The 72,089-nt window shown below is 39.6% G+C and overlaps 3 protein-coding genes and 1 pseudogene across 3 annotated transcripts; all 4 read left to right on the top strand.

Annotated features, from left to right (window-relative positions):
• The first annotated feature begins 18,368 nt into the window (after window positions 1-18,368).
• On the top strand, window positions 18,369-19,403 carry LOC128050424 (olfactory receptor 7A17-like). The gene has a single exon (XM_052642671.1). It carries the CDS (start codon window positions 18,432-18,434, stop codon window positions 19,401-19,403), a length of 972 nt encoding a protein of 323 aa, XP_052498631.1. The 5' UTR covers window positions 18,369-18,431.
• Window positions 19,404-40,730: 21,327 nt separating this feature from the next.
• LOC128050458 (olfactory receptor 7A17-like) lies at window positions 40,731-41,747 on the top strand. Its single transcript, XM_052642709.1, has one exon. The coding sequence runs from the start codon at window positions 40,758-40,760 to the stop codon at window positions 41,745-41,747; it is 990 nt and encodes a 329-aa protein (XP_052498669.1). The 5' UTR covers window positions 40,731-40,757.
• A 10,326-nt stretch (window positions 41,748-52,073) lies between these two features.
• LOC128051645 (olfactory receptor 7A10-like) lies at window positions 52,074-53,021 on the top strand. Its single transcript, XM_052644279.1, has one exon. The coding sequence runs from the start codon at window positions 52,155-52,157 to the stop codon at window positions 53,019-53,021; it is 867 nt and encodes a 288-aa protein (XP_052500239.1). The 5' UTR covers window positions 52,074-52,154.
• A 6,422-nt stretch (window positions 53,022-59,443) lies between these two features.
• LOC128050457 (olfactory receptor 7A10-like) lies at window positions 59,444-60,354 on the top strand (annotated as a pseudogene).
• Window positions 60,355-72,089: the final 11,735 nt, after the last annotated feature.

Genomic DNA, 72,089 nt, shown 5'->3' with positions numbered 1-72,089 from the left:
ACATACATTTAAGAAACAAATATTTATATTATTTTTTAAAATTTAAATTTATTTATTTTAATTGGAGGTTAATTACTTTACAATATTGTATTGGTTTTATTTTTTAAAGTTGGTTGAATCAGTGATACAGAAATATGACTGTAAAATTATAGGAGGATTTTAACTATGCAGTAGGTTGGAACTCAACCCTCTTTTTGTTCAAAGGTCAACTTGTGTGTCTATATACACTGCTTTGGCCAAAAAGTTGATTTTTTTTTTCCATACCATACCATCTTGGGCTTTCCTGGTGACTCAGAAGGTAAGAAACTGCTCGCAATACAGGAGACCCAGGTTTGATCCCTGGGTCAGGAAAATCCCCTGGAGAAGGAAATGACCACTCTCTCCACTTTCTTGCCTGGAGAATTTCATGGAGAGGGGAGCCTGGTGGGCTACAGTCCACGGGGTCCCAAGGAATCAAACACGACTGGAAGCAATTAGCATGCACATATATTGGATAGCATATTTTAATATTTTCATTGAATTATTTCATTGTTTCCTTTTGAAAACTTCCAGTGATTCCTACAAATATGACTCTTCCAATTGCTTTAAATAAAATAACTCAAATTTTTCTAAATTTCATCATAAACACTAACGGGGAAGCAGATAAACTATAACTCTTATATACCCCCTATATATTCAATACAAAGGCATTTCTTCAACTTCATTATCATAAATTACTCATAAGACAACTTGAATCTACCTGTTCATGGGATTCAAGGTCAGCATCAGCATACTGACCTTGGTGCAGCAATGTTTCTGCACCAACATGCATGTCCTGCTAAGCTCTCCTGGGTAGCTGGAAAGGATATCTGTGCAGTCATCGTTTAATACTATTACCTGACAAAAAGATAAATAATGTTACAATCAGAAGGGTTATCTTCAAATATAAGAATAAATGCCAAAATTAAGATCAATATTGTCATAGCTGTGGTTTTTCCAGTAGTCATGTATGGATGTGAGATTTGGACCGTAAAGAAAGTTGAGCACTAAAGAATTGATGCTTTTGAACTGTGGGGCTGGAGAAGACTCTTGAGAGTCCCTTGGACAACAAGGAGGTCAAAACAGTCGATCCTCAAGGAAATCAAGCCTGAATATTCATTGGAAGGACTGGTGCTGAAGCTGAAGCTCCAACACTTTGGCCATCTGATGTGACGAGCCAACTCATTGGAAAAGTCTCTGATGTTTGGAAAGATTGAGGGCAAAAGGAGAAGGGGGCAACAGAGGATGAGATGGTTGGATTGCATCACTGATTCATTCAATGCACACACTGTTGCTGTTTTTCAGTCACCCAGGAGTGTCTGACGCTTTGCGACCCCATGCACTACAGCACCTGAGGCCTCTCTGTCCTTCATCATCTCCCAAAGTTTCCCCAAGTTCATGTCCATTGCATTGGTGATGCCATCCAGCCATCTCATCCTCTGACATCCTCTTCTCCTTCTGTCATCAATCTTTCCCAGCATCAGGGACTTTTTCAGTGAGTCAGCTGTTCACATCAGATGAACAAAACACTTCAGTTTCAACTTCAGCATCAGTCCTTCCAATGAGTATTCAGGGTTGATTTCCCTTAAGACTGACTGATCTGACCTCCTTGCTGTCCAAGGGTCTCTCAGGAGCCTTCTCCAGCACCACAATTTGAAGGCATCAATTCTTCAGCACTCCACCTTTTTTACAGCCCAACTCTCACAACCGTACATGACCACTGGGAAGAACATAGCCTTGACTATTCTTGGGCATTTGTTGGCAGAGTAATTAATATCTCTGCTTTTTAAGCACACTGTCTAGATTTGTCATAGTTTTCTTGCCAAGAAGCAAACTTTTTCTGATTTCATGGCTTCTGCCACCCGAGTGATTTTAGAGCCTAAGAAGAGGAAATCTTTCACCACTTCTACTCCCCCCCTCCATTTGCCATGAAGTAATGGGGCCAGATGCCATGATCTTAGTTTAGTTTTGTTTTGTTTTAGTATTTAGTTTTGAGCCAGCTCTGTCACCCTCATCAAGAAGCTCTTTAGTTTCTCTTCACTTTCTGCCGTTAGAGTGGTGTCATCCACATATCTGAGGTTGTTGATGTTTCTCCCACCTATCTTGATTTCAGTTTGTAATTCATCCAGCCCAACTTTTCTCATGATGTACTCAGTGTATAGGTTAAACAAACAAGGTGACAGCAGACAGTTCTGTTGTACTCCTTTCTCAATCTTGAACCAACCAGTTGGTCTATTCAGGGTTCTAACTATTACTTCTTGACCCACATACACATTTTTCAGGAGACAAGTAAGATGGCCGGGTATTCCCATCTCTTTGAGAGCTCTCCACACTTTATTATTATCTACATGGTCAAAGGCATAATCAATGAAACATAGGTAGATTTTTTTTTGAATTCCCTATTTTTCTCTATGATCCAGTGAATGTTGGCAATTTGATCTCTAGTTTCTCTTCCTTTTCTAAATCCAGCTTGGCCATCTCGAAGTTCTTGGTTCACATAATGTTGAAGCCTAGCATGCAAGATTTTAAGCATGACCTTACTAGCATGGGAGATGAGTGAAGTTGTTTGATGGTTAGTATATTATTTAGTATAATCTTTCTTGAGAACTGGAATGAGGATTGACATCTTAAAGGATGATGCCATCAAGATGTTGCATTCAATATGTCAGCAAATCTGGAAGACAAAGCAGTGGCCACAGGACTGGAAAAGGTCAATCCTCAATGGACATGAGTCTAAGCAAACTCAGGGAGATAGTGAAGAATAGGGAAGCCGGGCATGCTGCAGTTCATAGGGTAGCAAAAAAGTCAGACATGACTTAATGACTGAAAAACATTAAAAACAAAGAGAAGCAGAGTATTTTCACTGACCTCAATTCTATTTGTTCCGGTTATTCAATCAATAATTTCCTCAGTTATTGTAGCATAACAAACCAATATAGAAAAATGATTTATCATAATGCCTTTATTATTGAATGGGGCAGTCAGGTGGGGAGTGGTACTGAGCCCTGCCTGGCACCTGATGAATCTATATTCAGCTGTGAGTCTCTACATTGTGTTTCTAAGGCTCATCCATGAATCTGCATGTGATTCTTGTGCCCTTTTCTCTCAAACATATTTATACTCATCTTACTCCATGTTTATAACTAAGTTACCCATTTGCAGAAAGTAAATGAGCTTTTAAATGTGAATATTCTTAATTTAAGGTCACTGTTCCTATATCCATATATGTTGTTGTTTAATGGCTGTCATGTCTCCAACTCTTTGTGACCCCATGGACTGTAGCCCACAAGACTCCTCTTTCTATGGAATTTCCCAGGCAAAAACACTGGAGTTGGCTGCCATTTCCTTCTCCAGGGGATCTTCTCAACCCAGGAATCAAACTCAAGTTTCCTGCATTGGCAGACAGATTCTTATAAACACATGCACAAAAATAAATAAATAAATAAAACCCCCCACATAAAAGGAATCTTTAGAAAGAAAAATAGAATTGTAGGAATCAGACTTCCTGACTTCAGACTATACCACAAAGCTAAAGTATCAAAACAATATGGTATTGGCACAAAAATATAAGTGTTGATCAGTGCAACAGGATAGAAAGCTCTCAGAATTAAGCCCATTTACCTAAAATCAACCTATCTTTGACAAAGGAAGCAAAACTAAACCATAAGCATAGTCTCTTCAATAAGTGGTGCTGGGAAAACTGAACAGCTTCATGAACAAGAATGAAATTAGAACATTCTAACAGCATACAGAAAATAAACTCAGAGTGGATTAAAAACCTAAATATAAGATCAGATACTACAAGCTCTTAGAAGAAAACATAGGCAGGACTTTCACTTAATCACAGCAGTATCTTTTTGGATCTCTATCCTAGAGTAATAGGAATAAAATAAAAATAAAGAAATGGTATTTGATTAAGCTTAAATGCTTTTGCACAGTGAAGGAAACCATAAACAATGCAAACAAAAAAACTTTTCCTAAAGATGTGACCAGTAAGAGTTAATCTCCTAAATATACAAACATCTCATGCAGCTCAATTTAAAAAAAAATCCAATTAAAAAATGAGCAAAAAAAAAAGAGCAGAAGATCTAAACATATTTCTCCAAAGACACAGATGTCTGAAAGGCATATGAAAAGATACTCAAAATCACTATTGTGTGCTGTGCTATCACTTCAGTCATGTCTGACTCTCTGCGACCCTTTGGACTTTAGTCCACCAAGCTCCTCTCCAGGCAAGAATACTGGAGTGGGTTGTCATTTTCTTCTCCAGGGGGTCTTCTCAACCCAGGGATCAAACCCACATCTCTGGGTTCTGTAATAACCTATAAGGGAAGAGAATATGAAGGAAAACAAATATATATATATATACACACACACACACACACACACACACACACACACACACACATACATGTGTGAGTGTGTGTGTATAAATTACTGTGCTGAATACCTAAAACAAACATGGTGGTGTAATTCAAACATACTTCAAAAGATAAATTAATAATTGTTGAAGATTTTAAAAAAATTATGAAGATGTTTACCATTTTATCTTTTAAAAATATCCTACTATTGTATATGGTATTTACTGTTGCAAATTGTGGATTTATTCCCTTAGCTCATTAAATCTGAGATACCATTCCTTTCTCTTTTGAATACATTGACTTTTTCCCCCTTTAATTGTAATTCTGGGCATTATGGGGATTTAGTAGTTGGACTGATGCCAGAATTGATTATTCTTTTTCCTTTTCAGGTCCCTCAGGGACTACTTGAGCTCACTAGATACTTTTTTTTTTGCCTCTTACACCCATTTTTCTCTATCATTGTTTCTTTAACCAATTTTTAAAGTTTCTTTAATTATAAAATACAAAACTGTCATATTAAAAGGGAGACACATTTACATATGCATGAAATGATATTTGTGCATGTGTGCAATTATTATGCTCAGTTCTCAGTCAGGTCCAACTCTTTGTGACCTCAAGGGCTGTAGCCCACCAGGCTCCTCTTTCCAAGGAAATTTCCAGGCAAGATACTGGAGTGGGTTGCCATTTCCTTTTCCCGGGGATCTTCTGGACCCAGGGATCAAACCTGCGTCTCTTGTGTCTCCTGCACTGGCAGACAGATTTTTTTTTTTTTTTTTTAACCACTGTGCCATCTGGGAAAACTCAGGAAATGATAAGGGATGGAATTGGGGTACTATTTCTATATATTATATAGATATAATAATCTGATGCTGACAGCTTCAGAGTGATAGATACAGGATATAGATAATCTGATGCTGACAGCTTCTGCGATATCATCCATTTAGTAATTACTGGGCTTCTAATTACTAGTAATTAGAAGAAATTGGTAGTAACGTAGCCCAGGAGGTCACAGTGCACTCTGTCTATGCATGTGTGTGTGTATGTGTGTGTTGTGGGGAATGATCAGTTTTTTTTAATGACAATTTGACCTCTTGTACTCCAAAATAGGACCCTTAAGACACAAATCACCAGAATGTCAACCACAACATGAAAATGAGGAGGGGATACATTTCTATTCACAGGACTCATTGGATATCAAAAAAATAAATTCAAAAAACACAACATACAGATGAACTTATTTGTAAGCAGAAATAGATGCACAGATTTAGGGAAGAGACATTTGGATACCAAAGCCGGGAGGGGACCAGATGAATTGTGAGACTGGAATTGACCTGCTTGCTATGTATAAATAGACAACCAATGAGAACCTGTTGTATATAGCATAGTACACTGCTTAATGCTCTGTGGTGACCTAAATTGGAAGAAAATTTATTTTATTTTATTTTTACTTTACAATATTGTATTGGTTTTGCCATACATCAACATGAATCTGCCAAGGGTGTACATGTATTCCCCATCCTGAACACCCCTCCCACCTCCCTCCCCGTACCATCCCTCTGGGTCATCCCAGTGCACCAGCCCCAGGCATCCTGTATCCTGCACTAAACCTGGACTGGCGATTTGTTTCTTATATGATATTAAATTTTAAAAGAGGGGATATATCTATACATACAGCTGACTCAATTTGCTGTGCAGCAGAAACTAAGACAACATTATTATGAAACTACACTCCAATAAAAATTAATTTTAAAAAGCCAATTAACATAAAGCTGAAGAAATATTCATTTTTACAGGGCTCAAACCACTGGAGCCTGAACTTCATTGTTCTTCGATCAGAGTGCTGCTTCTCTTTATTTCCTGAAATTTTTATTTCTTTGATTTCAACTTCTCTGTACTGTTGGAGTAAATCACATTATTATGTTTCCTTCTCTGTCTGATTTATTGGCAGATTTCCCCTTTGCTGTTTCCTACTTTCTCATTTTATTTTTTCTCAGACTGGATGCACAATATTTAAAATTCCCATTTATTTTAAGGGCTAACTATATTTCTAAAGAACAATTTCTTCTCAAGTGACAGACATTATTCCAAGTAATTTTTATTTTGTGTTACTGAGAGAATAGTCACAAGTTACATTATTCATATGGAAAAAACACTACACTTACTAGCTGGGGCAAGACATAAAATTTTGTGATAGAGGAAAGCTGATACAATTGTTTTCACTTCTGTGTACATCGTCCCTATGTTAATCACTGTCTTAACTGCCTTTCTTAAAAATGGAGTATTTAAGTTTTTTTTTTTAATATAGGTGGTTATTCAGTTTTATTCTTCACTTTAGTATGTTCTCTCATTCAGTTGTGTTCACAGTGCCTACCCTAGTCACTGGGACAATGATTATCAACTACGTGACTCCAAGTGCAGTCTGCATAGAAACACAAATTCAAATTGATTCACTTAGTATCACCTTTGAGTCAGGGAAAATGTTAAATATGATAAAGAAAATTTTAATTTACCTTTTATATTTCTGAGCAAAATATATCATTTTCATTTTCTATATCTTTTCATTGAAGTATGGATTTTGGTATCTATGGGAACAAATCCTATTTCATTAGGTTGAAGGATTGGCTGGTTTACACTTTACAAAAACTGTTTATACTTTTTAAACTGAAGTATCTACTTGTATGTTTGCAAACTTCCAGTGCTGCATAGAAATGACTCTTTCTATTGCTTTAAACAAAATATATCCTCTTTTCAAATTTTTAATAACCATGAATAGGAAGTGGGCTTCCCTGGTGGCTCAGACAGTAAAGAATATGCCTGTAATGTGGGAGACATGGGTTGATCCCTGGTTTGGGAAGATCACCTGGAGGAGTAAATGGAAAGCCACTCCTGTATTCTTGCCTGGAGAATTTGGTGAACAGAGGAGCCTGGTTGGCTACAGTCCATGGGATCACGAAGAGTCAGACACGACTGACTACTTACATAAGCATATGTAATATCCATATTTATCCTCATGATCAAAGAATGACTCATTAGAGAGCTTCAATTTCTGTCCGTACAGGTGATTCAGGTCAGCATTTTGTACAAAAAGGCACATGTTCATTTGACTCCTTCTGATTTCCTGGAGGGAACTTCCACAGAGTCTCTCATAAATACAATTATCTGTATTTAACCACGAATGCTATCTTCAAATATCAATAAAAATACTTATGACGATAACTCTCTATGTGAAACAGCAAAAAGGACACAGATGTATAGAAAAGTCTGTTATATTCTGTAGGAGAGGGAGAGGGTGGGATGATCTGGGCAAATGGCATTGAAACAAGTATAATATCATATATGAAACGAATTGCCAGTCCAGGTTTGGTGCACGATACTGGATGCTTTGGGCTGGTGCACTGGGATGACCCAGAGGGGTGGCACGGGGAGAGAGGTGGGAGGGGGTTCAGGATGGGGAACACGTGTACACCTGTGGCAGATTCATGTTAACGTATGGTAAAACCAATACAATAATGTAAAGTAAAAAAATAAAAAAATAATTAAACATAAATTTGTTTATTTTAATTGGAGGTTAATTACTTTACGATATTGTATTGGTTTTGCCATACATCAACATGAATCCACCACAGGTGTACACGTGTTCCCCATCCTGAACCCCCCTCCCACCTCCCTCCCCATGCCACCTCTCTGGGTCATCCCAGTGCACCAGCCCCAAGCATCCAGTATCATGCATCGAACCCGGACTGGGAATTCATTTCATATATAATATTATACTTGTTTCAATGCCATTTGCCCAAATCATCCCACCCTCTCCCTCTCCCACAGAGTCCAAGAGACTGTTCTATATATCTGTGTCTCTTGCTATCTCGCATACAGGGTTATCATTACCATCTTTCTAAATTCCATATATATACATTAATATACTGTATTTGTGTTTTTCTTTCTGGCTTACTTCACTCTGTATAATAAGCTCCAGTTTCATCCACCTCATTAGAACTGATTGAAGTGTATTCTTTTTAATGGCTGAGTAATACTCCATTGTGTATATGTATCACAGCTTTCTTATCTGTTCATCTGCTGATGGACATCTAGGTTGCCTCCATGTCCTGGCTATTATAAACAGTGCTGAGATGAACATTGGGGTACACGTGTCTCTTTCAATTTTGGTTTCCTCGGTGTGTATGCCCAGCAGTGGGATTGCTGGGTCATAAGGCAGTTCTATTTCCAGTTTTTTAAGGAATCTCCACACTGTTCTCCATAGTGGCTGTACTAGTTTGCATTCCCACCAACGGTGTAAGAGGGTTCCCTTTTCTCCACGACCTCTCCAGCATTTATTGCTTGTAGACTTTTGGATTGCACCCATTCTGACTGGTATGAAATGGTATCTTGTGGTTTTGATTTGCATTTCTCTGATAATGAGTGATGTTGAGCATCTTTTCATGTGTTTGTTAGCCATCTGTATGTCTTCTTTGGAGAAATGTCTATTTAGTTCTTTGGCCCATTTTTTGATTGGGTCATTTATTTTTCTGGAATTGAGCTGCAGGAGTTGCTTGTATATTTTTGAGATTAGTTGTTTGTCAGTTGCTTCATTTGCTATTATTTTCTCCCATTCTGAAGGCTGTCTTTTCACCTTGCTTAGAGTTTCTTTTGTTGTGCAGAAGCTTTTAATTTTAATTAGATCCCATTTGTTTATTTTTGCTTTTATTTCCAGTTTTCTGGGAGGTGGGTCATAGAGGATCCTGCTGTGATGTATGTCGGAGAGTGTTTTGCCTAAGTTCTCCTCTAAGAGTTTTATAGTTTCTGGTTTTACGTTTAGATCTTTAATCCATTTTGAGTTTATTTTTGTGTATGGTGTTAGAAAGTGTTCTAGTTTCACTCTTTTACAAGTAGTTGACCAGTTTTCCCAGGACCACTTGTTAAAGAGATTGTCTTTTCTCTATTGTACATTCTTGCCTCCTTTGTCAAAGATAAGGTGTCCATAGGTGTGTGGGTTTATCTCTGGGCTTTCTGTTTTGTTCCATTGATCTATATGTCTGTCTTTGTGCCAGTACCATACTGTCTTGATGACTGTGGCTTTGTAGTAGAGCCTGAAGTCAGGCAGGTTGGTTCCTCCAGTTCCATTCTTCTTTCTCAAGATTGCTTTGGCTATTCAAGGTTTTTTGTATTTCCATACAGATTGTGAAATTATTTGTTCTAGCTCTGTGAAAAACACAGTTGGTAGCTTGATAGGGACTGCATTGCATATATAGATTGCTTTGGGTAGTATACTCATTTTCACTATATTGATTCTTCTGATTAAAAAAGTTCTTCAGTTCAGTTCAGTCGCTCAGTCGTGTCCGACTCTTTGCGACACCATGAATCGCAGCAGGCCAGGCCTCCCTGTCCATCACCAACTCCCAGAGTTCACTCAGACTCACGTCCATCGAGTCAGTAATGCCATCCAGCCATCTCATCCTCAGTCGTCCCCTTCTCCTTCTGCCCTCAATCCCTCCCAGCGTCAGAGTCTTTTCCAATGAGTCAACTCTTCACATGAAGTGGCCAAAGTACTGGAGTTTCAGCTTTAGCATCATTCCTTCCAAAGAAATCCCAGGGCTGATCTCCTTCAGAATGGACTGGTTGGATCTCCTTGCAGTCCAAGGGACTCTCAAGAGTCTTCTCCAACACCACAGTTCAAAAGCATCAATTCTTCGGCACTCAGCCTTCTTCACAGTCCAACTCTCACATCCATACATGACCACAGGAAAAACCATAGCCTTGACTAGACGGACCTTAGTTGGCAAAGCAATGTCTCTGCTTTTGAATATGATATTTAGGTTGGACATAACTTTTCTTCCAAGAAGTAAGTGTCTTTTAATTTCCTGGCTGCAGTCACCATCTGCAGTGATTTTGGAGCCCCCCCCAAAATAAAGTCTGACACTGTTTCCACTGTTTCCTCATCTATTTGCCATGAAGTGATGGGACTGAATGCCATGATCTTCTTTTTCGGAATGTTGAGCTTTAAGCCAACTTTTTCACTCTACTTAGAATGATATAAAACAAATTATTATAATTTCCCTGTTTTGCCAGATGTTTTCACTTTCTTCTCAGGTTCAAAGGATTTGTTAACAATATAAGCCATTCATTATATCCAAGTAAATATTACCAATATTTATTAGAGAATTATCTAGCTTATTTTTAATATGCTAACTTTCAAAGAACAATAAAAACAGCAGTGTATGCATCAAGACTCAAACAGCACTGAGAAGTCCCGTGACGCAGCTCATCTGGAGTCCCTGTTGGGAAAGGGTTCCAGGCAGTGTTTCCAATCCATAGGTGAGACTTCAAAGATTGCAGTTCGGGGTTCCCAGATATAATCCCAGGACTCAAACTGATATCATCATCAGTCTGTGAGTAAATTGCACCTCTGATTTCATGTTAATGCTGTTGGTTTTGTCATGTGAAACTTGGAAAGTCATTAAGCCTGGGGCCTATTGGCCAGACCATCTCCAGGGGCTCAACAATCTCAAGATTCCTCCATGTCATCTAAGGTGCCACAAGTCTTGCACTCACAGCAAGCAGTCATTCACAGTCACTCACACTCAGGTCAGTGCCCAGGCAGGTTAGAAGCAAGGTCAGAGGCCTGCTCTGTTTTGTCCCTGAAGCCTAAACAAATCTATATAATTTCTCTAACATTTCCTCAGTTCTGTTAGCTTTTATGTTCTATTGGTTGGCTCTTACTGCATAAGAAGCTAACTTAAAATCACTTATTTTATTATAGTTCCATTACCAGTCCAGTGATTGTTTGGTGAGATTCTTCCAACCTCTTCTGGACTGCCCATAGATCTAATTCAGCTGTGATTTGTTTCTGAAGCTTATCCATGATGTTACATCTGTACTATTCTCCTTTCTTCAACAAATATATGATGTTTACTCCATTTTCATATGTATGCTAACCCTTTACTTTATGGGAGAAATAGTTTACAATTTTAAATTGGCTTAATTTCACTATTTCTCTATCAATATATAACACCTTTCTTTCTTCCCAGTTATGTTAGGGGAAGCACACTGACTGAAACTGCCCACCCTGGCCAGGCATCACAATAACCATTGGCATGAGTTGTTTTAAGACAGGAGGTCCTGGTAAGGAACATGGAACTAGTAAGCCACCACCAACTGGAAGAGTTTGGGAAAGGTAAAAGGAGATACAACATGTCTGACCACTTCCCAGAATCCTTCTCGTTAGCATTCGTCTTGGCTGAATAAGGCATGCACCACTAGGAAGGACTCTGAGTGAGAATGATTGGCTAAAGACAACCCAGAAACTAATCCCATCACCATAAAACCAGAGAGCCAGTGGCAGAGCAGTTTTCTTTGGTTCCCTTACCCTAGTACTCTCCGTCTGGCCACCCTTTCCCAATAAAATCTCCTTGGACAATTCATTTCTGAGTGTTAGACAAGAGCCCAGTTTCAGGGGCCTTGGAAGGGGTCCCCCTTCCTGCAACAGTTATAAGGTGAATCTTCTAGCAGTGTCTGGAGTGAATCAGCTATATTTCAATCTGACCTGACTCATGAACACTAAAATTTGAATTTTAATTAATTTACAAGAATACAATTATATTCAGTAATCTTCACATCTTTAAAATGTACAATCTGCCAAATTAAAGGATTCTTACAAAACTGAGAATACATGATATATGGATTCATTTGTATGCAACTGAAGAAGATACCAAATAAATTTAAACTGTTTTCTAAAATAATTGTTAAAATGTAATCCACCTGGGAATAAGACCCTTATTTCTGAAGGCAGTGTGGGATAATACAACCTAATTCAGATGAAAGTTATGAAATAAATGAGATGTTGGATATATTTTGAGTCCAAAGAAAATCTTCAAGAGTAAGGAGTGTGTGTATATATACATGTGTGTACATTTGTGAACATCTTTCTTTCAACTAAACAGACTCACACATATACTGTTGTTATAGGAAGCAGGGGTACCCCTCCAGCGCCCCAAGAGCAGGCTCTTGTCTAACACTTGGAAAAGAATTGTCTGAGGAGACATGTGCTGACAAAGTAAGAGACTTTACTGGAAGAAGGTACCCGGGCAGAGAGCAGCAGGCTAAGGGAACCTAGGAGAACTGCTCTACCACGTGGCTCACAGTCTCAGGTTTTATGGTGATGGGATTAATTTCTGGGTTATCTTTGGCCAATCATTCTTACTCGGAGTCCTTCCTGGTGGTGCATGCATTATTTAGCCAAGATGGATGCTAGCGAGAGGGATTCTGGGAGGTGAATGCACATGTGGCGTCTCTTTTTGACCTTTCCTGAACTCTTCCAGTTGGTGGTGGCTTATTAGTTCCATATTCCTTTCCAGGACCTCCTGTTGTAAAACAACTCGTGCGAATGGTTACTAGAGAGCCTGGCCACGGTGGGCGGTTTCAGTCAGTATGCTTCCCCTGACACTGTCTTGAAATGAGTCTCAGTGGGTTTAAATCAAGGCATCTGAAGGGCTTGGATCTTTCAGGATGTTCCAGGTGAGGATTAATTCCCTCTCCTATTCCAATTTCCAGGGGCCACCAGCATTCCTTATATCATGGAATGATATATATTCTTATATCCTTTCTCCATCTTCAAAGCCAGCAGCATAGCATCTTCACATGCTTCTCTGACTCCAATTCTTTCTCTCTTTCACACTTAGAGGGTCATTGTGCTTACACTAGTCCAAAGTGAAAATTCAGGCTAATTTTTGTATCTTAAAACACATTACTAGTAGCTATATTCCACCTATTGTCTTAATTACCCTGCTATATCAACTAATATATTAGAAAGTTATTTGGTTTAGGATGTGATGTCTTCTGGAGTCCTTTATTCTCCCTACCACAAATTCTTCTTAATATGTATATTTTATTTATGTCACTCAAGAGCTCTTATATTTAAAATATTTGCCACATAGTTCACTGGCACCTATAAAATGAGTGAAAAAAATTTTTCAAAATTACATACATAAAAGAGGCTCTGTGGAATAGACTAAAACTATATACACTTGACCCTAACATAGGACTGCTGCCTTGATACCCAAACTGTGACCCACAGACCAAGACTTGCAGTTTCAATAACTAAGAGCTTGTTTGAAATCCATTCCATGGGCCCAACAGAGACCTCATGAAACAGATTTTGCATTTCAACCACAGACCTTGGTGATTTTTATGCAAAATGAACTTGTAGAAGTTCTGGTCCAAAATAACTTTTCTTACTTTCTCCCTGTTGGCATTTGGGACAGTACAATTACTTGTATTGGACTCTGTCCTGCTGTATATAAGAGATTAACAGTATCCCTTTGCTGCTGTTTAGTCGTTCAGTCATGTCTGAATCTTTGCAACCCATGGACTATATCCCACCAATCTCTGTCCATGAGATTTCCCAGAGTGAGCATCCCTTTAGACATTGCCAAATATTCCCAGGAGAAAAATCATCTCTGGTTAAGAACCACTGCCTAGAATCTGAAAACTGGAAGTATCTTGACTAATTCCAGTCAAGATTTCATCCCTCACTTGGTATGTACCTTTAAGCAGAACATTAAATCCCTCTGAGTTCCATCTCTACAATGGAGAATGGAGTTCATATAAGTTCTAACTCATAGAATGCAGTGTTTTAAAAATTAAATTTGACAGTCTCTATAATATCTAGGTTAATAGTGCATAAGAGTATCTATAAAGGTCTTCCATAGTTACAAATATTTATAAAGAGGGATAAATGACAGCTCTTAACTTCTGATATAAGCAAGGAATCCATATGGGAACTGCAAAACTTTCATGAAACCAATGATTATAATACCCAATACTTTTATTAAAGGAACAAAATTATCTCCCTTTAGGATGAAATAGTCACATTCAGAGATTTCAGAGGTTGTGTTCCACTACAAATCAAACCAAGGTACCTGGTCAAGACAAATCTTCAATATTATACTTTTGAGAATATTTGAACTCAGGGATGTGATGAAGTGCTGGGTGTCAGAGCTTTGGAAGAAGGAGAGGTAAAGGAGAAGGGGTGATGAAAACTGGATTTACCTAATGTAATGCAGTCTGCTAGGAATGGAGAAGAGAAAAAATATCCATTATGTCCAGATTTGCATCCCCAAGAGAAATCATGTACTTAGAGGTTGTAGTAACAAGAGGAAAACATGACTAATGAGCTGATATAGAAAGATGTAAATACCTCCTTGGCTGTGGTCCCTCAGCCTGTGTAAATTTGGACAGAATGTGGTTGCTGCCTTTGCAGTCCTAAATCTAGCTGGATGATCAATGCTTGATCCTCTTCCCTATTGTCTGGTTTGGGAACAAAACCTGTCTGCATTGTCAATCATTTATGAAGGAATTTTGACTTCCACACCAAAAGCTTCTTCCCAGAGTCTCCATGCAGGTGAGTATGAGAGCTTAATAGGCAATTCAGGAGAGGACCAGGGAGCAAGGAAGCCACGAACTTGTCCCAGAGGTCACCTAAGAGCCAATACAGCATAGCACAGAGGCCAGAGATCACTCAGGTTTTTTGCTGGCTTTCTTAATAATGCATTTATTTATGATGCTGACAAAGGAACATTGCACTTAGAAACTCAGTTGCCTATGTTGACAATTAAACTGTGCTAGTGGAAGCCCAGTGGAAGAAAGAATGGGAGACATAAACTGTTTCCAATGAAAGTAGTTGTTCAGTCACTAAGTTGGGTTCAGCTCTTTGCCACCCCATGAACTTCAGGATGCCTGGCTTCTCTGTCCATTGCTATCTCCCCCTAGTTTGCTCAAACTCATGTCCACGAAATCAGTGATGTCGTCCAACCATCTCATCATCTGTCTCCCCCTTCTCCACAATTTTTCAGGATCTTTTCCAATGAGCAGCTCTTTGAATCAGGTGGCCAAAGTATGGGAGCTCTAGCTTCAGTATCAATCCTTCCAATGAATGTTCATAATACAATAAATTACAGGACTAGACAAATAGGTTATTAACCTATCCCTCTCAGGATATCCAGTGAAATAAGGACATTTCTTTTTATTTTAAGATGAGACATATTAGACTACATATGCTATGGTTTCTCACATCATACAGATATCACTGTTTCTGTCCTTGGGGAAAACAGAAAGATATTTATGTTTATGATTTTTTTCATGGCACCAAAGAATGTAGCTGAAGTTGGAAGGCTGCCCAAGGAAGAAAGCTTTTCTTCATCACATTGTCTCAGGGGCCATTTGAGATTATTAGATATTTTTCTTTCATTTTTTTTCCTCACTATCCCTCTCCCATAACTTTTTTATTTCTTTAAAAACAGGGAAGAAAGTGGCCATAGCAAAAAGGAACCCCAAATCTATTCTTCTCTTGGAAGCTTATAAACTGGAATTTCTGGGTTTTCCACATTCTTTAGGAGAAAGCTAATCTGATTTTACCAGCTTGAGTTGTCACCCCTCCATGGCTTAAGGAGGGTGGTTCTGGGAGTGAAATTCATGATAGAGACACAGCCCAGGAGACCATGATGTGTCTGCAAACCTGTGCCTTGTAGAGTGAGAGAAGTTCCTAAAACAGAGGAACTTGGACTCGTGTATTTGTTGTTGTTATTCACTAAATCATGTCTGACTCTTTTGCAACCCCGTGTATTGTAGCCTACCAGGCTCCTCTGTCCATGGGATTTCCCAGGCAAGAATACTGGAACTGGTTGCCATTTCCTTCTACAGAGGAGTTTGTCAATCCAGAGATTGAGCCAGTGTCTCCTACATCAGCAGGTAGATTCTTTACCATTTGAGACACCAGGAAAGCCCATTCCCTCTGCCAGGCACACTTTTTCTGATCCATCTAGATCCTTCTCTCTCTTTCTTGAGCTGAAAGTGAAAGTGAAGTTGCTCAGTAATGTCTGACTCTTTGTGACCCCATGGACTGTAGCCTACCAGGCTCCTCAGTCCATGGGATTTTCCAGGCAAGGGTACTGGAGTGGGTTGCCATTTCCTTCTCCAGGGGATCTTCCCCACCCAGGGATCAAACCCTGGTCTCCTGCATTGTAGAGAGATGCTTTACCGTTTGAGCCACCAGGGAAGCTCCTTTCTTGAGCTATCTGTTCAATTGTCATCTTGTTTGCTGGCCTTGCCTGAACACTCAGTACAGAATAGCACCTCTTGCCTCTCCTTATTTTATACCTGGTTTTATTTTCTTCATAGAATCTGCCATCACCAGATATAGTCTATAATATATTTACTTGAATATCATCTTTCATCTTTCTTGGAATGTGGGGGGTTTGTTTTTCTGTATCTCTGTTTATTCCCAGTATGTGTTTGAAATATGTTGACTCTCAATATATACTCCTCAAAGTCATGAAAGAGTTTCTCATTAAAACTGTACATATTGTGCTGACAAAAAAAAAGTTCCTTCATTTTTTCAAGTAAAATAAAAGACATGTTTTTCATTTTCACCAAGAACTTTATTGGACAACATATTCATTGTTTTGTTCCACTGCTCTCTGCCATTTTTCAGGCAACTTCACAATTCCATCTTCCCAAAACATTAAATCTTTTTGAACAGAGAATTGTTCCAGGTGCTTTTTGCAGTCTTCTTGGGAAGTGAATTTTTTTTTCTCCATCAAGAGAATTTTGTAAAGACTGAAATAAATGGAAATTTGAAGGTAGAATGATGGTGAATACGCCAGATGACTCAGAACTTCCTAGCCAAGCAGTAACAATTTTTTCCTGGTCATCAAAGAAATAGCAGTCTTGTGTTTTCCTGATGGAAGATTATGCATTTTCTGTTCACTAAGTCTGGATGTTATTAATCAAGTGCTGCCTTCAGCTGGTCTAATTGGGAGCAGTACTTGCTGGAATTAATCTTTTGATTTTTGAGAAGGACCTCACAATAGAGGACTCCCTTCCAATCCCACAATATACACAGCATCACCTTCTTTGATGGTTGGTGGTGTGTTAATTTTGCTTGGTCCATGAGCTCTTCCATTCCACATTATTGTGCAGTACTCTTTCAATTGCCCATCACATTTTGTTTCAAAAATAGATTGTTTTCATTACATTTAATTAGAGTCACATGTGGAAATGTGGTCAAAAAGGATTTTCCTTTTTTTGTTTAACTTATGTGATAAGGGCTTTCCTTGTTGCACAGCTGGTAAAGAATCTGCCTGCTATGTGGGAGACTTGGGTTTGATCCCTGGGTTTAGAACACTCACTGGAGTGGGGAAAGGCTACCCACTCTAGTATTCTGGCCTGGAGAATTCCATGGACTGTATAGCCCACGGGCTCGCAAAGAGTTGGACACTACTGAACAACTTTCACTTAAGTGATTAACAAACATCAAAGTGATTAACAAAACCAAGCTAATGATTGTCAACACTTGATTTGGATATTTTTAGTTTGTTAACTCTCTCCTTCTTGGTGTAATAATGTTGGCTGTTCTCAGTGAACATCTTGATTTTATTGTTATCAAGTTCAACTGGTATTCTTGTCCAAGGTGCATTGTACACCGAGAAATCTCCAGCATGAAACTTTGTAAACCTCTTTTGACATGCTTGATCAGTCACATCATCTTTTCCATACATTTCACAAATCTTTTTTGTCATTTTTTTTTTACCTTTTGTTGTTTAGTTTTTACTGTTTTTGAAATAATAATAGAATTCTGAGAATGTTGCTTTTCTCTTCCATCTTCAATATTAAAATAGCTACACAAAAATTCACCAATTTTGATTTTTTTTAATGCATGCCGATATGATATCTGTCACAATATAATCGAACACGATTGTTTCAAATGACGTTAAAGACAAGTGAATGCTACTAGATCCATCTTATGGGAAAAAAACAATGAGCAAATCTTTTGGCCCACCCAATACATGAACTCTTTAAAAATATACTGTGAATAGGACAAAAAATTTTAATAACAGGTGCAATGGGGGTATACCCTCAAGGAGAATTTATCTATGTATAACATCTTACAGCAATTTCTTGCTAGTAAAATAGAAATTATAGTAGTTCAGTTATGTAAATTATGCTTATTCAGGTGAAAATTATTCCTGGTATTTTCTTTTTCCCAATAGTCACTTCCACCACATGGAACCAAGGAACAATACAAAAATTTCAAAATTTCTTCTTCTGGGACTTTCAGAGGAACTAGAACTGCAACCCCTCATATTTGGACTTTTCCTCTCCATGTACCTGATGACTGTGTTTGGAAACCTGCTCATCATCCTGGCTGTCAGCTCAGACTCCCACCTCCACACCCCCATGTACTTCTTCCTCTCCAACCTGTCCTTTGTAGACATCTGCTTCATCTCCACCACCATCCCAAAGATGCTGTGGAACATCCAGATGCAGAGCCAAGTCATAACCTATGAAGGCTGCATCACCCAGATGTATTTTTACATTCTCTTTGCAGGATTAGATGACTTTCTCCTGGCTGTGATGGCCTATGATCGGTACGTGGCCATCTGCCACCCTTTGCACTACACAGTCGTCATGAACATCTGGTTCTGTGGATGTCTGGTTCTGGTGTCCTGGGTAATAAGTGCAATGTACTCATTGTTACACAGCTTAATGGTGTTGCATTTGTCCTTCTGCTCAGACTTGGAAATACACCACTTTTTCTGTGAAACCAAACAGCTTGTCCAACTTGCCTGTTATGACACTTTCCTCAATAACACAGTGCTGTGTTTTGGAGCTGTGATTATGGGTGGTGGTCCCCTGACTGGTATTATTTACTCTTACTCGAAGATAGTGTCCTCTATCTGTGGAATTTCATCAGCCCATGGAAAGTATAGAGCATTTTCAACCTGTGTATCTCATCTCTCCATTGTCTCCTTATTTTATTTTTCTGGCTTAGGAGTGTACCTTAGCTCTGCTGCTACCCACAGTTCCCACTCAAGTGCAACAGGCTCGGTGATGTACACTGTGGTCACACCCATGCTGAACCCATTTATTTACAGTTTGAGAAATAAAGACATAAAGAGGGCTCTGAAAAGATTCTTTGGGATGGAAACTTTTAAAAAAGGGCCATTTTCTCTTGGGCTGAAGAAATATCCATGATACCCAGGCTGAAAGCCCCAGAGCCAGGTACTTTGACTCTTTGATTGTTTTATGATTATAGCAATCGTTTCTTCAATTGACTGCTTGGTATTTACTTTTCTTTGATTTCAACTTCTCTATACAATAAAAAAAACCTCTTTATTAAATTTTCTGTTCTCTGTCATGTATAGTTTTTTTTAATTAATTAATTTGTTTATTTTATTTTTTAATTTTTATTTTTACTTTATTTTACTTTACAATACTGTATTGGTTTTGCCATACATTGACATGAATCCACCACGGGTGTACATGCCTTCCCAAACATGAACCCCCCCTCCCACCTCCCTCCCCATAACATCTCTCTGGGTCATCCCCATGCACCAGCCTCAAGCATGCTGTATCCTGCATCGGACATAGACTGGTGATTCATTTCTTACATGATAGTATACATATTTCAATGTCATTCTCCCAAAGCATCCCACCCTCTCTCTCTCTCTCAGAGTCCAAAAGTCCGCTCTACACATCTGTGTCTCTTTTGCTGTCTCACATACAGGGTCATCATTGCCATCTTTCTAAATTCCATATATATGTGTTAGTATACTCTATTGGTGTCTTTCTTTCTGGCTTACTTCACTCTGTATAATCAGCTCCAGTTTCATCCATCTCATTAGAACTGATTCAAATGTATTCTTTTTAACGGCTGAGTAATACTCCATTGTGTATATGTACCACAGCTTTCTTATCCGTTCATCTGCTGATGGACATCTAGGTTGCTTCCATGTCCTGGCTATTATAAACAGTGCTGCGATGAACATTGGGGTACATGTGTCTCTTTCAATTATGGCTTCCTCGTTGTGTATGCCCAGCAGTGGGATTTCTGGGTCATAAGGCAGTTCTATTTCCAGTTTTTTAAGGAATCTCCACACTGTTCTCCATAGTGGCTATACTAGTTTGCATTCCCACCAACAATGTAGGAGGGTTCCCTTTATTTTGTCATTTTTTGACTCTCCAAAATTGACTTGAAAATGTGAAATACATGTAAATTGCCAATTTCTTAGGAATAAATTCTTCTGAGATAAAATACTTTACACTGAGTCATTTTTTTCCCACTTTTCTAAAGGTATAATCATGAGTTGTGCTACTTATATGGAAAAAAGAAAAAAAATCTTGACAACAAAAACAATTACATAATTCCATAGAAGAGACAAATATGAAACCAGTTTATCATTTTTAGTTCAGTATAACTTGGAACATCACTACAATAATTACTCTATCTGAAAATGTATTCATAGACATTAGCAGATAGTGTGTTTCATAACTGGTCATCTGATTTTACTCCCTTACAGTGTACAGTTCTCCATTTAGCTCAGTGTCCATGTTGCCTACAGGAGATACTGGCAAAACGGAGCATCAGAAGTATGTCTCCAATTGTCTATCTGAAGCAAATTTCAATGAAGACTTTGACATTATAAGGTCTTGATTCAAAGAGGATTCTAAGCATGATGTAGCAAAACTTTATGTCAGATTATTACCATGCCAAATAGTTTTTCATGGTGTTCATTCATGAAGGGGTTTATTGTTGGGGTGAAGTAGTGTTAAGTTTAATTATATCTTTCTGTTTCAGCTTGAAGTTTTCCATTACTGCTTACAAATATGATTCCTTCCATTGCTCTAAATGAAGTATTTCCCCCATTCCAAGTCGTGTCATTTCCACAAAAAGAGTAGTCAACAAATAATATGAAAGTGAAAGTCACTCAGTTGTGTCCAACTCTTTGTGACTGTATAGTTCATGGAATTCTCCAGGCCAGAATACTGGATTGGGTAGCCTTTCCTTTCTCCAGGAGATCTTCCCAACCCAGGAATCAAACCCAGGTCTCCCTCATTGCAGCGGATTCTTTACCAGCTGAGCCACAAGGGAAGTCCAAGAATACTAGAGCGGGCAGCCTATCCCTTCTCCAGCAGATCTTCCCGACGCAGGAATCAAACCAGGATCTCCAGCATTACAGGTGGATTCTTTACCAACTTAGCTATCAGGCAAGTCCTAATAATACAAATATTATATCTATCTATCTATCTATATCTATATCTATATATATCTCCAAAGTGTGGCTCACTAGAGAGCTTAAACTTCTATCCAGTCTTGTGGTTCAGTCACAAGTTTTGTACAAACAGGTATATCCTTTTAAACTTTCTTGCTTACCTAACAGGAAATCTCAGTGGAATCCCTTTTTAACACAACTGTATGAAATAAACTTGAATAACAGGGAAATCATGAACGCTATTCAAATATCACAACAGTGGCTTAGGAAAAAAGCAGCATGTTATTATAACTTCCCTCAGTTTTTTTCACATTGCTTATTGTATCAGTTAGTTGTTGCTACATAGAAAATCATCCTAAAAGCAAATGGTCTAGTTTTTTAAGGAATCTCCACACTGTTCTCCATAGTGGCTGTACTAGTTTGTCTTTTGGACTCTGTGGGAGAGGGAGAGGGTGGGATGATTTGGGAGAATGGCATTGAAACATGTATAATATCCTGTAAGAAACGAATCACCAGTCTAGGTTCGATGCAGGATACAGGATGCTTGGGGCTGGTGCACTGGGATGACCCGGAGAGATGGTATGGGGAGGGAGGTGGGAGGGGGGTTCAGAACTGGGAACACGTGTACACCCGTGGTGGATTCATGTTGATGTATGGCAAAACCAATACAGTATTGTTAAGTAAAATAAAGTAAAATAAAGAAAAAGTAAAAGAAAATGGTCTAATATAATGGATTTATGATCAAATGGATTTCTATGATGGGATTTTATCTGAGTTCTGATTTGTCTCCTCATAGGTCTACTGTCAGCTGTCAGGCTCTATGTTGTGTTATAAAGGCTCATTCATGATGTTGTTTGCAGTTGTAATGCTTCTCTATTTTGAACCACTTTATGTCAAATTCTTCCTTTTATATATACAGGTTAGTTTAACAAGATAAAAATGGGTTTCTCAAATGTTAACTGTTTTATCTAAATTTCACCATTACTATATCCATAAGTGATATTTTGTTTCTTCCTATTTAGAGGAGCTGGTGGTAGTTTAGTCAGTAAGTTGTGTTTTGTGACCCCATGGACTGTAGCCCACCAGGCTCCTCAGTCCATGGGATTTCTCAAGCAAGGATACTGCAGTGAGTTGTCATTTCCTCCTCCAAGGGGTCTTCCTGACCCGCGGATCAAACCCAGGTCCCCTGCGCTCTTCACTGGCTGAGCCAATGGAGCTGACTACCACTAGAGCACTTAGAGGAGCTATCTCTCACCAGTTTTAGGTTTGACTCAACTACATGTGCTTAACATACTATGCTAAACAATGTACCAACGAAATGTTTAATTCTTAACTAATTCATTAAAGTGTAATTACATATAATAAACTGCACATGTTTAAAATATACAATTTTCTGGATTTCAAAAAATAAAAACATTATTCAATTTGTGTATGATTTCAGAAAGTGCACAAGATGATTTAATTCATTTTTAATGTTAATAATACAATTTGCTTTTAGCCTCAGTTTTGCTTATTTCAGAAGAAATTTTGAGATGATTAATTTTAACTCACTTGAATGTTGTGAAAAATGAATGAAATGTATAGAAATACTTTGCTGAGTCCACAATTTTCAAGTTTAGAAGTACATGAATGTATTTGTATACACCTTTTTCTCAAACAGCCACACTCATCCATACATACACATGGACAGAGTCTCATTTGTAATCCCATCCATTGTTTTAGAAGAAAACTTGAGAGAGAGTTGGAAGGATAGTCATGAAAGCATAAATGCTTGAATTAACATAAATAGAATATAATGGGGAGGGAGGTGGGAGGGGGGTTCAGGATTGGGAACACGTGTACACCCGTGGCGGATTCACGTTGATGTATGGCAGAACCAATACAATATTGTAAAGTAAAAAATGAATAAATAAATAAATAAAGCAAAAAATGAAACAAAAATATTTGCAACAAAGTGAAAAAAAAGTTTAACAGGAAGATATAAAATAGAATGTGTTATCTTAATTTTGATAATGGTTTACTTTTTTTTAATCTTAAATTCTCCAAGATCTTAAAGTCAGAACTATATTTACATTTGTTGTTATTGTTTAGTCCCTAAATTGTGTCTGACTCTTGTGACACTGTGGACTGTAGCCCTGTAGGCTCCTCTGTCCATGAGATTTTCCAGGCAAGAATACTGGAGACAGTTACCATTTCCTTCTCCAATATTTATATTGGGCAATGTGAAATTCCCTGTACCAGCTAATGGGGCAAAATTTCTCCAAACTGACTCTAGTTGTCTTATATTTAAAATAGGAATTCAACACAGAATGCCTTTTAAGAGAGGCTCACTGACTGTATTGAAAAGCTTAAACTCAGAGCAGAGGGACAATATCTGATTGAACAAATATCTGTATTAGATTCATCTTGCTCCTGTAATAAATTACTACACCAGTAGTTTAGAATGAATGTCTATCTTGAAATTCTAGAAGGTCAGGAACCTGAAATGGGTCTCTTTGGCTAAAATTGAAATGTTGGCAGGTCTTTGATCCTCATGGACACTCCAGAGGACAAGTATTCCCTTTCTTATTTTATTTACATTGGCCACCAGCATTCCTGGGCTCATGGTCCTTCCTCTATCTTCAAACCTAGGTGCATAGCATTTTTAACTGCCTATCTCACTTCATTTCTTCTTCTTTCACACATTTAAAGTGTTACTGTGATTACATTAGTCCAACTTGGATAATCTGTGCCTATCTTCTTATATCAAGATTAATTAACAATCTCATTGCATCTGCTATTGTAATTTTTCTTGCAGTGCAAGCTAGGATATTTAAAAGTTCTTAGGAATATGATGAGGACATAGCTTTTGAGGATTTTATTCTGCCTGTGTTTTTTCACTTTGACTCTTTACAACCCAGTGAACTGTAACCCAACAGGTTCTTCTGTCCATGGAACTGTCCAGGAAAGAATGTTGGAGTAGCTTGCCATTTCCTGCTCTAGGGGATCGACCCAGCCCAGGGACTGAAATTGCCTTTCTTGCTTCTGCATTGGCAGGCAGATCCTTTACCACTAGCACCACCTAGGAAGCCCCTTTATTCTGCCTACTGCAAAGTATTTTTCAGACAGAAATTATTTGATGTCACTCATTTATTTTACATAAATAAAAAATCAAATAAATTTATCACTATAAAGTAAGTGAAACTATTTTCTTTCAAAATTACCTACATGAAATATTTTTGGTAAAGACCTAAGACTACCAACACAGGGGTCAAATTCATGACCACTGTCTTGCTGTTCAAATTGTGGTCCACAGACCAGGATCTGCAGCATCAATAACGTTTAGCATCTTGATAGAAATGCAGAGATCCTGGGCTACCTGAATCAGACTTGTTGAGTCATGATTTGAATTTGAACTACAACCTTTAGCAATTTGTGGAAATAGTGAATTAGAGACATGCTGGTCTAGAATAAATTTTCTCACCTTCTCACTGTTGACATCTGGGGCAGTATAATCATCTGTGTTGGATGCTGTCCTGCACAGATTTTCAGTGGCAGCCCTACAGACAAGCCAAATATCACCAGTTGTAAGATGGTCTTTAGTTAACAATCACTGTCTTAGAGTTTGAAAACTGGAAGCATCCTGAGAGAGTCCAGTCAAGATGCATTCTCTTACTTGTTTAAAACTTTGATCAGAACATTAAACCTGTCTGAATCTCTTTTGTACAATGGAGAATGAGGTGCATAAGAGGACAACGTCACAGAATGAACTTCTATAAAATTAAAGCAGACTGTAATTTCCAAGGAAGGTAATGGTATATAAAAATATTTAAATATGTCTCATAATAACAAATATTTTGTAATGAGAGGCTAAATGATGGCTCTAACTTCTGGAACCAAGTATGAAATTTCTAATAGCTTTGGGAAAAGATTCAGGAATACAAGCAGTGTAGTGCCCAAAGTTTTATATGAAAGGACAATGTTATTCCACTTGTAAAAAGGGGATTAACAATTTTCTAGAGCTATCAAGAGCTGTCTAGTCAATGATTGGTAGATTCGAGGGACCTAATCAAGAGAGAATTCTCAGTCTTAAACTTTGAGGAAACTTTAACTCAGGCTGGGAAAACGTGCTGAGAGGTTTAGACTTCCAGATGCAGGAGAGTTCATGAAGAAGGAGAAATAAAATCTAAATTAATCCTGCTTGTAACCTGGTCTCCTAGGAGCAGAGAGTCAGCTGGAAATATTTCCTTCTGTCCAGACCTGTGTTCCACAGGGAAATCATGACATAAATGTGAGTTACAACAGAAAAGATACCTCATGAGAATACAAAGTGAGCTATAAAACTCCTCTGCTGCAATTCCCTCAGCCTGAGAAATCTTGGACTTCATAGGATGTGTTTCCTTTGGAGACCTAAGTCTGCCTGGTCTTCAAGTCTTTCCTGCTGTTTTGTGACACAGAGCTTCAGTCTCCAGTATCAACCCTCCAGTAGGCATTTGAACTTCCACACAGAGACCTTTCTCTCAGTTCCCATCCAGGTGAGTCTGAGAGCCCAGTAGCTATTGCAGGAGAGGACTGGTGCTGGCATAAGTCATTGCAGTCATGTCTGACTCTTTGTGACACCATGGACTGTAGCCCACCAGGCTTTTCTATCCATAGGATTCTCCTGGCAAGAATACCAGAGTGGGTTGCCATCTCCTACTCCAGGTGATCTTCCCAATCCGGGTATCGAACCCATGTTTTTTGTGTCTCCTGAGATGTTTTACCACTACACCACCGGGGAAGCCCATGGGAGAGGACTAGAGAAAAAGAAATCTTTGAACCTCTATCAAAGGTCACCTGTGAGTCAATCCAGTCTAGTTCAGATATCAAAGGTAATTGGCCAGAGAAGCAAATATTGGCCTCAGTAAGGCAGGCTCAGTGTTGACAATTCAATGATAAAAACATGCCCATTAAGAAGAGGGAATGGGAGGCATAAAATGCTCCCAGTAAAAGTGGAACATAAGTGCTGTGATATTACTAAATAACGAGAGTAGAAAAATAGCATATTAGTGGTTGAGTGACATATAGTGAAATGAGGGCATTTCATTTTATTTTAAGATGGACATTTCATTTTATTTTATGATGGACATTTTAAGATGGACAGTTTCCATATTAATTAGAAAGATCCTAACCAAGGGATTTATGCAAATATATCCCTACAACACCATTTTTGGTAACATATATATCCTAGTATCTCTTCTCTCTCTCTCTGGATACTCACATAAAAAATGTGAAGATGGGCACACTAAAGAGATTTACTTTGCAATTATTTTGTTATCTGTGAGGTTGTATATATATTTCCATTTGTTAACCATTTGCTTTCTCCACGAAAATTTGTCTGTGGGAGCCCTTAGCTTTTGTATAGTATGGCTGGATTATAAGCATAAAAAATAATTTGAGGTTTTATTTTTTCACAAAATTATTGCCTGCAGTTTACTTATTTTATGTATTTATAGATATATGTATGGGGATATTTGAAATTCTAAACTATGTGTGCTTAAATTATCAATCATAAGGTGTCCTTCCCATTGCTTTCAATTTTCAAAAATTTTTTCTGAGTGAAATAACTGACCTATCACTTTATATTCTTCATGTCCAAAACCTTGTTTTAAACAAGAATAATAATAAATGTTCTCATGCATAATTACTGTGAATAAATAAATTTATACACATATCTCTAATTTTATCTATTTTTCTGTATTGTTCCATTCAGCCTTTGTGATTAAATGTATTTCTAAAAGTTATATCATCTTTGGTCATCATGTAGAGAGCATTCTTTTTTATCTTTGGAATAAAAAAGGTCAGCTTAATCTTCCATAGGGCTTTCCTGGTGGCTCAGGAGGTAAGGAATCTGCTCACAATGCAGGAGATCCGAGCTCAATCCCTGAGTTGGGAAGATCCCCTAGAGGAGGAAATGGCAACCCACTCCAGTATTCTTGCTGGGAAATCCCATGGACAGAGGAGCCTGGCGGGCTACAGTCCATGGGGTTACAGGGTCAGACAAGACTGAGCGACTAACACTTCTTTTCAATCTTCTGTAAACGTATTTGAATCCATGTATCTTCATATGAGAAAAAGTTATAACTGGACTATTCCTCTCTCTCACATTTTAAAATCTGTTCTGCTACACTCTTTTATTTCCAAGTCTTGGACAATTTAATATTGAACTGTGGCCCATGTTAATGTCATTAAATTATTCCCATTTTATATCTTTACATAAGACAACTGTAGACTTTCATTCAGTTTTGTTATATTCAATTATTTTGAAATCTTCATACTTAATTTCATTCTCATTGACATTTTCCCATAGGCTCTTGGTTTCCTTTAAAATGTCTCTTTCTGTGTTATGTATGCATATCTATTCATACACTTTTCTACAAATGCATGAACAGAGTCCAATGCATATCCAAAATGCTCTTTATGTTTCAGTACAGTCTTTTTTCTACCTGTTTCCCATTTTCCTTATTTATCAATATGCACCAGGGACTTTCTTCCTGTACGGTACTAGTTTATCATTTTCAATAGCTGTTTAATAATTCATGGCAGGGGATGCGCTATTTACACTATGAATGATCTTCCATAATCTTTCCTTTTAAAGTGCTGTTGTATCATTGCTACAAAAATATTTGAGATTGTTAAGTTTTAACTATTGTTCTGACTGGGAGCAGCTATGTTTCCAGAGAACACTGAGGAATGCTCGTACAAATGTCTGTCTGTCACGCTGAGGAGGGATGGCTGGAGGCCAGGGATGCTCTAGACATCCTATAAGTCACAGGACAGATCCCACCACAGAGAACACCTGCTTGAGAATGTCAATAATGCTGAGACTGAGAAACTTTGAGTTAAAAAACTTCTATACTTGTAATATCTATACCATTCTTCAGAATGTTTTCCCAACATTGTAACACTGTAAATTTCTGTCAGCAGGAATAGATAGTACCTGTTTGCTCCCTGTTTCAAGGTACCACTGCAAACAGTGTGACAGCTCTTTAAGTGTTTTCCAAGGCTGTTGGGTGTGGAAAAGATTGTTGTTTTCTAAACTAGTACTCAGTTTGATCAGATTCACATATTGGATCACCATTCTAGTTTGCCTGTTATTATCATATAGTGATATATTATATGTATATTGCATGTGTGTGCGCTTAGTCGCTCAGTTGTGTCTCACTCTTGCAACCCCCTGGACTGTAGCTAACCAGGCTCCTCTGTCCATGGAATTCTCCAGGCAAGAATACTGGAGTTGGTTGCCATTTCGTACTCCAGGGGATGTGAAATATTTTTATGGCCAAATATTTGTGTTTATGTATACATACACATTATATGTTTATTACTCTACCATTATCAGCCTTTCAAATAAGTTTTTAAAAGCTAGTGCTTTTCAGTTGGCATTTGGAGGATGTTCTGGCCATACAAATACTTCACCTTTTATTTAATTAAATATGGTTATCTTTTTACTTGTCAGTTTCTTGCCTTAATTAAAATTCCTTGCCCCACCTGTAGATTGTAATATGTAGTTTTCTAGATGTTTACCCAAAATTATTACTCTTACAGTGGATAGATAATCCCTGTGATTTTTTTGGTAATATGAATGAGGGAGGGGGAATACTTCATTTTCTTCCAGGTACATATCCACTTTTACCAGCTTTTATTCAATAATCTAGCCTTGCCAAGTAAATTGAAATATAACCTTGCCATATATTCAGTGTACATCTATATTGAGATCTAATTCCTGATTCAGTGAACAAATAATAACTGAGCATCTACTATATGTCACTATTTCTAGGAACATTGTCTGTTATATTCACTTATGTCTATGGCTTTGCCAATTTAATTACTAATCCATGTGACATCATTAAGTCATTCCAATTTTTTCCATCTTTCAGTTAGTTTTTTTTAATTGAAGTATATTTGATTTACAAAATTATATTCATTTTAGATGTGTGACACAATGACAGCATTATTATAGATTATACACCATATAAAGTTTTTATAAAATGCTGGCTATATTCCCTGTGCTGTACAAAGTACCCTTGCAACTTAGTTATTTTATACATAGTAGTTTGTGCTTCTCAGTTCCATGCTTCTATCTTGACACTTCCCTCTTCCTTTTCCTCAATGGTGACAGACAAAGCAAATGTTAACCCTTATATGTAGAATCTAAAAAACAAAAAAGAACATACCCAACAGACTCACAGATGTAGAGAGTGAACTACTGTTTTGGTTAGTTTTTGATGCTTCATTAAATTTTGTTTAATATAGTTGCTCTGAAACTAATCTATTTTACCTGGCTTTATTCTATCTGCCCTTCTTTTTATTTCATAATTTCACATTTACTTAAATGTTTTCCTGTGTAAGTACAGATATAGTCACCCACCTTTCTGAAAATAAGAAATGAAAAAATAGGTGAAGTCTCTAATGATTAGGATCTTACATTATAGTGGCAACATTAGGCGTGCTAAGTTGCTTTAGTCATGTCTGACTTTGTGATCCTGTGGATGGTAGCCCGCCAGGGTCCTCTGTCAATGGGATTCTCCAGGCAAGAATGCTGGAGTTGGTTGTCATTTCCTCCTCCAGGGGATCTTCTTGACCCGGGTATGGGACCTGCATCTCTTATGTCCTGCATTGGCAGGCAGGTTCTTTACCACTAGCGTCACTTTATTTTTAGATGGCAACATCATAGTACGGTGAAATAAGCATGTGTGTGACATAGTGTCCTCGGGCTTAAATCATTTGAAGAAAGTTTTCCACAATAAGATAATGGATATTCAGGATGTGCTCAAGATTTACAGAGCAGGGTCTGGAAAAGTCTTTGCATTTTGGACAAAGACAGGAACCAGGATTAAAGTGTACCCATGGATTTATAAAAGAAAAATAAGACAAAATATTAAACCCAAGAATAACAGACAAGCAATTGCCTATAGTCTATAAATTCATTGAATGCAAAACAAAAAAAGGGCTTTATTATTCTTTGTAAATCACATCAAGTTTGATAACAATGATGAAAAACCTGGCCTCTGGATTCAGACACTTTGGGTTAAAATGCCAACTGTCTAGCTTTGAGACCCTGGGAAAATCATTTCACTGCTCTGTGCCTCAGTTTCGTATCATGAAAAACTAAGATAATAATGAAACTGCTTCGTAAAGTTATTGTGAAGATCAAGCGAAACAATCCATTTAATGCATTGATTCATGTTAAATATTCAGTTAAGTGTTAGCCATTTGTTGTTGTTAGCCGTAAGTCATGTCCAACTCTTTTGCCACCCCATGGACTGTAGCCTGCCAAGCCCCTCTGTCCAGGGGATTTCCCAGGCAAGAATATTGGAGTAGGTTGTCATTTCTTCCTCCAGAGGATATTCCTGACCCAGATATTGAACCCGAGTCTCCTGCATTGGCAGGCAGGTTCTTTACCACTGAGCCACCAGGGAAGACCTAAATGTTAGCCATTAATATCTTTTACAACATCATGCTCAATAGATATTTATTAAATAAATGAACAGTGAAACAGTGAGATATTAAATTCATGTTTCAGGTTTATCTGTATTGGATCAATGTTATTTGAAGATATTTAATATGAACAATATTTACTAAAAATGTTAATTTAAAACATGCTTACAAAAACAAACAAAAAAAAAGCAGTGCCCTATAAGAAAACTGAGACAGGGCTTGCTTCATTCCCTATCAGACTGTTCTCAGAGAGACAGTAGTCTTGAAGCAGGATCTTATTTCCCTGTCCTTGTATTGAACTTAGCTGTTAGTCCACCAAGAAGTGAAAGTGAAAGTCACTCAGTCATGACTGACTCTATGGAATTCCCCAGGCCAGAATACTGGAGTAGGTAGCCTTTCCCTTCTCCAGGGGACCTTCCCAACCCAGAAATCGAACCCAGGTCTCGCACAATGCAGGCAGATTCTTCACCAGCTGAGCCACAAGGTATGCTCAAGAATACTGGAGTGGTTAGCCTATCCCTTTTCCAGCACATCTTCCCGACCCAGGGATCGAACGGGAGTCTCCTGCATTGCAGGTGGATTCTTTATCAACTGAGCTATTAGGGAAGCTCTAGACCACCAAGGCTAGAAGCAAAGTTCCCTGATTCTTACCCTATTTGAAAGCAAAAATGTTTCAAGGAGGCAAAGACTGCAAAACAGTTACAAAGTTTATTATTAAGAGACACAGCAAAATAAATGGAAGGATACCCAGAGAAGCAGTTTATTTATTTAAATCAGCGCAGAAATACACCCCCAGAGAGGAGTGCTGGTGTCCTGAATGAGGAGCACAGTAAAAAGGTGATTTAAACATATACATAGGACAGTCCTTCTGGGTCTTTGCTTACACTTGGCCAGTTAACTTTTTTCTTTTATCACACCTGATTGGTCCTAGGACCCTCACCAAGATGCATACACAACTTTTTGCTAAGATGGATCCCATCACAGACCTGTGGGTGCGTGTCCACACTTATTTTGGGATGGCACCCCCTCTCTTCTCGACTCCCAAGGAGCTTCCCTGCACATGTGCAGACACGGAAGTCTTCCTTGACTCAGGAGTGGGCACTGTATCTCTTTACTTCAGCAGAAATCAGCTTCTGCCTCTAGCTTTGTCCTTGGAGCATCTGGGTGAGAACAAAACTTCAATTTTGCTCCACTTGACCAACACCAGCTGTCCAGTCCAGGGGCGGGGCTCATCTATCTCCTACTTCAAGACCACAAAAAAGAAGATGTCTAAAAATATGGAAAAGTCTCAGGACAAATCTTATACTGCTTAATATAAGACATACTAAACTCTTACTGTGTCTGTATATACCCTTTTGTGAACTGTTGATTTATTTCTTTTGCTTATTTTCTTCTTGGATATTCAATCTGTATGGTGTTTCACATCATACACATATCACTGTCTATGTTATTGGAATAAAGGAACTTTTTCCTCTTGACATCAAGGAGATCTTACAGGGGCTGGAATTTTGCCAAACCGAAGAAGTTATTCTTCGTCACATTGTCTTAGAGAACATTTGAGCTTACTAGATCATTTTCCAGCAATATCCATTTCATTTCTTTTAGTCTCTCTTGTACTTAAATATGTATATATATGTATATATATATGTATAAATATGTATAAATATATATATGTATATATATATACACATACATATTTTTATATATATATATATATATATATATATATATATATATATACGGCTGCCCTGCATCCTCCTTGCTGCATGCGGGCTTTTTCTAGTTGTGGCACTGCTACTCTTCGTTGCGGTGCACTGGCTCCTCATCATGGTGGCTTCTCCTGTTGCTGAGCATAGGTTCTAGGTGCACAGGCTTCAGTAGTTGTGATGAATGGGTTTAGTTGCCACGTGGCATATGGGATTTTCTGGGAGCAGTGATCAAACCTGTGTCCCTCAGGTTGGCAGACAGATTCTTAACCACTGGACCATCAGGGCAGCCCTCTCTCTTACTTTTTAATATGGGGAGGGAGGAGGGAGGGGTTCAGGATGGGGAACATGTGTATATCTGTGGTGGATTCATGTTGATGTATGGCAAAACCAATACAATATTGTAAAGTAATAAACCTCCAATTAAAATAAATAAATTTATATTAAAAAATAAATTAAATACATGGCAGAAAGACTCATACCTAAAAAGAACCCCTAGTTTATTGGTCCATGGAAAGCTTAGAAAGTGGAATTTCTGCATACTATTTATACATTCAATTTTTTTAGGAGAAAGATAATCTGATTTGACCAGCCTAAATGTAATGACACAGGCAGGTAGTTCTAGGTGAGAAGTGCATGGTAGTAACACAGCCCAGGAGGATTTGGTATGTGTCTGTGCCCTGTGGCTTGAGAGCAGTTCTTAAAGCAGAGGCACCTGGGCTTATGTATTAAGGTGACATAACACAGAGGTCAGAATGACGGATGGTATGGGGAGGGAGGTGGGAGGGGGGTTCAGGATTGGGAACACGTGTACACCCGTGGCAGATTCATGTTGATGTGTGGCAAAACCAATACAATTTTGTAAAGTAAAAAATAAATAAGTAAATAAAAGGAAGGTGTCTTAAAGACCTCAAAAAAAAAATTCAGTCAACAGATAGTATTAAGAAATTTGTTTGAATTCACAGAAAGCCTTGGCAACAAATTAATAAAATGCAAGAAAGAACATACAAAAAGGGATTCTGTGTGGACTGAAGTGTCAGCTGTAGCAGGGAAGCTACCTTGTTCCTCAGCATCCCTGACACCATCTCTAATCACTCCCCATCTTGCTCATCGCTCTGCCCCAGTGGCTTCCTTGTTTGCATTTGAACATGTGGAACAAATATCTTCCTCATGTCCATGGCAGTGGCCATTCCCTCTGCCAGACACACGCTCCTTCTGACATCATACTACATCATTCTCTTTCTTTCTTGAGGTACCTGCTGAATTATCACCTGTTTGCCAGCCTTATTTGAACACTCAGCACAAAGTAATATCTCCTACCAAGATTTTGTTTTTAATACATGGATTTGTTTCCTTCATAGCATTTGTCACCATCTGACATACTTATTTGCATATCATTTTCACCATCATTGGATGGTGGGGTATTTATTTTTTATTTTTTGAGAGATAATTTTTATTTTTAATATAAATTTATTTATTTTAATTGGAGGTTAATTACTTTACAATATTGTATGGGTATTTATTTTTAAGCACCCTATGCTTATTGCCTATGTGTTCTTGGAACGTGGTTGGCACTTGAAATATGTTCCTCAAATACATGCAAGAATTTCTTCTTGCAATTGCAGCATATATCATCTTTTTGAGAATATGCTGAGAATGGGGCAAAATTTCCTATGTAGAGATGAAATGAGTGGGGCATAATCTCAAGAAGAACTTATCTATAACCAATTAAAATCAATTTATTGACTGCAAAATAAAAATTGTCCAGGTTCAGTAACATGGGTAATTCCCATTGGTGTGAAAATTATTCATGTTCTGTTCTGACACCTTTCTTAATAACTCAGTGATGTATTTTGCATCAGTGCTGCTGGCTGGTGATCCCCTTGTTAAGTTAGTATCCTCCATATATGCAATCTCTTCACCTCAGTTAAAGAATAAAGCATTTTCCACCTGTGCATCTCAGCTCTCAGTTGTCTCTTTATTTTATTGTAGGTGCTTAGGACTATACCTTAGTTCTGTGGCTACCCATGGCTCAAACTTCAGTGCAAAAGCCTCAGTGATGTACATAGGTGTCACACTCATGATGAGCCCATTTCTCTAGAGTTTAAGGAATAAAAACATAAATGAAGTTGAGAAGAGTCCCTATGTGATGACAAGAATAAAATGGACAGATATCCTGGGTGTGATGAATTACTCTCAACTGCACAGTTCAAAGCCTTGGAACTGAAAATTGTGGTTCTTTGATCATGGTAGAATCAGCTTTGCTCTGTCCATTTACTTCCTGGGATTTTTTTTTAAATTAAAATTCTTTATGCAGTGTCAGTAACTCATTTTTTAATATAAATTTGTTTATTTTAATTGGAGGTTAATTACTTTACAATGTTGTATTGGTTTTGCCATACCTCAACATGAATCCACCACAGGTATACACGTGTCCCCCATCCTGAACCTCCCTCCCTCCTCCCTCCCTGTACCATCCCTCTGGGTCGTCCCAGTGCACCAGCCCCAAGCATCCAGTATCATGCATCGAACCTGGACTGGTGATTAATTTCATATATGATATTATACATGTTTCCATGCCATTCTCCCAAATCATCCCAAATCAGTAACTCATTTCATTAAGCTTTCTCCTCAGCCTAATAGAAAGCCATTTTTAAAATTTGTATATTTTAAAATTTACAAACTTTTCCTATCTTTGCATAGAAATATATGGAAATTTTCAATTCTTTATAGGGTGAGACATCAATTTCTCAATGATAATTTCTGTCCTGACATTTTTCTTAATAACATGGTGATGCATTTCGCTTCCCAAGTAATTTTTCTTGTTTTCCTGAAAGAGTAGTTGTTGTTGTATTACTCATTTTAAAAACTACAACTAAAAACCAAAATAATTTGTAGAATTTTTTACTAGAGGCAAATCTGAGACTGTGATTTTTTTCACCTTTGTGTAAATCATTCCTTTGTATGTCATATCTTAGCTGTTTGTTCTGATAAAGTGAAAGTGTTAGTCTCTCAGCTGTGTCAAACATTTGTGACCCCACGAACTATAGCCTGCCAGGCTCCTGTGTCCATGGCATTCTCCAGGCAAGAGAACTAGAGTGGGCAGCCATTTGTAGACTTAAATAATAGTGTGTGTATATGTGGGCATTGAGTTTTATTCTCCTCAAAAGGATCCTGTTCTCTTATTCAGCTCCATGTCCACAGTGCCTGCTCTAGTGACTGTTGAAATGGTCACCAAATACACATCAGCAGGTGGAGTCTACTCAAATCTGAGTAAATGAAATTTATTTATTTAATGTTACTTATTATACTTGATACGGCTTTTGAGTTAGGGATAACATGAATACAAAGAAAAATTTTAAATTTGCTTTTTATTACTAAGTGAAATATTTATCATGCTATACATCTACACATTGAAGTATGGAAGATTGATGTCCCTGTGAAAGGATGTGTTTCACTGGGGTGATGGTTTGATGTGCTTAAGTTGTTTTTTATTGAATTTTCTTCATGACTTCATCTTGAAATATTTCAATGATGCCTGTAGATGCTACTCTTTCCATTGCTGTAAACAAAATTAAAGTTTTTATGATCATTAAATGTTCATTGATTAACAATATGTGTCATTCATTATTACATATAATAGATACATAATATATACTATATAATATACACTACATATTGTAAAATACATATTATATAGTATATATACCATACACAATATATACTGAATAATGTATTATATATTATGATATATAATACATATATATTATATATCATAATATATAATATGTAGTATTGTTTATATTTGTGTGTGTGTGTGTGTGGCGTGTGTGTGCACACTCAGTTGTTTATGACTCTTTGCAATCCCATGGACTACAGCCGCGAGGTTGCTATGTCCATGGGATTTTCCAAGAATACTGGAGTGGGTTGCCATTTCCTTCTGCAGACGATCTCCCAACCCAGGGATTAAACCCAAATCTCCTGCATTGCAGATGGATTCTTTACCACTGAGCCACAAGGAAAGCAGAGGCCCTGTGAGTCCCACCCATATCACCTTGATCCTTTACATTTCTGAGGTTTTCAGAATAACTGCCAACAGTTACCTCCTAAATCTCTTTACTTGGGGGCTTTACCTGACCAACAAAATTTCTCTGCTTACTTGCATGGTTATCTGACAGTGACAGTGGTACAATAATTGCACCCTCAGGAGAGGAATTCTGAATTTTCATTTATTTCCTTGGGCTCCAAAATCACTGTGGATGGTGACTGCAACCATGAAATTAAAAGATACTTCCTCCTTGGAAAAAAAGCAATGATAAACCTAGACAGTGTATTAAAAAGCAGAGACATCACTTTGCTGACAAATGTTCCTATCGTCAAAGCTCTCGTTTTCCAGTAGTCATGTACAGATGTGAGAATTGAACCAGAAAGAAGGCTGAGCACTCAAGAATTGATGCTTTAGAACTGAGAGTCCCTTGGACTGCAAGATCAAACCAGTCAATCTTAAAGGAAATCAATCCTGAATATTCATTGGAAGGACTGATGCTGAAGCTGAAGCTCCAATATTTTGCCACCTTATGTGAAGAGCCAACTCATTAGAAAAGACCCTAATGCTGGGAAAGACTGAATGCAGGAAGAGAAGGGGATGACAGAGGATGAGATGGTTGGATGGCATCACTGACTCAAGGGGCATGAGTTTGAGCAAACTCTGGGTGATAGTGAAGGACAGGGAAGCCTGGAGAGCTGCAGTCCATGGGGTCACAAAGAGTCAGACATAAGCTAGCAACTGAACAAAAACAACAATTTGAACTAGATTCTCCTGACATCTAACCTGGTCTCCTGGGAACAGAGTATCATAAGAATAATTTCCTGTCTAACTAGACCACAGGGAAGTGCTGTGCTCAGAGGTGGGAGTAACAATGGAAACAGTGCCTAACGAGCAGACATGGGGAGCAGTAAGTATCTCCTCTGCTGCTGTCCCTCAGTCTATACAACCTAGAGCTGCACAGGACATGGTTGTCGGTTTTGAAGTCCTACATCTGAATAAGAACCAATGCTTTCCTCTTTCCTTCCGACCTGCCTGGGAACAGAGCTCCAGTCCGTCATTCACCAGCCAGGGAGAAATCTGAATATCCACATAGGAACTTTCTTCTCACAGTCCCCATCTAGGTGAGTGTGAGAGTTCTATAGGTACTTCAAGAAAGGTTCAGAGAGAATAGAAGTAGAAAACTTTTACCTGAGGTCACCCGAGTGCCTAATCATCTTATACCAGAGCAGAGATATTTGTCATGCTGTTTTGCTAGGTTGACTAATTATAATTTGTTTATTTAATATGTTCAAAGGAGAAGCGTCTGATAGACTCAGCAACACAAGAGTCTTTGCTGACAATTAAGCGATGGGAATGGAAGTCTGATTCGGAGACGTGAATGAAAGAGGAATTGGGAGCTCAACCTGGTTCCAGTAAAGTAGAGCAGATTAGAAGTTTACAGTGACAGAGAAAAAGAATCCTAGGTTTGGAGGCATGAATGGTGAAACATACACCTTTTTTCAGCATTCTAAGATGGGATATATTTGGCATCTTCCTTTTTTTTCCACATCTATTGAATTAGGTACTGCCTTGGAACAGAATTCTTGAGACATACATTTCACAGTATCTTCTCTCACATTGAGTGTTCACATGAAAAAGCTGTATTTGGTATGCAAGATGGTATACTACTGAGCTTTAGTTTGCAACTCTTCGTTACCAAGTGTTGGGAAGGCAACGGAGACATTTGTGAGGTAGAAGAAAATAATCAGCCAAACTCATCACAAGTTATAATCATTCACTTAGTGACATGAAACAAGTATGTTAAGTTTTGTATATACATTGAGTAAATTTGTCTACCAACTTAGAGGAATGGATACCTCTCCACCCACCTTTTGTGTAAAGATATTAATGGTTAGAATGAGTCTGTAGTCTCACTAAGTACAAACAGCTGATACACGGTAGTTCTGAGATTCAAACAGGGGTTTTCTGACTCAAAAACTTTTCATTTAAAATCATTTAGAACCTCTATACCACTTACCTTTAAAATTCTCATCTATTGTTGAACATCGTATATTTTCTGTTGTAAATTGTGGGCCAATTCCCTTTGCTCCTTTCTCTAGTAGAGTTCAGTTAGTAAAATGCTTTATCATTACAAAGATAATGATTCATGTCTCCTTTGATAAATTCCTTTAGGGTACCTTATTAAGTATTCTGGGCATTAAGGGAGTATAACTGGGTTTGAGATGCTGCTGGAAGCAAGGAGTCTCTCTTTTTCACTGTCTCCCAGAGACTGCCTGCGCTTATTAGATCTTGTTTTGCAAATAAAGGGGTTCAGCATGGGAGTTACCATAGTGTAGATCACTGAGGCCATCAGATGTATCCAAGAAGAAATACTTGCAGAACTGAGACACACATACTCCAAGGACAGTGCCCTAGAGCAAGGCAACCGCTAAGAGGTGGGATCTATAGGCAGTGTTTATTTTCCTCCACATGTTCTATTCTTTCTTCTCTGTTTATTTATTTTTTTTTTAACTTCTTGTCCAGGGATCAAACCTGGGTCTCCCGCACTACAGGCAGATTCTTTACCATCTGAACTACCAGGGCAGCTCAGCATAAATTTTCTTTTCAGAGAAGGCAAAAAAAAAGAGCTCATATTAAATGGAATGCCACTTCCTCAAGAGGCTTTCCAACTTTAATTTAGGTACTATTTCTACATTCTTTATGGTAAAGATAATTTGCTATTAATAGATAGCACAATGTCCTAATTATTGTGACTGGAAGTAGGAAAAGCCAAGAAGTAACAAACCCAGCAGACCATAATGTGCTGTATTTGTGTGTGTGTGTGTGTGTGTGTGTGTGTGTGTGTGTGTTTGCAATGAGCATTTCTCTGGGCAGTGATACTTAAGTTTATGTACTCCAAAATGGACACATCCTGCAATGTTAACAGCAGAAGGGCATAAGGAGTGGATCCACTTCTACTCAGAGGAATGAATCAAAGCAAACAAAAAAATATATGTATATGAGAGGAATAACATGTGAATTAAGGTCTCACCTGTAGCAGGGAGGTCACCTTGTTCCTCAGCAGCCTCTGACATCATCTCTCATAACTCTCCCTGTTGCTTATTCCCCTAGACACTTTGGCTTCCTTTTAAGTCTAGAATTTGAAACAAGTGACATACTTAGGACCTTTGCACTGACTCTTTCTCCAACAGGGCACACTCTTCCACCAGGTAATTTTGTGTCTCTGTTTTGTCTTTCTTCAGGCTTCTGTTCAAATTTCTCCTAGTTTGCAGATCTTCAACTTGCATTAAAATGTAACACCTCCATTCACTCTATTTATACTTATTTTTTTCCCCTAAAACCTGTCACCAGGTATATGCTTTTTGTCTGCTAATTTATATTCTTTCTTTATCATTTATCATTGGGAGTTTCATCAGCATCTTATAATTTTAGCCCATAATACAGTCAATCATTGTAGTTTAATAGTTAATTTAAGTCTGACTCTTTTGCAATCTCATGGACTATAGCCCACCAGGCTCCTCCATCCATGTGATTTCCCAGACAAGAATACTGGAGTGGGTTGCCATTCCTTCTCCAGGGGATCTTCCTGACCCAGGTATTGAACTCTCATCTACTACATTGGCAGGTGGATTCTTTAGCACTGAGCCACCTGAGAAGGCCAAGACACAGTATTCAACATAAATTCCTCAAATGTATGAAAGAAGTTTGCATTTAAACTGTGTAATAAGATTACCTGTTGGTGGAAAACCTGCCTATGGGAATTTCTATTCACTGTTGTCACAGCTTCCCTGGTGGCTCAGACCATAGAGTTTGCCTGCAATGCAGGAGGCCTGGGTTCAGTCCCTGAGTCAGGAAGATCCCCTGGAGAAGGGAATGGCAACCCACTCCAGTATCCTTTCCTGAAGGATTCCATGGATGGAGGAGACTGGTGGCCTGCAGGCCATGGGGTCGCAAAGAGTCAGACACGACTGAGCGACTGAACTGAAATGAATTGATTACACTTATGATGTCACAGAAGGCCATTTAAAATGACTGAATATAATTTACAGCATTTCACTATGTTAAGGTCTATATGTGTAAAAATTAGTCATTTTTCTTCTGTCCTAGTAGTGATCACTACCACATGGTACCCGGCAACAACACACAAATTTCAGAATTTGTTCTTCTGGGATTTTCAAAGGAACCAGCATTGCAGCCCCTCATATTTGGCCTTTTCCTATCCATGTACCTGGTCACTGTGTTCGGAAACCTGCTCATCATCCTGGCCATTATCTCAGATTCCCACCTCCACACCCCCATGTACTTCTTCCTCTCCAACCTGTCCTTTGTAGACATCTGTTTCGTCTCCACCACTATTCCAAAGATGCTGCTGAATATAATAACTCAAACCAAAGTCATTACCTATGAAGACTGCCTCACCCAGATGTATTTTTTCCTACTGTTTGTACAGTTGGACAACTTTCTTCTGACAGTAATGTCCTATGACCGCTTCATAGCCATCTGCCACCCTCTGCACTACACGGTCATCATGAACCCTGTTTTCTGTGGACTGCTGGTGCTGATATCATGGCTAATAGGTGCCTTGAATTCCTTGTTACAAAGCTTACTGTCATTACGACTGTCTTTCTGTACCATCTTGGAAATCCCCCACTTTTTCTGTGAATTCAAAGAGATGATCCAACTTGCCTGTTCTAATACCTTTCTCAATAATGTGATGATGTATTTTGCAATTGGGCTGTTTGGTGGTGGTCCATTCACTGGGATATGTTACTCTTACTCTAAGATAGTTTTCTCCATAGGTGGAATCTCATCACCTCGGGGGAAGTATAAAGCATTTTCCACCTGTGCATCTCACCTCTCAGTTGTCTCCTTGTTTTATTGTACAGGCTTAGGAGTGTACCTAAGCTCTGCTGCTACCCATGGATCACACTCAAGTGCAACAGCCTCTGTGATGTACACAGTGGTCACACCCATGCTGAATCCCTTCATCTACAGTCTGAGAAATAAAGACATAAAGAGATTTCTAAGAAGGTTCTTTGGGATGGCAGCTATAAAAGGGCCAATTGTCCTGAGGCTGAAGAAGTGTCAGTTATTACAGCACTCAAAGCATTAGAGGCAGAAATTATGATTCTTGATCAGATTGCAGAAAGAGCTGTTATTCCTTATATATATTTCCTGGTCTTTCTATTTCTTTGATTTCAACTTCTTCATGTAATTTAAGTAAGTCACTTAATTAAGCTTTCTATTCTGTCTGGTAAATGTATATCTTTCCTTACTTCTCTAAGTTTCTTTTTTCTGAAATTGGATAAGAAATATTTGAAAATTTCTATGTATTTCATGGGAAAATTTTTTGTTCCTCAGTTTTTCCCTTTAAATGAGAGCTATCTTCCCAAGTAATTTTTTTTTAATTTTCCATAAAGAATTGTCTTGAGTTGTATCACTCACATAGAAAGACCACACTTAGCAGCTAGAGTAACCTATATAATTCCATTGCAGAGTGAAATCCAAACCAGTTTGTTATTTTGAGTCTTTCATTTTTTGTCTGTATCATAACCTTATTTCCATGGTATCTTGATAATATCAACTTTATTCATACTATTTGAGTTTTATAACTGCTCTTCTGGGGTTATATGCTGCTTGTTCAACCAGTATCCTTAGTATCTACCATAGTCATCTATTAAAAATCATCATTAAATGTGTATCTCCCAGTAAAATCTATATTGAAATGCAGATGGGAATAAATAGACTGACCTAATATGGTCTTTGTGCTCCAAAATAACTTCTAATGGTGACTGTAGCAATGAAATTAAAAGACTCTTGCTCCTTGGAAGAAAAGCTATGAAAAATCAAGACAGCATATTACAAAACAGAGACATTACTTTGCCGACAAAGGTCCATATAGTCAAAGCTATGGTGTTTTCAGTAGTTATGTATGGGTGTGAGAGTTGAACCATAAAGAAATCCAAGCACTAAAGAGCTGATGCTTTCAAACTGTGGTGTTGGATAGGACTCTTGAGAGTCCCTTAACAGCAAGGAGATCAAACCAGTCAATCCTAAAGGAAACCAAACCTGAATATTCAGTGGAAGGACTGATGCTGAAGCTGAAGCTCTAATACTTTGTCTACCTGATGTGAAGAGCAGAGTTATTAGAAAAGATCCTGATTCTGGGAAAGATTGAAGGCAGGAGAAGGGAATGACAGGATGAGATGGTTGGATGACATCACCAACTCAATGGACATGAGCTTGAACAAATGCCAGTATATGGTGAAGGACTGGGAAGCCTGGCCTGCCACAGTCAATGGGGTCACAGAGTCAGACATAACATCAACTGAACAACAGCAACAGTATGGTCCTATTGTCACAGATAACTTTAAATATGTCATAGCAAATTTTCAACCTTACATGTAAAAGAATTCTATCTATACATCTACTCACTGAAAAGTGGAAAATTGGTGTCCAAGAGAGAGGGAGTCTATACATTGGAGTTAGTGATTGGTTGGTGTGTTTTATAATTGTTTTCCTGGATCACTCAATTTTAACTTTAAAATTTCCTGTCCTGATTACAGTTATGACTCCTCTGTTGCTCTGAATGAAGGATCTTCACTTTTCTAAATTTCATCATAACCACTAAAGAATCATGAGCAGTGAATGAACAATATCAAGCCGATCCATTTCATATGTCCTTCCTCCTCAGGAATCTTCAGTCTTCATGATCAAAGGATGACTCACAAGCAAGCTGAAATTTCTACTTAGTCATGTGATTCCAGATCACCATTTGCTTTGGCACAATGTGCATATCCTTCCAACCATTCCAAGTTTCTTAGAACAGAACTTGAATTTCCTCATTAAGGAGAAACCAATGAACCAACTGATAATCTAGTTATCTGAAACAAGTTTAAATAATAATCATGAATATTGTCCCCAAATCAAATGTATGCCAAAAATAAAAAGCAGTAGATTGTTATGTGTGCTCTCATTACTGTTTGCTTTGTTGTTTCAGTTAGCTGTTGCTGCATAACAAGATATCCTAAATCATATAGTTTATTACAATGCCTTTTTTATCAAGTGAAATTATATCGCTGGATGTGCTCTGATCACTATTCAGATGCTCATAAGTCCATAAAGCTGAGTACAACATTGTGTGCATTGTGTATGATTCTATCATCCCAATGTGCTCACTCCATACCTGTGTGCTCACCTCACATCAATAAATTCAAGAATAGTAGATTTTCAACAAATCCCCAAGGGATGAACCATGCTATTTATATCTATATTAGATACTGGTGTGTCCCACATGTATCATTTTGATTCTTTCCATACATGAGATTTCTCAGCTCAACTACAAACTGCCAGCTTCTGGAGTCCTTTGCCCAAGAGCTTCATTTGACAATCAGCTTTGCCTGGTCTGCCAACTAGCATCACTATCTAGTAGTTGCAGTGAAATAATACCCCCTGCAATGTACTTCTTCTCATACAGCAAATCCATACCTGACCTCTAGAAATTGATTAATATTTCATGCAAACACGTAAAATATTACATATTTTGCTGCTTCTATGTTAGTCTTTTCCAGGCAAGTTGTTTCTCACATCTGCATTCATGACTCTCATTGAGAAAGACATATCTGTCTTTCTTTATGTTTCAAGTTAGTTAGTTTCTCAGGCATCATGCCTCCCCTGAGGTGGAACAGGTCAATGCCATGTGCAATGTTTTGTCCTGTGATTTCTCCCGCAAAAAACGTGAGCGCATATGAGTGACAGTCCAGCTTCCCCAGCTGTGCAGGAGACTAAGTTATTACATGCCCATCCAGGAAACTGACATAAACTTCATGACAAGGGGGTGGGGAGAGATTGGAATAACAGCAGCCAGGACTCTTGAAGGGCATCATAGATAAGCAGATTCTAACAACGGCATCATGAATTCTATCAGGAAATGTTCTAAAACTGTTGACGGTTGTAGGTATCTAAGAATGTGTTAAAAAATTGAATTATACATATAAAATTGGTGAATTGTTGTCTCAGTGCACCAGCCCCAAGCATCCAGTATCATGCATCGAACCTGGACTGGTGATTCGTTTCATATATGATATTAGACGATCCAGAGGGATGGTATGGGGAGGAAGGAGGCAGGGGGGTTCAGGATGGGGAACAGTGTATATCTGTGGTGGATTCATGTTGATGTATGGGAAAACCAACACAATATTGTAAAGTAATTACCTCCAATTAAAATAAATAAATTTATATTAAAAATTGGTGAATTGTATGGCATATGAATCATATCTCAATAAAGCTATTTTTAAAAGTTCAAAAATCTTTAAAGAAGGAAAAAGGAAACTACAGTCCAATATATTGGGTGAATATACATGAAAAATTTCTAAACAAGATACTTGTATCCACAAAAACAAGTTTTGTGGAACATTAAGTGGATCATAACCGAGGATCACATGGGATTAATCTCTGGGACACAAGTGTGGTTCAGCAAAAGCAAATCAATCAATGTAATATACCATATGAATGGAATTAAAAGTGAACATCATATGTTAATAACCATAGATGCAGAAAAATCATTTGACAAAATTCAACATTGTTTAGTGATAAAAATTGTGCCAAAGTGAATATAGAATGAATGAACCTCAACAGTAAAATGACCATATATGAAAAGCCCATAGATGCCATTATAGTGACTGGTGAAAAATTGAAAACATATTCTTTAAGATCAGACACAGACAAGAGGGTCCACTCTTACCACTTCTATTCAACATAGTCCTGAAAGTTCCAGTTAGAGTACATAGGAAAGAAAATAAGGCATCCTAATTGAAAAGAAAAACATTAATTTGTCTGTTTGAAGAAGATAAGTTTCTCTATCTATCCATCTATCTATATGAAAACCTAAAGGCTCCATTAAAAAGCATTAGAACACATAAACAAATTCAGTAACTTTGCAGGATAGAAAATCAATATGTAAAAATCAATGATGTCTATATACACTACAATGAACAATCTAGAAAAGAAAACTCTCAATTACAATAACATCAAAAAAGATGCAAAAATATTCAGAAATCCATTTAACCAAGAGGTCAAATTCCTATACACTAAACCATTTTTAAGACTTCCATGAAAGAAATGGAAGTAAGCACAAATAAATGGAGCAATATCATATGTCCTTGGATCAGAAGAGTTAATATGCATAAATGGTAGACAACAAATTAAATAATTACTTTTCCTATATTAGTGTATCAGGGACATCACAATCTAAAGCACATTTACATTTATGAAATGAGAAAATCTCTATCGTTTAGAAAGTGTGAATATCCCCAAGTTGAATTTAAATTTCCTCTTCTACTTAAGATGAGATTACAACACAGTATGTCTTTCCCCAGGGGAAATTAAATGAATAAATTCAGAAATGTAATCTCAGTTTTTTGAACCAAATTTCATTGGCTAAATGTCTATGGTGTTGGTGGTGGTTTAGTTGATAAGTCGTATCTGACTCTTTGTGACCCTACAGACTGTAGGCTTCTCTGTTGATTGGATTCTCCAGATAAGAATACCGGAATGGGTTGCCATTTCCTTCTCCACCTGATCTTCCTGGACCAGGGACTGAACTGGTGTCTTCTACATTGTAGGTAGATTACCGACTGAACCACCAGGGAAGCTGAATAAATATCTATAGCAAATTCCTAATGCAAATGTAAAATTACCACATTAATGATTTAAACAAACACATTTGTGCTCCTACAATTCTGGAGGTCAAAAGACTGAAATGAGTCTCATTGGGTAAAGTCAAAATGACTGTGGTACTGGATTTCTTCTGGAAGCTATAAGGAAGAACATAACTACTTTCCTATTCTGAGTAAATATTATAGAGGAAAAAAAATCCAAATGTATACCTTATGATTAACAAACATTTCAATGTGAAGGACTAAATGATAATTCTTAACTTGTGATATAATTATGAAATTCCAAATGATTTTGGACAATGTGGCATGAAACTGAGGTGTGCAGAGCTGAAGGTTTATATCAAAGGAATGAAGTTCTCCTCCTTGTCCTTGTTAAAGAGAAGAGCAATTTTCTCTAGACATCAGGGGCTGTGACTCTACTACAAAACACTTTATAGACTCAAGGAATCTAATCTATGCAAGTATGTAATGTAGTCTTAAATTTGGAGAAAATCTTAAGTCAGGATTGGGATGAGGTGCTGGAAGATTAGACTGAATAATTCAGAATGTACCCGAGGAAGAACTGTGATAATAAACTGTGGATTCTCTTGACTCTAACCTGGTCTCTTGGAAACCCAGAATCTCCAGGACATTCCCTTTCGTATTCAGACTAATGTCCCCCTGGGAAAGCATTTGCTTAGGGTTTGGAGTAATAAGGCAGAAATGTGCTGATGAGCAGACAAGCGGAGCTATAAACATCTCCTCTGCAGCACCCCTCAGCCTGTACAACCTTGGCCTGCAGGGGGCGTGGTAGTTACTCTTGGAGTCCTAAGTCTGGCTGGGAGACTCTTGCCACTCTCCTTCCTGCTGTCTTTTGAGGAGCCAGCGCTTCAGTCTCCATCATTAACCATCCAGGAGGAGTTCAGAGTTCCCCTTAGTGACCTTCCTCTCAGAGTGCCCAACCAGGTGAGTTGGTGAGTCCAGGACGTAGTGCAGAAAAAGATAAGAGAAAGTCAAATCTAAGAGCATATCCTTGAGGTCACCTGAGAGCCACTTGCTGGACCCAGTGCTAAGAGATTTCTAGTTGTTTGCTTTTCTGATTAACAAATTAATATATTTATTTATCATGCTGAAGAGGGACGTGAGCGTGAACTTCACAGGCGTGACTGTTGACTATTCAATGAAGGTAACCCATTAGAGTCAAGAATGGCTGGCATACAGTGCTTCTAGTAAAAGCAGGACTTATCTAAGGGGTTTTGCAGAAAAAGGAAGTAAATACAAAGCATTTGGTGTGGAGGTAGTCCAACGAATTGTGGGTATTTCTCTTTTTTAAAAAAATTTTTAAGATGGGCTACTTTTGAAACATTTCTATATTTGTAAGAAAGATCCAGACCCAATGTATTTCTTGCAAATATTACTTTGTAATAAAAGTTCATGATACATTAATGTCACATTATCTCTGTTTCACTTTGGGTATTCAGATTTAAAAATATCTTTGAGAATTAAAAAGCAGTATGCTCAATAGCTTTATTTTGCAATTATTTTTCTGTGAAGCTGAATACTGTCTATGGATTACTTTTTCATTTGTATTCTCTATTATAGCCTATACAAAATCATTACATTTGTGTTGGAAGTGTTGAAGAATTTTTTTTTTTTTTTTTTACTTTACAATACTGTATTGGTTTTGCTATACACTGACATGAATCCACCACAGGTGTACATGAGTTCCCAACCCTGAACTCCCCTCCCACTACCTTCCCCATATCACCTCTCTGGGTCATCCCAGTGCACCAGCCCCAAGCATCCTGTATCCCGTATTGAACCTAGACTAGCAATTCGTTTCTTACATGATAGTATACATGTTTTAATGCCATTCTCCCAAATCATCCCACCTTGTTTTTGATTACATTGTTCCAAACAAGGAACTGGAGTTTTTCTACTAAATCTCTGTTTAAAACTGAGTTCTTTTATGAACGTACAAGTGTATATGTAAGGGATTCTCAGTGTTTATTCATAGTGTGTGGTCGAATATATCACTCAGTCTATTCTGTTTTCTCCATATTTTTCCTTACTGAAAAACTGAGCTGTCACTTTAGTATTCTTGAAGATCTTTGACAGAAACAAAAATGAAAGTGAATATTCTTCTGTATGTATGGAAGCGTGCTCAGTCACTAGGTCATCTCTGACTCTTTACGACCCTATGAACTGTAGCCTTCCAGGCTCCTCTGTCTCTGGATTATCCTTACAAGAATATTGAAGTGGGTTGCCATGCTCTCCTCCAGGGAATCTTCCCAAACAAAGGATCAAATCCTCATCTCCCGTGTCTCTTGCATTGCATAAACTTATATGAATCAGTATATTTTAATATAGGATGAAAATAAAACCAGGCACTGCACTGCTTCTTCCACGAGTTTAAAAGACCTTCCCATATATCCTTACACTGCACTGCTTCTTCCATGAGTTTAAAAGACCTTCTCTTATATCCTTACATTTCCAAGCCAGAGACCCATGATGTTACTGTCAAATTTTTATTATATAATTTTGCTGTATGAGTTAGTTTCGGATGGATTCTCATTCAATTTTGCTTCATATGGTTGATTCAGTTCAGTTCAGTTCAGTCATTCATGTTGTGTCCGACTCTTGGCGACCCCATGAACTGCAGCACACCAGGACTCCCTGTCCATCACCAACTTCCGGAGTCCACCCAAACCCATTTCCATTAAGTCGGTGATGCCATCCAACCATCTCATCCTCTGTTGTCCCCTTCTCCTCTTGCCTTCAATTTTTCCCAGTATCAGGGTCTTTTCAAATGAATCAGCTCTTTGCATCAGGTGGCCACAGTATTGGAGTTTCAGCTTCAGCATCAGTCCTTCCAATGAATATTCAGGACTGATTTCCTTTAGGATGGACTGGTTGGATCGCCTTACAGTCCAAGGGACTCTCAAGAGTCTTCTCCAACATCACAGTTCAAAAGCATCAATTCTTTGTGCTCAGCTTTCTTTATAGTCCAACTCTCACATCCATGAGAGTTCATGACCACTGGAAAAACCATAGCCTTGACTAGACGGAGCTTTGTTGACAAAGTAATGTCTCTGCTTTTCAATATGCTATCTAGGTTGGTCATAACTTTCCTTCCAAGGAGTAAGTGTCTTTTAATTTCATGGCTGCAGTCACCATCTGCAGTGATTTTGGAGCCCAGAAAAATGAAGTCAGCCACTGTTTCCACTGTTTCCCCATCTATTTCCCATGAAGTGATGGGACCGGATGCCATGATCTTATTTTTCTGAATGTTGAGCTTTAAGCCAACTTTTTCACTCTCCTCTTTCACTTTCATCAAGAGGTTCTTTAGTTCTTCTTCACTTTCTGCCATAAGGATGGTGTCATCTGAGTATCTGAGGTTATTGATATTTCTCCTGGCAATCTTGATTCCAGCTTGTGTTTCTTCCAGTCCAGCGTTTCTCATGATGTACTCTGCATAGAAGTTAAATAAGCAGGGTGACAATATACAGCCTTGATGTACTCCTTTTTCCTATTTGGAACCAGTCTGTTGTTCCATGTCCAGTTCTAACTGTTGCTTCCTAACCTGTGTAAAAACCACTAATTCTAGTCTAATTGAATTCTTACCAACACTCTCTACATTATAAATTCTTTGTTCTTTTTAAACTTCTTTTCCTATAGATGTACAATCTATATATAATATATACATTTGCATATATATTAAAGTATATTTTCATATACTTTTTTAAAAATTTTATTTTTACTTTATTTTACTTTACAATACTGTATTGGTATTGCCATACATTGACATGAATCCACCACGGGTGTATACAAGCTCCCAATCCTGAATCCCCCTCCCACCTCCCACCCCATATCATCTCTCTGGATCATCCCCATGCACCAGCCCCAAGCATCCTGTATCCTATATTCAAATAAATAAATAGAATTATGTGCATGTCATACACACTCTTTATATTTTAGTGCAGTCTTATTTCTTCCTTGTGTCCACTGTTCCTTCTTACTCATTAATACCTCATGGACTTGCCTCCAGTGCACTAGTGTTTTGCTCATTCAATATTTCAATGTCTGCCTAATATTCGATGCTGTGGCTGTGCTACTCACAGTTTGAAAACTCCTGGATACTCTTTCACACTTTCTTTCATCATTTTCCCCTTTGCACATTCATCTTGCAGGGTCAGCTTCCTATTTATTGTTTAAACACTTGCATCAAGCAGATTTTTCTTTGCCCTGTCATCCACAGGACTCAACGTGGAGACTCATCACCACTGACAACCATTCTTTTGCAAATAAGAAGGTGAGGTTAATCTTTTTGCATATATTGTCAACCACCTCAGGAAGATAAATGCAACTCTTCCCATTATTTGGGTAAACATGTAAAAATATAGAATGATTAAATTGCCTCTTATAAATAGATACTATGTGGTAGATCCAAGATTTGATGAAAGGTTTCCTAATTTCAAAAGTATGTTTTTAATACAATTTAGAAGTGTATTTTACCATTTCCCTTTAAAACTCTTTCACTATTTTTGTATATTGTACATTTCCATTTGCAAGTTCTGGGTTTATTCTCTCCACTGATTTTTCTAGTGGGATGTTGAATTGATAGGATGACTTGTTATCATAAAGATATAACTCTTTTTTTTTTCAATCTGGAGATGTATATACATATATTTCCTGGTGGCTCAGACAGCAAAGAATCTGCCCCTAATGCAGGAGACCTGGGTTTGATCTCTGGGTCAGGAAGATCCTCCCCTGGAGAAAGGAATGGCTACCCTTTCCAGTATTTTTGCCTGGAGACTTCCATGGACAGATGAGCCTGGCAGGCTACAGTCCATAACGTCACAAAGAGTCAGACATGATTGTGAGACTAACATATATATAGATAGATAGATGTATATGTGTATATATATATATTATACACATATATTTGCTTTATTAGTTATTCTGAGCATCAAGCAGATGTACAGAGAGCAAGGAACAATACATTGGATGATGGAGTCCCTGTGTCTTGAAGTTTTAGTAATAGCACAGAAGTCACATTATTTTTCAGCATCCTCTGACACAACCCTTTATCACCCTCCCTCTTACATTCCCCTGAACACTGGCTTACTTTTGAGCTTAAATATCTAGAAAAAGATCTTCAGTATCACTGCAGGTTCTTTTACCTACAGGACATGTACATGACCTGATAAACTCTTGTCACCTGTTGTGTCTTCCTTAAATTCTGTTTTCAAACATCATCTAGTTAGCAGATTAACTGAACTCTCCGTGAAAAATAAGTGCCATCCACTCACTTTTATACCTGCATCTTTGCTTTATTCATAGCACCTAACACCACCCAGCGTGGCATATATTTGCTTACAGTCTTTCTCTGTGATTGGACTATAGGGATTTTTGAAAGGCAAAGTCCAAGACAAAAATTCATAGACAAAGAAGTCATAGAGACCCATTTAACAGGATGAATTCCGTAGCAAATATATATATTGGCAACCCACTCCAGTGTTCTTGCCTGAAAAGCTCCATGGGCAGAGGAGCCTGGTGGGCTCCAGCCCATGGGAGTTGAAAGAGTGGAACACAGCTGAGCCAATTAGTATGCATGTACACACACATACACACACATATATATGTAGCTTAACTTAAAAATATTAGTTGTAAAATTCCACCTATTTTAGTAATGCCCATTTGTATGAAAATTAGTCATATGTATATATATATATTTTTTTCTTTCCTAGTTGTCACATCAATATTATGGACCTAGTAATAATACACAGATTTCAGAATTTCTACTTCTGGGATTATCAAATGAACCAGAACTGCAGCCCCTCATATTTGGACTTCTCCTCTTCATGTACCTGATCACTGTGTTTGGAAACCTGCTCATCATCCTGGCCGTCAGCTCAGACCCCCACCTCCACACCCCCATGTACTTCTTCCTCTCCAACCTGTCCTTTGCAGACATTTGTTTCACCTCCACCATCATCCCAAAGATGCTGTGGAACATCCAGACTCACAGCAAAGTCATAACCTATGAAGGCTGCATCACCCAGGTGTATTTTTTCTTACTGTTTGGGGGATTGGACGTCTTCCTCCTGACTGTGATGGCCTATGATCGGTATATGGCCATCTGTCACCCTCTGCACTACATGGTCATCATGAAACCCCGGCTCTGTGGTCTCCTGATTCTGTCATCTTTTATTATGAGTTTCCTATATTCCCTGATGCAAAGCTTAATGGTGGTGCAGTTGTCCTTCTGTACAAAGCGGGTAATCCCACACTTTTTCTGTGAAGCCAACTTGATGATCAAACTTGCCTGTTCTGACACCTTCATCTGTGACATGGTGGTATATTTTGTATCAGGGGTGCTGGGTGGTGGTTCCCTTGCTGCTATTCTTTACTCTTACTCTAAGATAATTGCCTGCATAAATGGAATCTCATCAGCTCAGGGGAAGTATAAAGCATTTTCCACCTGTGCATCTCATCTCTCAGTTGTCTCCTTATTCTCTTGTTCAGTCCTGGGAGTCTACCTTACCTCTGCTGATACTCACAGCTCACATTCAAGTATGATTGCCTCGGTGATGTACAGTGTGGTCACACCCATGCTGAATCCCTTCATGTACAGTCTCAGGGATAAAGACATTAAAAAAGCTCTGAAAATATTTGGGAAGGAAACTAATAAAGAGTTAAGTGTCCTGGGGCTGAAGAACTGCCACTGATTGCAGGGCTTAAAACTCAGAGCCTTAAATGCTGAATTTTTAAAATTTCATTTTGAAGGTAGAACTTGCTCTTTCTATTTATTTCTGGAATTTTTATTTCTTTGGGTTCCGTTTATCTATACAAGTTAATTCACTTTATTAAGCTTTCTTCTCTCTGTGATATTGAGAGTTTTCACCTTTGTTGTCTTCCTATTATTCCTAATTTATTTGCAATCTTGAAAAAGAAATATTTGGACATTCCCATTTATCTCATAGGACTATATGCAATTCTTCATAATTTTTCTCAAATGAAAAATGTAATCCCATGCAATATTTCCTTAGGTTTCCTAAGAGTACTAGGTTGTACAAACTCTATGAAAAAAACACACTTGGCACCCGAGACAATTGATAGTTTAACAGTTCAGTTCAGTTGCTCCATCATGTCTGACTCTTTGTGACCCCATGGACTGCAGCATGGCAGGCTTCCCTGTCCATCACCAACTCCCAGAGCTTGTTCAAACTCATGTCCATTGAGTTGGTGATGCCATACAACCATCTCGTCCTCTTCCATGTTGTCCCCTTCTCCTCCTGCCTTCAATCTTTCCCAGTATCAGGGTCCTTACCGAAGAGTCAGTTGATAAGTTTATATGACAGGAAAATCTGAGACCACAGTTTTTCACTATATGTTCACCAGTCATAGTGTATTATTAACTTAGCTGCTTTTCATAATAATATAAATTAACATACAGTGTCTTATAACAGGTTATTTGTTTTTATTCTCCTGACTAGGGTACTCCTCTTCTCTAACTCACCTTTGTGTACAGAGCACCAACACTAGCTCTTGATTAAAAACGATTATCAAATACATGTCCCTTAGTGATTTCTGCATAAAAATTAGAATAAAAAGGTGAATTGATATTACCTTGAACTGTTGTTGTTGCTTAGTCACTAAGTTGTGTTTGACTCTTTTTTTGACCCCAAGGACTGAAGCCTGTCATGTTCCTTCTATTGATATTGCTGATAATATGGCTCCTCCTTGCATTGCTCTAAATGAAATAACTCCCTGATTTAAAATGTATCATGATTAATCATCATCAGTATCTTTCATTAAATACCCCCTTAATGGTCAGAAATCTCTTCATCTTTCTGGTCAAAGCATGCCTCAAGCAAGAGCTTGAATTCTTGTCCAGGCATATAAATCAGGGTCACTAGTTTTCCTACACAAAAATGCATATCCTTTCAATCATTCTTGGTTACCTGGAAAGGAATCCTAATAAGATAATCATTTTAATACAGCTGTCTGGAAAGAAGCTATGAATGTTTTCTTCATATATGATGACAAGCTAAAAGTAAGCAGCAGCAAATTATTATCATTGCCCTCAATTCTGTTCACTTTGATTAGAGATAAGTTAGCTAATGTTATGCCAGATATCCAAAAAGCCAATGATCAGATTCTATGGTGAAATGTTGTCATGAGCTCCGCTGTTCTCGTCAAGAGTCTATCTGGGTCTCTACCCTGTGCTTCTACATCTCATTAATGATGTAGGATATGGTCATGGTGCTCTTCTCTCTTGAACAAATATATTATCAGTTTCTGCTATTCACCTATTTTACCTTCTATTTTATTGTAAAAAACAGTGCATCAAGTATGAATTGCCTTAATTTAGTACTAGAGTCCCTATATCTACATTTTCCTTTTTCACAGGCAGAGGAGACATCCACTACCACTGCTCAGTATGAATCGGGTACCCGGGTTTCAGGTTCCTCTTTGATCCATGCCCAGCTGTATTTTATTTCCTGAAGGCAATGGCACCTCACTCCAGTACTCTTGCCTGGAAAATCCCATGGATGGAGGAACATGGTGGGCTGCAGTCCATGGGGTCGCTAAGAGTCAAACACGAATGAGCGACTTCACTTTCACTTTTCACTTTCATGCATTGGAGAAGAAAATGGCAACCCACTCCAGTGTTCTTGCCTGGAGAATCCCAGGGATGGGGGAGCCTGGTGGGCTGCCATCTATGGGGTCGCACAGAGTCAGGCACAACTGAAGTGACTTAGCAGCAGCAGCAGACTTATTTAGTCATGTATGGATGTGAGAGTTGGTCCATAAAGAAGGCTGAGCACCAAAGAATTGATACTTTTGAACTGTGGTGCTGGAGAGAACTCTTGAGAGTTCCTAGAACTGCAAGGAGATGAAACTAAATCCTAAAGGAAATCAGCCCTGAATAATTCATTGGAAGGACTGATGCTGAAGCTGAAGCTCCAATACTTTGGCCACTTGATGCGAAGAGCTGACTCATTGGAAAAGTGGAAAAGACACTTATGATGGGAAAGATTAAGGGCAGGAGGTGAAGGGGCAACAGAGGATGAGATGGTTGGATGGCATCATTGACTCAATGGACATGAGTTTGAGAAAACCCATGAGATAGTGGAGGACAGATGGGCCTGGCATGCTATAGTCCACGAGGTCACAGAGAGTAGGACAAGACTTAGTGACTGGACAACAGCAATGATAGACTCACCGGCATTATTTACACCCTATAATTTGCACACAGTTAAAATGTACTTTTTAACAAAATATAGAAGTCTTACAGAAATAACAGGACACACTGCACAGTTCTGTTTATGTATAGCTCAAGAAAGTTCACAATAACCCTAATATCATTTTTAGGAAATTGTCAAAAATTTAATCTCCCAGGCCTTACAGTCCTTGTTTCGGAAGAAAATGTGGGATAGTAAACATAGCTTCAGACAAAGGTTGGAAGAAACAAATGAAATGTGTGAATATATTTTGATGGGTCCAAATAAAGTCTTCAAATAAGATAGTCATGTGTATATGTGTTCATTTATATAAAGTTTTATTTCAAATAAACATATGCACACTGATTTGTACACAGTGTCATGTTTTATGTTGAGAGGAAATGTGAGAGAAAGATGGAGAGGATACATGTAAAAATAATGAATGCTAGACTGAATATAAAATCAAATAATGTAGAAAATTAGGCACAAAATATACTGTAAATGGTAGACAACAAATTAAATAATTACTTTTCCTATCTTAATGCCTCATGGACATCACAATATGAAGCAAGTTTATATTTATGCCATGAGAAAATCTCTATCAGATAAAGAGACTGAATATCCCCAGATTGAAATTAAATTTCCTCTTCCCACTTAAGATGAGATTATAACACAAAATATCTTTCCCCAGGGGAAGCTCAGTAAGTGAACTGAGAAGTGTAATCTCCATTTTCTGAACAAAATTTTACTGGGAAAAAAAAATGTGTATTCAATTTCTAATGTTAAGATAAAATTACCACACCAGTGATTTAAATAAATAATTTATGCTCTGACAATTCTGGAGTTCGGAAGCCTGATACGGGTTTCTCTGGACTAAAATCAACATGTTTGCAGGGCTGGATTTCCTCTGGAAGCTAGAGGGAGGAATCTATTTGTTTCCCTACTTTGCATTCAGACTATAGTAGGAAATGAATATAAATTACAATAAGCAAACATTTCAATATGAGGGATTAAATCAGAACTCAACTTGTGATATAATTAAGAAATTCCTAGTGATTTTGGACAATGTGGCACCAAGCCAAGATGTACAGTGCTCAAGGTTTATATCAAAGGAACACGGAGAAGAACAATTTTTTCTAGACATCAGGGGTTGTGCCTCTACTACAAGTCAATATTTGAAGAGTCAAGGGATCTATTCCAGGAAGGGATGTAACCTATTCCTAAACTTGGAGAAAATCAGGTTTGGGATGAGGCATTTTTCAAAGGTTAGACTGAAGAAGTCAGCAAAGTGCATGAGGAAGAACAATCTTAATTAGCAGTGGATTCTCTTGACTCTATCTTGGTTTCTTGGGAACACAGAATCTCCAGGACATTCCCTTCCCTGTTCAGACCAGTGTCCCATAGGGAAATCATGGGCCTAGAGATTGGAGTAGAAAGAGGGAAAATGTGCTGATTAGTAGATGGGGGAGCTGTAAATATATCCTCTGCTGCATCCCTCAGTCTGTACAACTTTGCACTGAATGGACCGTGGTTATTGCTGTTAGAGTCCTAAGTTTGGTTGGGAGACTCATGCAAGCCTCCTTTCCACTGTCTTTTGTGGGGCCAGAGCTTCAGTCTTCATTAGTACCATCCAGGAAGGGTTTGGACCTTCTCGCAGCGATCTTCCTCTCAGAGCTCCCATCCAGGTGAGTTGGCGAATCCAGGCGGTACTGCAGGAAAGGGTCCAAGAAGATAAAATCCATGCATGTTTACCTGAGGTCTCCTGAGAGCCACCTGCTGGGCCCAGAGCCCAGAGTTTGCTAGCATTGACCTATATAAACTGTCAAGAGAGGTAATGGGGAGCTGCTATATGACACAGGGACCCAAGCCCAGTGTTCATGCTAATCTTTTTACATAGATTGTCAACCACCTCCTTAGGAGAATAGGGGCTTCCCTCATGGCTCAGATGGGAAAGAATCTGCCTGTGATGTGAGAGAACTGGGTTCGATCCCTGGGTTGGGAAGATCCCCTGGAGAAGGGAATGGCAACCCACTCCAGTACTCTTGCCTGGAGAATTCCATGAACAGAGGAGTCTGACAGGCTACAGTCCATGGGGTCACAAAGAGTCAGACACGACTGAGTGAGTAACACTTTCAGGAGGATAAATACCCCTATTCCCACTATTTGGGTAAAGATGTAAACTTTTTGAATGGTTCAGTTGCCTCTCGAAATTCAAACAGTTAATATGTGGTAGATCCAAGATGCAGTGCCGTTTTTAATCTCAAAAGTTGTTATTAATATAGTTTAGAAGTTTCTTTTACCATTTCACCTTAAAAACCTCCCACTATTGTTGTATATTACGCATTTCCATTTCTAAATTGTGGATTTATTCCCTTTGCTTATTTTTATAGTGGGATTTGAATCGATAATGTGACTTGATATCATGGTGATATCTCTTTTATCATTTACATATTTTTTTCTGCTTTATTAGTTAATCTGGGTATCCAGGGGATACACAATGTAAAGAACAGATGGACAAGGGACTCCCCGTGTCTTGAAGTTTTAACAATAGCAGGGAAGCCACTTTATTCTTCAGCATCCTCTAATACAACCCTTCATCACCTCCTTCTTACATTCTCCCAAACAATGGTTAAAGTTTGAAACTTGGATATCTGGGGAAAAAAAGACCCTCAGGTTTTTTCACAGGTTCTTTTCCTTTAAGGCACCCTGATAACTTCTTGTCACCTGCTGTGTTCTCACTGAAGTATCTTTTAAAATATCATTTTGTTTACAGGATTCCTGAATTCCCAATAAAAAATAGCAGCCCTCTCTCTTATGAAAGTGAGTTTTAGTTGCTCAGTCATGTCCAATTCTTTGCTACCCAGTGGACTGTAGCCTGCCAGGCTTCTCTGTCCATGGGCTTCTCCAGGCAAGAATACTGGAGTGGGTAGCCATTCCCTTCTCCATGGAATCTTCCCAACCCAGGGATTGAACCCAGGTCTCCTGCATTGCAGGCAAAATTCAAAACCATCTGGGTGAACACTTCATAGCAGCTGCCACTACCTGGCATGAAATATATTTGCTAATATTCTTTCCTCATTCATGATTAGATTGTAGGACTTTTGTAGGACAAAGCTGACACTAGAACTCATACACAGGGAAGCCACAAAGACTCCTTTAAGGGGATGAGATTCAAACTCGTGTGTGTGTATGTGTGTGTGTGTGTGCACACTTAGTTGCTCAATTGTGTCTGACTGTTCTGAAACCCTTTGGACTGCAGCCCACCAGACCCCTCTGTCCATGAGATTTTTCAGGCAAGAATACTGGAGTGGGTTACTGTTTCTCTGTCTCTCTCTGTACCTAGATATAGACCTCTCTCTCTCCATATATATATGAGTTGAGCTTCCCAGGTGGCACCATTAGTTCTAAAGAACCAGTCTGCCAATGCAGAAGACATAAGAAATGCAGATTTGATCCCTGGGTTGGGAAGGTCCCCTGGAGGGCAACCCACTCTGGTATTCTTGCCTGGAGAATCCCATGGGCAGAGGAGCCTGGTGTTCTACCATCCATAGGGTCACAGAGTCAGACATGACTGAAGTGATTTAGCACGCATGTAAGTTTGCAGTTTAGCCATATATACAAGTGCTGCTAGGCAGTGGCTTCCTCATTGGTGTGTGTGTGTGTATATATATATATATATATATATAAACATGGCTTAATTTAAAACTTTAATATATGCGAGCTATATATATATATAATTAATTGTAATATTTCATCTAGCTAGTAATGCCCATTTGTATGAAAATTAGTCATATTATTTTTTCCTTTTCTAGTCATTACATCTACCTTATGGAACCAGTAATAACACACAGGTTTCAGGATTTCTTCTGGGATTATCAAAGGAACCAGAACTGCGACCCCTCATATTTGGATTTTTCCTCTCTATGTACCTGATCACTGTGTTTGGAAACCTGCTCATCATCCTGGCTGTCAGCTCAGACCCCCACCTCCCCTCCCCTATGTACTTCTTTCTCTCCAACCTTTCCTTTGCAGACATCTGCTTCACCTCCACCACCATCCCAATGATGCTGTGGAACATCCAGACTCACAGCAAAGTCATAACCTATGAAGGCTGCATCATCCAGATGTAGTTTTTCTTACTGTTTGGGGGACTGGACATCTTCATCCTGACTGTGATGGCCTATGACTGGTATGTGGCCATCTGTCACCCTCTGCACTACATGGTCACCATGAAACCCCGGCTCTGTGGTCTTCTGGTTCTGTTATCTTACATTATGAGATTTTCCTGTATTCCTTGTACAGAGGGATATATTTCATTTCTTGTATTCCTTGCTACAGAGCTTAATGGTGGTGCAGCTGTCCTTCTGTACAAACAATGAAATCCCTCACTTTTTCTGTGAAACCAGTCAGTTGTCCTACTTGCTTGTTCTGACACCTCCATCTGTGACATGGTGATGTATTTTGCAGGAGTGCTGATCGGTGGTGTTTCCTTCACGTATATTCTTTACTCTTACTCTCAGACAGTCTCCTCTGTATGTGGAATCTCATCAGCTCAGGGGAAGTATAAAGCATTTTCCACCTGTGCATCTCACCTCTCAGTTGTCTCCTTATTTTACTGTTCAGTCCTAGGAGTGTACATTGTTTCTGCTAATACCCACGGCTCACAGTCAAGTGATGTACACTGTGGTCACCCATGCTGAACCCTTTCATCTACAGTCTCAGGAATAATGACATAAAAGGAGCTCTGAAAATATTACTTACAAAGGAAACTATAAAAGAGATAATTGACGAAGAACTGCTGTTAGTTGCAGGGCTCACAACTTCAAAGCCATAAATTGTGATTATTTGAATCACATTTTGAAACTAGAACTTGCTCTTTCTATTTATTTCCAGAATTTTTATTTCTTTGGCTTCCGTTTATCTAAAAAACTTTAACTACCATTATTATGCTTTATTGTCTCTCTGATATTGAAAAATTTCCCCCTTTTTTATCTTCCAATTTTTCCAGATTTATTCCCAATCTTGAATATTAAATATTTGGAGAATCTCATTTGTCTCATGGGACAATATGCATTTCTCAGTATTTTTTTTTCTCAAATGTCATATATAATCCTATGTAACCTTCCCTTAGTTTTCCTAAAAGCATAACTATAGGCTGTACTAAACCTATGGGGGTAAAGAAGAACACATTTGAGAAAACAAGGTCATTTACATAAGTTTATAGGAGAGGAAAATCTGAGACCACCATTTTTCACTATATAAGCACAACTGCTTGTGTATCAATAACAGTTGTTTTTCATAATTATATAGATTGAACATATAGTGTGTTTTAGCTAATCATTTGTTTTCATTAATTAATTTCAATTAATTATACCCAGCAAGAATACCAAAGTGGATATTCTTTTTCTCCTATATAACCTGTATACGCAGTGCCAACACTAGCCCCTGACTTTGTCTACCAAATACATGTCTCCTAGTGATGTCTCCATGAAAACAGGTATTTGAATAAACCATTGGATTCATATGACCTTGAATACGATGAAGCAAGCTTTAACTTATACTTGGTATCACTCTACATAATATTTCTCTTTCAAAATATACATTTACTTTTTGAAGTAAAATATATGTCACTTGTTTAAGGGGGGGTTATTCTTTGGTGTGAAGTTTTGGAAGGTATGTTTTAAAGTTTTTCATTGAATTACTGACTTTTTTTTCTTGAAATCTTCCAGTGATGCATACAAACATGATTCTTTCTATTGCTCTAAGTAAAATAACTCATCCTTTTCTATATTTCATTATGAACACTAGAGGGACAGTGAATAACCATAATCATCTACAATATATCTCCTATAGGGGGACATTTCTTCAATATTTATTATCATAAATCATTCCCAAGACAATGTGAATCTTCTTAGTCATGTGATTCAGGGTCAGCCGAGTTTCTGCACCAACCTACATGTCCTTCCAAGTTCTCGTAGGTGGCTGGAAAGGATATCAGTGTAGTCATTTTTTACTATTGTTACTTGTGAAAGTGAAAGTTGCTCAGTTGTATCCAACCATTTGCAACCCCATGGACCATAGAGTCCATGGAATTCTCTAGGCCAGAATACTGGAGTAGGTAGCCTTTCCCTTCTCCAGGGGATCTTTCCGACCCAGGGATTGGATCCAGGTCTCCCTCATTGCAGGCAGATTCTTCACCAGCTGAGCCACAAGGGAAGCCCAAGAATACTGGAGTGGATAGACTATTCCTTCTCCAGTGGCTCTTCCAGACCCAGGAATTGCAGGCAGATTCTTTACCAACTGAGCTATCAGGGATTTGATATAAACATAAATAATGATACAATCAGAAATGCTATCTTCAAATATCAGAATAAATGTCAAAAATAAGATCAAGTAGATTATTTTCATTGCCCTCAGTTCTGTGCCTTTGGGTTATTGTATAAATTATTGTATCAGTATCAGTTATTGTGGCATAACAAACCAACATATAATAAAATAACTTATCATAATGACTGTATTTTTGAATGAGATAGTATGATGGGGAGTGGTTCTGAGCCCTGCTTGCCACTTGATGAGTCCTTATTCAGCTAGAAGTTTCTTCATTGTGTTTCTAAGGCTCATCCATGAAACTGTGTGACTCGTGTTCTTTTGTCTTGAACATATTTATGGTCAGTTCACTCCTTGTCTATATCCAGTTTATCCATTTACAGAAAAAAAAATGAGTTTCTGAAATGTGAATCCCTTTACAAAATGTCACAATTCCTATATCCATATATAGCACTTTGCTTTCTTCTCAGTTAGAAGACCTATATTCCATACTTAACTCTAAATATTATCTGACTTATTAATTTTTAACTAATGCCTCAAATTTAATTTTTTCCTGTTAACTAATTTATTAGAGTATCATGCTGTATGCTCAGTTGTGTCCAACTCTTTGTGACCTCATCAGGCTCCTCTGTCCATGGGATTATCCTGGCAAGAATACTGGAGTGGGTGGCCATGTCCTCCTCCAGGGTATCTTCCCAACCTAGGGATTGAACTCACATCTCCTGAAGCTTCTGAATTAGCAGCTGGATCTGTTAACCACTACCACCAACTGGTAAGCCCTATTAGATACATTAAACAACACATATTTAAAAAGTACAGGTGATAGATGGAGGAGAATGATTTTCTCTGAGTAATGTCAGTAATGTGGTATATGATGATTTGTGTGTGTGTGTGCACGCGCATCATTCAGTCATGTCTGACTCTTTGTGACCCCATGGACTGTAGCCCACTAATCTCCTCTGTCCTTGGGATTCTCCAGGCAAGAATACTGGAGTGGGTTGCCATGTCCTTCTTGATACGAGGTATATAGGGAGTTCTAGCATTCTTCTACCACTGGAAACATCAATTTGAATAACTGTCTGTATACAATAATGCCTTTGTAAGTGTCAGGATTCTACACATTTGATTATAGTACACTAATAAGAGAAAAAAAATTAGCAAAGACATTTTTCTGTTATCCTCATTACAACTTTTCCACAAGTGGGCAACAAAGCATGGAGAGAGACACCCTCCCCACGACAGAAAGAAGCTGAAGTGTTTGTCTGACCTCATTGTAACCCATACACCAGGCCATCCCCTGCAGCCTCAGGCTCCAGGCAGACTTCCCCCGACTGAGGCTCCAGTAGAACAATGTCCATGCTCCCAAGTCTGAGGACATCCTACATTGACCAAAACTGTAGGCTGGTCCTGAGAATAGGATGCCATATGATGGCTGAGACCCTAGGAGCTCCACGCTCATCTAAGCACCAAGTCAGCATGACTCCTGTTAACCAGAGCTTTCAGTCTACCCCAGCATGAGGCCAGCTCTTGCAGCCCAACTGCCAGGCCCATTCCAGTGTTCCCTGATGCCTCGTCAACTCCTACAAACCCAAAGTCCAGGTCTATCCCCAGGGCTCCAAGCATCAGGCCTTATCAATCACCTGCCCAGACATAAGACCTGCCCATTTTAGGACTCCAGAAGGAAGCCGAGCAAAAGACATAACTGTTATGCACCGAGCCCATATCTCCGAACCGACCAAGAGAAAGCAAGTCTTCCACAGTAATGCAAAAAGGCAGGAAGGGAGTTTATTTCTAGCGCGCTAGGGTCCGAGTCTCATCCGACACAGTGGAATCCGACAGGGACCCCGAACAAAGGGATATGGCAGTTTATATACAGTCAGTTCTTTGTCTCAGTTACAGGAGTAGCTGGTGTTACATGATTGGCTAGACAGGATGAGTGCATGTCCTGTCTCTTTCTGGTTGGCGTGTATGGGAAGTCTTCCTAATTTGGTCAAGGAATGCTTTTTTTTCTTCCCAGCTAACAGGAAACATGACTCAGGTCCCTGGTGCTATGCACCTTACTGAGCCGTCCGGCCTGCCTGACATTCCCCCTGTTCTTAGATCATACAGCGGAATCTTCCTCTGGTTCCTGAGACACAGTCTGATATTGTTGCCGAAGCACGAACAGCTGTACTGTATTTATGCGTTCCTTTACAAAGGCTACAAGTCTATTGATAATGCATGGGCCAAAGGTAAGCATTAATAAAAGTACTAATAGGGGTCCCAGCAATGTGGAGATTAGGGTGGTCAACCAAGGGGACTGTTGACACCAAGACTCTAACCACCCTTGTTGAGCCTCACGTTCTCTTTTACATTAGGCTAATCCTTCTCTCACTTTGGCCATAGATTCCCTGAGTATTCCGGTGTGATCAGCATAAAAACAGCACTCTTCTCCTAGGGCTGCACAAAGTCCTCCTTGTTGCAGAAAAAGCAGATCTAAACCTCTCCTGTTTTGCAGGACCACTTCAGATAGTGAAGTTAAAGATGATTCTAAATGACTAATAGATTGTTCTATACGGGTAATGTCTTCATCTATGGCCGCTCTTAAAGAGTTAAATCCTTGACTTTGCATGGACAGAGCTGCTATTCCAGTTCCGGCCCCGGCTATTCCCAGACCGAACATAGTTGCTATAGTTATGGCAGTAATGGGCTCTCTCTTAACTTTATAAGCTCTTTCTTGTTGATTAAGAGTCAATTTGTGGGCCCAATAATCATATACAGCTTCTTCCGGTCGATACAGTATCTTTGGTATCACAGCCACCATAACACAGAATTCTTTTTTAGGGTCAAAGATTGAGCTGTGTAAGCATGGAGTCAGCCCCGTGTGTGAACAGACCCACCATCCTCCCATCCGTGGTATTAGCCACCTGGCTATGGGCAAGTCCGTAGGCTCAATGACATGCGCACACAGTGGAGACCTCTCTGATAATATCTTGCCCATACATAACCCTTTTCCCCATACCTCTCTCATTGTAAGGCCTACTTTTCGTTCTCCCCATCGACATTGGGGAGGATCGGTGCCGTTGGCCAGGTCGTAAGAGGCGTTGAGGCCTACTGCCTCGTAATAAGGGGGAATTAAGTTGTAAGATAACCAACAGGATTTAGTTGCCTCAGGATGGGTTTGATTTAAGGTAGCAGAAGCTGCCTTTACTAATTTCCACAGTGGATCTGTTTGTCCAAGTTTAGCAAGGGGGCCTGCCTCTGGGTCTTTTGTTGGTCCCTGGGATGTAGATAGGGAGGTTGTCGGGTAGAGAGCTGCATGGACCTGTTCAATGGGGTTTGGACCGATACTATACATTTGTACCGGTTCTTAAACTTGACTCACAACAATGATCCCATTATAAGTAGTCAGGTCATTTCTAGTCTGAAGTCCCCATGATATCCCATTGACCCAGGCCTTCTCTTTTTTTGCTTTGTCGATGTTAAACCTTATTTTCACCTGGGCAAAGTTATGATCCTTTTCCCAATCGGAGTACGGAGGTACGGGTCCTACAAATGAGAAGTTAAGCAAGTCCCGATTTCCTACATCCCACCGTCTATACCCTGGAGTCTCTGACCCATCATTAGAAGTTACGCAGTCCCAAGATTTACAATAAGAGTCCTGTATCCCCCCACAGATCTTCCAGTTGTGCCTGGGTGCACCTGGACATGCCCAGAATGCATGATTCCGGAGGTAGCCCCTCTTCCAAGGTACATTTACCACCGGCTTAAGGTCAAAGTATAAGTCTGGCCACCAAGTATTTGGTGAATGTATTGCGGTGGTGGAGTTAAGCATCTCACGTGTTAGTCCATTTTGCAGTTTCCAGGTGATTTTGACGGGTCGGTGCGGGTTCACGCTGGCAGCTTCGGAGCAGAGTAACATGGTCATCCATAAGATGGTCCAGACGAGTTGCCTTGGTCCTGTCGACGACGCCAGAGCTTCAGCCTCAGGGGGTTGGACGGGTGCAGAGACGCTTCCCATTCTTTTTTAGCGTCTTCCTGCTCTGCTGAAGTAGCTGGGCGTACGTGGTTGCAATGCACCCAAGGCCCGATACCGTCGACCTTTAGGGCAGTTGGGGTGGTAAGAAAAACAACATAAGGACCCTTCCATTAGGTTCTAGTGCCTTGGTGTGGTGCCTTTTGACCCACACCCAATCTCCGGGGCCGATGTTATGTGAGGGGATAGTCCCCTTGTTTTGACCCTCATGTATTTCCTGGAGCAGTTTCCAGACGCGAGAATGCACTTTGCCCAAAGCCATCAAAGCCTCCTGGAATTGTTCCAAAGTAGGAGCTGGAAGTTTCTTTCCTTCAAATATTGGACATACAGGGGGAGGTGGCCCATACAGAATTTCAAATGGGGTCAGATTAAGCTGATAAGGAGTATTACGTGTGCGAAAGGGGGCAAAGGGAAGGAGAGTCACCCAGTCCCCGCCAGTCTCTATAGCCAATTTAGTTAAAGTTTCCTTTAGGGTCTGATTCATTCTTTCAACTTGCCCCGAGCTCTGTGGGCTGTATTCACAATGTAATTTCCATTTGGTCCCCAGAGCTAGGGGAAGGCTCTGAACTATTTGGCTCACAAAAGCAGGTCCATTATCAGAGCCAACAGTCACCGGCAGACCAAACCTGGGAACTATTTCTTCTAAAATCTTTTTAGCCACTACCATTGCAGTTTCTCCCTTAATAGGAAAAGCTTCCACCCACCCTGAGAAGGTATCTACCAACACTAACAAGTACCGGTAACCATACTTGCCTGGCCTTACCTCGGTGAAATCTATTTCCCAGTGCTGCCCTGGCCCTTCTCCCCGATACCTCAGTCCTGCGTGTTGCCTCTTTCCGGGCCTCATCTGTTGACATGCCTTACAAGCATGTACTATGTTCTTCACAGTTGTTTGGTGCCGGGGGAATCACAGGCGCCCAGTTTGAAAAAGCATCAGAGTCTTTTTCTCTCCCAGATGAGTAGACGAGTGTAGATGCTCACACAGTTGCCGTCCCAACTGAGCAGGGAGTATCAAGTAACCATCGGAGTCTCGGCACCATCCATCCTCTCCTTGTTGGAGGTTGGGACGTTCCTGGATCCAGGCAAGGTCTGTGGATGAATACTCAGGGGTTGGGGGCAAAGTTCCCATACCTGGGGGTGGAAGTCCGATCGCCAACACCGGAGCGATGAAATCTTCATCAGCCGCTTTTCAAGCTGCCAGATCTGTGGCACGATTTCCTCGTGCTGTGGGGCTGTCCCCTTTTTGATGTCCAGGTACATGTACTATTGATACAGCCCGAGGCAACTGCACAGTCTCCAGAAGTCGACAGATTTCTGGCAAGTTTTTAATCTCTTTTCCTTCAGCTGTCAAAAACCCCCGTTCCCAATATATCGGGCCCTGGATGTGTACCATGCCAAAAGCATAGCGACTGTCAGTAAAAATAGTTATTCTTTTTCCTTTAGCTCTCTGTAATGCTTGAATCAGGGCAATTAACTCTGCTCTTTGTGCTGAGGTGTCTGGGGAAAGAGTCTCCGCCCATATCGTCCTCCAGAATCATCTACCACTGCGGCCCCCGCCTGTCTCTGTCCATCTTTTACATAGCTGCTTCCATCTGTAAACCATATTAGCTCACGGTTATCCAGTGGTGTATCTGTTAAGTCCTTCCGTATTGCCGTTACTCCGGCCAGTATCTCATTGCAATCGTGGAGGGGGCTATCCCCCTCCGAATTGGGCAAAAGAGTAGCCAGGTTTAGAGTGCAGGGCGTTTGAAAATGAATCCGTGAGGTGTCAAGTAGCAGGGCCTGGTAGTGTGTCAAGCGGGCATTGGAAATCCATTTACCCGGGGGTTGTTTCAGAACTCTCTCTATAGCATGAGGAGTGTAGACCAAGAGTCTCTGTCCATAAGTCAGTTTATCAACATCATGGACTAGGAGCGCAGTGGCCGTGATGATTCGGAGGCAAGGTGGCCATCCGGCTGCCACTGGGTCCAATTTCTTGGAAAGGTAAGCTATGGGACGCTTCCAAGGTCCCCACTTCTGTGTTAGTACCCCTTTTCCTATCCCTCGCCTTTCATCTATAAATAATTGGAAAGGCTTAGATGGGTCAGGAAGGGCAAGGGCAGGAGCTTCCAGCAAGGCATGCCTGAGCTCCTGAAAGGCCGTTTTCATTGACTCAGTCCATTTCCAGTCTTTGTTTTCTTTGGTCCCTTCATACAGGGGCCTGGCCTTTTCTGCAAACCCCAAGATCCATAATTGGCAATATCCCACAGTTCCCAGAAATTCTCTCACTTGTCTAGGGTTGGCCGGCTCAGGGATCTGGAGGATGGTTTCTTTCATAGCCTGTGTTAGCCACCCTGGCCCTGTTTTATCTTATAACCGAGGTATGTAACCTCTTGCTTGGCAATCTGGGCCTTTTTGGCACTGGCCCTGTAACCTAAAGTCCCCAAGGTTTGGAGAAGGTCACCTGTTGCCTCTTGGCACTCTTTTTCTGTAGTTGCTGCCAGCATAAGGTCATCAACATATTGTAATAAAACAATGGTAGGGTGTTCAACCCGATACTCACGGAGGTCTTCATCCAAGGCCTCGCTAAACAACGTGGGTGAGTTTTTGAAACCCTGTGGTAAGCGAGTCCACGTCAGCTGCACAGGAGTCTGACCACCGTCCTCCTGCCATTCGAAAGCGAAGATCTCTTGGCTTGCAAGGGCAAGAGGCAGACTGAAAAAGGCATCTTTTAAATCTAAAACAGTATACCAAACGTAGCTTGGTGGCAAGCTGCTTAGCAATGTATAAGGGTTAGGAACCGTAGGATGAATATCACTCACCCATTTGTTGACTTCTCGCAGGTCTTGAACTGGTCTAAAATCAGTTCCCCCAGGCTTCTTTACAGGAAGCAGGGGAGTGTTCCATGGGGACCGGCACTTTCTCAAGACCCCAGCGTCTATGAGGCGTTGTATGTGAGGAGTAATTCCTTGCCAAGCCTCTTGACTCATGGGATACTGCTGAACTCTCGCCGGTGTGGCACTGGCTTTCAGTTCCACAATAATAGGGAGCCTCTGTTTGGCCAGTCCCATTCCTGCTGTTTCAGCCCAGGCCTGAGGGTATCTCTGAACCCATGGCTGTACTTCGGGACTTATTGTCACTGGGGCCTTTGGCAAGTACAGTCTGTATTCAGCCTTTAATGCCAAAGACAAGACCTGAAGAGGATGCCCGGTTCCATCTAAAACTGACACTTGCCCATGGTCAAAATGAATTTGGGCATTTACTTTAGACAGTAAATCTCTTCCCAGCAAGGGCGCTGGACACTCAGGTATCACCAGAAAGGAATGGGTCACTTGGTGGGCCCCCAAGTTCACATGCCGTTTTATAGTCCATCCATATCGCTTAGTCCCGGTTGCTCCCTGCACCCAGCTACTTTTCTTAGACATGGGTCCATCTCTTTGGTTTAAGACTGAGTATTGAGCTCCCGTATCCACCATGAAGCCAACCGGTTTCCCCTTCACATTTATAGTTACCCAGGATTCGGGGAGGGGCGTTGAGCCCTGACCCCCCTAGTCACTATCCTCACCCGCGTAGAGGATATGACTGTCTGGAGAGGGAGTCTCGTTCTTGGGATTTTTGGGCCCCTCTTTTAGGTTTTTCTTGGGGCATTTATCTTTCCAATGTCCAATCTCCTTACAAAACGCACATTGGTTTTTTTCAAGCTTACGCCTTGCAGGTTTTTCCTCAGTCTTTGAGTCTAGCTTTTTCCCTTTTTGGAACCTATTTTTGTTTTCAACTCCGGCGAAAAATATCTGAGCCAGCTCTTTTTGGTTCTTATGGTTTTGTTCAGCTCTAAATTCTCTTTCTTCCCTTCTAATGCGGTCCTCTCTCCCCTCTGGGGTCTCTCTATGATTGAAAACTCTCTCTGCTGCCCTCACTAGATCTTCAGGGACTGTTCACCCAGCCTCTCTATCTTTTGTAACTTTCTCCTAGTATCGGGGGCTGCCTGATTCACAAATGCTAGCATAACTGCTGCTCGAGACTCATCTGCCTGTGGGTCCATAGGAGTATACTGTCTAAAAGCTTCCATTATCCTTTCAAGGAAGGCTGCCGGGTTCTCATTTGGCTCTTGCCTCACTGAATTTACCTTGGCCAAATTAGTTGGCTTTCTGGAGGCCGCTCTAAGGCCGGCCATAAGGATCTGGCGGTACATTCGGAGACACTCCCTACGTTCAGCGCGTTCGAAGTCCCAGTTGGGTCGCACCAAGGGGAACCCCTCCTCAATGAGGTTAGGCTGTATTGTGGGCCTCCCATCTACCCCCGGCACGTTCTTCCGAGCTTCTAACAGGATTCGATCGTGCTCCTCTGTAGTGAAAAGCACCTGTAACAGTTGCTGACAATCATCCCAATTGGGGTTGTGAGTAAAGAGGATAGATTCTAAAAGATCAATAAGACCCTGTGGTTTTTCAGAGAAAGAGGGAGTCTGAGTTTTCCAATTGTACAAATCACTAGTGGAAAAGGGCCAATACTGATATGTCTGTTCTCCGCCCTCTCTGGCTGGCCCCGCCCAGACTGGAAACACGTGAACAGTGCAAGAGGGAATTTCCGGGCCTTCTTCTTCTGCTGCGCTGGCCATTTCCCTTGCTCTTCCCCGAGTTCCCTGGGCGGGGCCCCCTTCCCTAGGAGGAGCCGAGGGCTCCGCCCTCCTCCGGGCTTCTCCCGATGAAACTTGTGGAACCTGTGGAAGCAAGGGCGGATGTGGATCCGCATACAGGGGTGGGAACAATTTGGTCTCCAGATCTATCAGATTAGGATACAGAGAATATTCCTGGAAGATCGGCTTTGGTTGATTGTCATCCTTTTTTCCTTCTTTTTCTTTGGAAGCCTTCATGACTAATACCTGTGGGTTTGGCGAAGTTGCGGTTGGGGAAGAGGGATGGGGAGGTTTAAGGGGTTTAGGAGGAGCAAGAACAAAAGGTTTAAGCCATTCCGGCAGATTCCTCACTAGATCCTGCCAGACTAGGATGTAGGGAGTCTGATCAGGGTGTCCGGCAGGACTAGGAGCAAATACCCACTCTTTAACTGCTTGGACAATCTGGGGATTGAAGGTTCCCTCTGGTGGCCAGCCAACGTCAAAGGTGGGCCACTCGGCGGAACAGAAAGTCACCAATTTGCTCTTCTTCACCAGTAACGAAAGATTCTGAGCTCTAGACTTGAAATCAGAAAAATGGTCGGTCATCAGAGATAGCGGAGTAGAAGTAGATTGTCCCATGGGTACAGAGAACACTAATAGCAATAGCGAGACTCACACAGACAGACAGTGCCGGCACACTGAGACACGAAAACAACACTACAAACAGACTCCAACTCCAATATTACTTTCAGTCCTCTCTACAGCACTTGTAACCCCTTCTCTGCTTGCAAGCATCTTACCATCAGGACGTCCTCCGCACCAGCTGCCCTCCCGGTACGCTACTGGGGACCCAGCCTTATGCTGGACTTGCCTCTTCACTTTACTCCCCAGCACGATACCGGGCCCCGGACTTAATCTAGGCCTCTGCTACGTTAGCACCGGTGCTCAGAGCTCTTACCTCCTAACGAGGTGGCCCCCTTCTACCAGGAGAGTTGTTCCCCCCCGGTGGGACGGAGATCCCAGACGAGCCCCCAAATGTTATCTCTGAACCAACCAAGAGAAAGCAAGTCATCCACAGTAATGCAAAAAGGCAGGAAGGGAGTTTATTTCTAGCGCGCTAGGGTCCGAGTCTCATCCGACACAGCGGAATCCGACAGGGACCCCGAACAAAGGGATATGGCAGTTTATATACAGTCAGTTCTTTGTCTCAGTTACAGGAGTAGCTGGCATTACATGATTGGCTAGACAGGATGAGGGCATGTCCTGTCTCTTTCTGGTTGGCGTGTATGGGAAGTCTTCCTAATTTGGTCAAGGAATGCTTTTTTTTCTTCCCAGCTAAGAGGAAACATGACTCAGGTCCCTGGTGCTATGCACCTTACTGAGCCGTCCGGCCTGCCTGACAATAACTATTTGCCTCATCCAGAAACATGACAGGCTGTCTGGTGAAGGACTTTCTATGCCAAGACAGGAAGAGATACCAACTTCTTTAAATGTACACTGATGCAAGGCTGTGAGGATCACAAGTATTCAAGGAAAAAAAGAAACTACTTACAGGATTTCCCAGGTGGTGCCGTGGTAAAGAATCCACCTGCCAAGGCAAGAAACACAGGAGACATGGGTTCATGCCTGTATCCAA

Source organism: Budorcas taxicolor, chromosome 7, assembly GCF_023091745.1.
Source record: "Budorcas taxicolor isolate Tak-1 chromosome 7, Takin1.1, whole genome shotgun sequence".
In the NCBI taxonomy this organism is placed as follows: domain Eukaryota; kingdom Metazoa; phylum Chordata; class Mammalia; order Artiodactyla; family Bovidae; genus Budorcas; species Budorcas taxicolor.
This window is presented reverse-complemented; position numbering and strand designations above follow the sequence as displayed.

What these genes read in the sequence shown, in the direction of transcription:
- LOC128050458 (XM_052642709.1), top strand. Translation starts at nt 40,758, where the DNA reads ATGGTACCCGGCAACAACACACAAATTTCAGAATTTGTTCTTCTGGGA.
- LOC128050424 (XM_052642671.1), top strand. Translation starts at nt 18,432, where the DNA reads ATGGAACCAAGGAACAATACAAAAATTTCAAAATTTCTTCTTCTGGGA.
- LOC128051645 (XM_052644279.1), top strand. Translation starts at nt 52,155, where the DNA reads ATGTACCTGATCACTGTGTTTGGAAACCTGCTCATCATCCTGGCCGTC.